We start from the raw sequence: 72,089 nt of genomic DNA, 5'->3' as shown, positions 1-72,089 counted from the left end.
GGCTTAAATGGATTTAGACTAGTGTAATCAGGCCCTTGAAATGTAGAGAAACAAGACCATGACAATTCTTAATCGCAGGCATTATGCAGAAAAGGATATTGTTAGAATGGCATGTTAAATTAACTATGAGTTGTCATGAGACATGGGTGCTTAAGTCAACAAGCCAAACGCAGCCCTACTGTCGTTCCCCTTCAGTGAAATTACAGCAAGGATGAATTTGGCCCACAAATGGAAATAGGTTCTGCACCTGCCATCTGTATCACATGCATAAGGTCATGGTCACAGGAACCTGGCATGCCAGATGCCCATTTGTTATCTTTCATGCACCACTGAATGCATCCGATGAAGTGAGCTGTAGCTCACAAAAGCTCATGCTCAAATAAATTTGTTAGTCTGTAAGGTGCCACAAGTCCTCCTTTTCTTCATGCAGACAAAATATCCCCATTTTCATACATGAGCCTGCCTTTACTAACAGCTGTGATTCAAGGCAGAAAGGAATCATGTGAATTACCCCAAGGGGCATAGGTATTTACTCACTTCACCCGGAGCATCAGGTTCTTAACGCTCCATTGCTGGGTGCGGTCATGCAGCTGTTCCCCCTCTGGTCTGCAGCATCCCTCTTCTGTACAGCCACTTCATGTGGTTTGAGTAGTCTGCTTTCTAGCTAAAGCAAAAGACTTCTCATTCCAGAGTAAACAAAAAAAGTCCAGACACAAAATAACACATCTTTGGCCCTCCCTGGTTAACCCCATTCACCCTGTAGACACAGGGCTGACACTAATAGTCATTTACCTTTTCTGGGCTAAACACTTCCTTTGGTCTCCCCAGTCTGAACAGTTCTATAGTCCTTTCCACTAGGGCCCATCCTGGTCTCTTCCCTGTGGAGGCAGGGGAATTAAGCAGCACTTTTTCTCACCCTTTCTGGTAGCTCTGGCTGGGGGATGCTAGCACTCAATTCCCATCCCTAGCCTTCTATGCTCCCTGTATCCACAGCCTCTTCCTTCACTCACTTCACTCCTCTCCAGTATTCCTCTATAGCTTGTCTTTCTCTAGACTGCTTTCCTACAACCTTCCACCCTGGATTATTTTCCCAGCCCTCTTGACTAAGAACCCCACTCCAAGTCTTGCCTCACATCTGATCTCTCCAGACTGAGCAGGTAACTTGCTATAAGAAGTCTTGTCTTTCCCAGCATTCCTTGCTGACCCACATGGCATTGCCCTGAATTCACTTTTCCTGGCAGAACTGGGGCCATGCCTGGCTGGAAGCCACTTTTAAAAGGGCTCAAGGTCCCATTACACCTAGTCTCACTTTAAAGTTGATTCAGATGGATCAGGAACCTCTTATAAACACTTCAGGAATTGGCCCTCGGTGAGGCAGGATACAAGAGTTTGACAATAGTTTTGTCTGATTCCGAATGTAAGTATCTGAAAATGAATCATTTGGCATCTTCAGTGCAATAGATCTGCCGTATCTTTACAGTGGAAACCTTGCATTTCACTGGCAGTCAAGCAGGGCTGGCCTTAGGGTTGAGTGATTGGAGCGTCCACCCAGGGCACCGTAGTCAGAGGGCACCGTGGTGCAGAGACAAGGAGCTCAGGCTCCCTCTACTGTCTGCACGGTGTGGCCCAATGTGGCATGAGCGCCCGCCTCCCTGGTCTTGAGCAGAGGCCCCCGATCATCACCCCATCTGGTTTCCCAGTCCAGATCCTAGTTCCGCGTCTGCATTCTGCAAGCCTGTGGGCTCTTTTCCCTCACCCTCTGAGACTGTCCAAGCTTGGGCTGTTCCTCCTTCCATTGGCGGCCTGAATGAAAATGATGCTGCCCACTGGGAGTCAACCTTCCACCATCACCACTCACCCTAGGTACCCCCAGTGCACTGGAGTATTTGCATTTTAACCTTCCCCAATAACACACCTTGGGACTGGGGAGGGGCACTTGAACATTGGTGATGCTCAGTATTGGGGTGTGGGGAGAGATCTGCCCTTCTGGAGCCCCCACATCACCACCCCCCTTTGCATCCCCACTCCAGTGTGACTCTATCTGCACTCCTCTGGTTCCCTCCCCGCTTTCTGGGGCTCTCAGGTCACCGTGCTCCCCTGCCACCACAGCCCTCCGCTGTCCTCCTGTTGCTGCATCTTCCCTTGTGCTGCTGGGGCTCTGGCAGAGGAGCTGGATGCTGTGCTGAGTGGGAGAGGTTGGTAGGTGGGGGAGAGGTATGACTCTGCCCCAGAGCCCGCTCACCCGGTCAGACTGCGGAAGACTGCCTGCCATATCATCTTGGCTGTCCTGCTCAATGACCAGATGAGGGGGGTCCCTGTAGCATTGGTTGGGGGAGTCAAAGTGACTGCTGTGGGATTTCATATGACGCCCATCATCTTACCATCCAGATGTGAGTCCCTGCAGGTCAGGGTCAGCCCTACAGGTGGGTGCCATGGTCAAGAGGCAGGGAGCAGGAGTGGGCCTGGAGTGCAAGGATATGGAAGGGAGCTCAGGGCAATGGAGGGATGAGTGGGGAGGTAGCGGAGGCCAGTGGCGCTAAAATACAAGTTCTCCCAAGGTGCTATTATCCCTAAGGCCAACCCTAAGAGAGCAAAGGATACTGATGAAATATATCACCCCACCATTATGTGAGTGGAAAGGTAATGGCCAAAAACATTGGCAGATTGGCCAGTGCTGTTAATTCCAAAGTGGAGCACCTCTCTCTCTTTCTCTTCAAGTTTACATTTGTGATTGCCACTGGAGAACACCACTGAGCATGAGTGACCAAAGGCTATTTAAAAATATGAGCCACTGATCATTGAACAGAAGGCAGGCATGTTAGCGATGATGTTCTTTTCAACATGCATTAAACCATTCTCCTTGGAGCATATTTAAAACCCCCAGATTTTAGTCCATCTCCAATCCACACTACTTTGCAGGAATTCTTCAGAGGCTCTGTTTCTAAAAAAAGTTATTGATTCTATAACAGGGCTCTACATACAGCAAGGAGAATGAAACAAATATTGCCCTAAATTAACTGAAAACCCCCTCAGAGAACTTAAACAAATGCACATGTAAAAATAATCAAGCACTGCATGAGACTTGGCATTTCACTAAAGAGTCTTTATTTTGCTCATTCTTGTTTCCAAGATTGCTTTGCAGCCCAGTTCTGCAACTCTTATTCATGCTAAGTAGCACTTATTAGGAACATAAAACGGGAAGGGACCTCCTGGATTATAGAGTCCAGTCCCCTTCTATCACAGGCAATTCTGTCATATAATCCTGTTCATAAGATTATCAAGATCCATCTTAAAACTAGTCAGGTTGTTTACCCCCATCAATCCTATTAGGAAGCTGTTCGTCACTCCTTTGATGGTTAGAAACCTTCTTCTAGTTTCCAGCCTGAATTTATTCATGATCAGTTTATACTCATTTGTTCTTGTGCCAAAACTGTTCATCTTAAATAGTTCTTTCTCTCTGGTGTTCATCCCCTTTCCCCTCCCCCTCATGTGTCTTGACAGAGCAATCATATCCCCTCTCAGACTTCCTTTTCCTAGGCCAAACAAAGCAACCTTTTTCAGTCTCCTCTTGTGAGATTATTTACACAGATAGTTCCTCTGACTTCCTAAGGAGGGCTTCCATGAATGAAGTACTAGTCATCATGGCTGAGGATGGCAGCATCCCTTGTGATTAGGTACTTAAGAGTCCCAGACACTCCAACTGGATTTGATCCTAAGTTTTTCTGAGCCTTTCTTGATCAACTGAAATGAAAATAGTTCTTAAGAAAAAGAAAGAAAAGAAAGAAAGAAACCAACCCCCGCAGGAATCACAAGTAGGCAGCTTTATTGGACAGCATCTTCTTTATAAATTGCTACAAATGTCAGATTAGATTAGTCCTGGACCCGTTAAGCATGAAATCAACCTGATCAGCCGTCGCTAGTTTAATGCTGTAAAAACTGAAACTGCCATAAGAGTATGACTGTACCAGAGAGCTACAGCCAATAAAGCCCAGTTGCATCAGTGTTCTACGTAGCTTTATCAAGGACCTCAGAGACCTTATTAAAACTGATAGTGACATATTTTGCAGTGCTCTTCCTCTTGACCAAAGTGTTCACAAAAGGGGAAAAAATGACCGGGAGACCGAACGGTTGTTTTTCTTCAAATAACATTGTGACTCAAGTACAAAATTCAAATAGGTTTGTTATTTATTTGCCAGCAATTCCAAAAGACTGTGGATGCTGATCATAGGCCACATTTTTCATAACTGTGTGTGTATTTTTGTGCCTATGTCTCACTCATGTTCTTACTGCCATTTTTACTGAGCTAGCTAGATTAAAGCTAGCATGGGTACATCCATACCAGCTGCAAATCACACCCCCAGCTGCAGTGCAGATGTGGCTTAAGAGTAGGGTTGCCACCTGTCCAGGTTTTCCCGGGGTCATCCTTTTTTTGATGTAGCTGTCCTGGGAAATCTGTACGGGTGCCCATCACACTGTGCCAGCTGCCCAGTTTTATGAGCTCCTAGATACCCCCCCCCATTTATTTTTATTTTATTTTTGGTATCTTAGAGGTGGCAATCTTTCCTAGGACACAGATACAGAGAAGACAAACACACCTGGGAAGCCCAAACAGGTGTAAAGAACGTGGAGGGGATTATTTGGTTCTGATTATTCATTGAATAATTATTAACTCTTGATCCATTTCTTGCAAGCAACACAGAAGAAACGAGTCTGTAGGAAGGATGTGAATAGTAGGGCCTGCTGAACAGAGATGCAGGGGAGCAGGGAATTTCACACATACAGGGGGCAAAATGGAAGATGACACACAGGATGGGAGAAAAATGACAGGGCCTTAAGGCTGGTGCCACTTGCTGACCAAAGGCATCAGTGGAGGAAATGTAGGAGGATGGGACCTAGATCAGGGTAGTTGGGCTGGACTTTGAAGGCAAATCCAAGACAGTTAGCTGCAGATGTCAAAGTGGATCTAATGGCGTGGTGCCAATGGTGAGGAAGATAATTTTAGTGGCTGTGTTTTAGATGAACTCGACAGGAATGATGTGAGGATCAGGGAAACCGAAGGGGAGGAGGTTGCAGTAATGACAAGAGGTGACTGGGACACGGATGAGTGTTTTAGGTCATCTGCTCCCTTTCTCTATATGAGAGAAGCACTCATCAAAAGGTACCAAAGTGTCTGGAAAGCACAGTAAGTGCATCTAGTGCATTAGTAAAAATGCAGGAGACACCAGCCCTGATCAAGCAGAGCAGTTAAGCATTGGTTTAATGAAATCAGTGGGACCGTTCAGATGCTTCGTGTTAAGTATAAATATAAATGTTTTCCTGGATCAGGCCCTATATTGTAAATTCTACCTCCAGTTACAACCATAGAACCTTATTGACTTCAGTGGAGCTGAGGAATTTGACCCTGTATCTATCCCATCATTTTTTGGGGGGGGGGGGGAGAGGGGGAATTACAATCTTTCCAAAGGAAAGTTATTTCAGTGAATGAATCCATTTATCTTTTGCACAATGTATATACCTTCTCCAAAGCAGCTTTTAAACAGCCTTTGGACATACACTCTATATTCTTCTGCCACTCCTTGGGACATAATGGGTTTTAAAAAGCTGATGCTGCGACCAGGAGTCCATACAGTTTGTTCTATGCAGCTTGAGTGGATCAACATGGAATGTCACATACTGCACTTTTACATCTGGACTATTTCATTTCTTTGTGAAACATTTATTGTTTGCAGTGGCAGATTGACAATAATATTATTAAACTGGACTTGATGGGCAAAGAGAAGCACAGAAGGAAGAAACCATCTGGTCGAAAAAAAATGGCATCTTCTGTCCAGGGGACGAGGACTATAAATAAACACTTACTGATCTGAAAGGATATTTGAAAGTGCTGGTTGGACTCTGTCTTACTGTTAGTCACACATCATTAAATATTGCACTAATCCCAGCACAGACCGATGGAGGAACAGTCCACATGTTTATTGATTTTTTTTTTCTTTATTTAGTTTCCCAGGCAGTGGACTCCCAGCACCATGGGTCATTGTTTTCAGGTGCCTTGTAACACTCTGGGAAGGAAGCAAAACACATGTGAGATTCTGTATGGCTTTTTAACTTCTTTGGTTTTGCAGAGATGGGTCAAAGCCAGCACCACATAGCTGAATCCCATCCCCTGAAAATGAGAATTAAAGTCAGTGTTCAGATAACATGGGACCTGGATCTAAAACCTCATGATGCTCGTTTTACAAATCCCAAACCACCTCCAGTTGTGTTCATCCTGGACACTAAGGCTTTAAAACTAATCATGGGCACAAGAATTCAAATGAATAGTCATTCTTATTTTATCTTCATCCTTTGTACTTTGTTACAGGCATAGGATGATATGAACATTCCAGGCTGTATATCATGCATACAGGACATAATTCACCCCTGAGCAGAGGGCCAGCACTATGCCTGTTTACCACTGAAGGGGTACTGAAGACCTATTACATCCATAGAAAGCCATATTTTATTGAAACTTGGAGAAATCAGGACCGCGAGATCCATTGGCCATTGCCCTCTGTGGAATGGAGATGCTAGAGCCCAGAGACTGGGGCAGCAGCTGCAGAGTGGTCCCAAAGCCTTGGTTTCACGGGGTGCTTTACGCACCACAGATGGCACCACCTTCTGGCTGTTCTGGGGATTAGCTGTCTTCGAGGCCTGACACCTCTTGTAGTCTCTCCCCTGTTATCCTGTCTCACTCTGCAGCAGCTCCTGGACTGAGAGAGGGGCAGCTTCCTTTTTGTGACTCAGCCCTCTGGCCAGGTCACTCTGGGGTTTCCCCTTCTGGATATAGAGTCTCACTGGACCTGCTGTCCAGACATTACCACTCTGTCAGTGACTGGTAAGAAAACCCAGGCCCGCCCACTAGTCTGGGTTCCAGACCGGGGGCCGTACAACATGCAGCCAAGGTCTACTCAATCCCCAATCTTGCAGACATTTTCCTTGGGCTGCTTCCTACTCTGCCTCCCACAGGCTTTCTTCCCCCCTCAGGGTACACTCTTCCATCAGGACCAGGGTCTTGGTCTTAGTCTGTCCCTGGGTGGGTGGGTGGGTTGGTTGGTTGGTTCCCTCCCTCTCTAATGCCATGGCAACAGACTTCCTCACTGCAGCCATTTCTTCTGCCAGCTTCCTGGCTTTATGCTAGCCCAGGCACCACCTGTTCAGCTGAGCTTCATCTTCCCATCAGGGGTTGCTTCTCCAACCTAAACCCCTCATGTGTGGCCAATTATGCTAACTGGCCTTTTTTTCAGCTTCTTTCACCCTTTCCAGGCTGGTGTAGGGAGAACATCCCATCACACGTGGGCAAGTCATTTAATCTCTCTGGGCCTGAGTTTCCTCATCTGAAAAATTAGGCTAATAAAAGTTACCCACTTCACAGGGGCATTGTGAGGCTTAATTCACTAATGTTTATAAATCCCTGAGTGCTATGGCTGGATGGTGCTAAAGAAATTCAGAGCAGCACTATTACCATACTACATGTCATATTAACAGTGACTCAAACGAAATAGATTTTTACTTTCTCCCTAATCTATTTGAGAACTCAACGCCAGTCAGAATTGGATTTTACATAAATCTTGTAATGTACTTGCCATTTGTTCACAGACACAGAGAATGACTCCTGAGTGGCAGAGACAGAGACTTTAACCCATCCTTTTGACAGAAGTCCCATCTTAAACCTTACATATTTTGTTGTAACTTTTAACACAAACCTCACACATTCAGTAGCTTTCAGTCAATTGCTTAGTGGCATACTGGTTTGCTGAACATTTTAAAATTCTTTATAAATAATGGATAATATTTTGTTTATAGCGAGAAAGTTCCAGATGGCTTTGTGGTTAGAATATCTCAAATCAGAGCCAGAAGAGATCTAGGCCAAAGTTTTCTAACATGGGTGACTGAAGTTAGGGCTCCTAAATCCATATTTATGCAACTAAATAATAGCAGCCTGTTTTTCAGCGGTATTGAGCAACCACAGGTCCCATTGAAGTTAATGGGATAATACAAGAGTTAAGCACCTACGAAAAAATCAGACAAAACTTTTATGTCAGTTCCTAGCTATGAATTTAGGAGCCAACCTTTGGGCACCCAGGTTTGAAAACTTTGGCCCTAATGTAGATCACTTAGTGCATCATCCTGCCATTTCAGGAGCATTCCCTGCAATACATGGGCCAATGCTGTGTGCAGTGCTCTGAGTTGTTACACAGAAGGTTTTGATTTGATTTGATTTCTAGTCCTTGTGCTTGATGCTGCATTTTTTACACACCCAAAATTCCAAGTGAAGGTGTTGAGACTTTTGGATACACAAGAAATGCAGGAACTTGACGACCCCTCCCACCTTGAGCCCCAGGAAGGTAGGGAGGCAGCATGCTCAGGTGCTGGAGAATTTGGAGGTGGACGTGCAACATATCACTCGCCTATGTCCCTGCTGGAGAGACAAGTAGCATGATCATAGAATCATAGAAATGTAGGGCTGGAAGGGACAAGAGATCATCTAATCCACCCTTCTAGATCCTGTGTTGATGCAGGATTAAATATATATGGTCCATCCCTATATACCCTAAAGAAAAGGTAGGAATAAATGGTCGGTTTTCACAGTGGAGAGAGGTAAATTTCAGGGCCCCCCAATGTTTTCTACTGGGACCAGTGCTGTTCCACATATTCAGAAATGACCTGGAAAAAGGGGTAAACACTGAGGTGCCAAAATTTGCAGATGATACAAAGTTCAGTCAGCTTTGGACTTAACTAATTGAGTAAGAGTTAGAGGGATCTCACAAAACTGGGTGACTGGACAACAAAATGGCAGCTGAAATTCAATGTTGATAAATGCAAAGTAATGCACACTGGAAAACATAATCCCAACTATACATACAAATGATGGGGTTTAAATTAGCTGTTACCATTCAAAGACAGAGATCTTTTAGTCATGGTAGATAGTTCTCTAAAACCATCTGCTCCGTGTGCTGTAGCAGTCAAAAAAGGTAACGGAATGTTAGGAACCATTATGAAGGGGACAGATAATAAGACAGAAAATACCATAATACCACTACATAAATCCATAGTAAATCCACATCTTGAATACTGTGCACAGTTCTGGTTGCTCCATCTCAAAAAAGATATATTAGAATTGGAAAAAGTACAGAGAAGGGCAATAAAAATGATGAGGGGTATGGAACAGCTTCATAGAATCATAGAATATCAGGGTTGGAAGGGACCTCAGGAAGTCATCTAGTCCAACCCCCTGCTCAAAGCAGGACCAATCCCCAATTAAATCATCCCAGCCAGGGCTTTGTCAAGCCTGACCTTAAAAACTTCTAAGGAAGGAGATTCTACCACCTCCCTAGGTAACGCATTCCAGTGTTTCACCACCCTCCTAGTGAAAAAGTTTTTCCTAATATCCAACCTAAACCTCCCCCACTGCAACTTGAGACCATTACTCCTTGTCCTGTCCTCTTCTACCACTGAGAATAGTCTAGAACCATCCTCTTTGGAACCACCTCTCAGGTAGTTGAAAGCAGCTATCAAATCCCCCCTCATTCTTCTCTTCTGCAGACTAAACAATCCCAGTTCCCTCAGCCTCTCCTCATAAGTCATGTGTTCCAGACCCCTAATCATTTTTGTTGCCCTTCGCTGGACTCTCTCCAATTTATCCACATCCTTCTTGTAGTGTGGGGCCCAAAACTGGACACAGTACTCCAGATGAGGCCTCACCAATGTCGAATAGAGGGGAACGATCACGTCCCTCGATCTGCTCGCTATGCCCCTACTTATACATCCCAAATTGCCATTGGCCTTCTTGGCAACAAGGGCACACTGCTGACTCATATCCAGCTTCTCGTCCACTGTAACCCTAGGTCCTTTTCCGCAGAACTGCTGCCTAGCCATTTGGTCCCTAGTCTGTAGCTGTGCATTGGGTTCTTCCGTCCTAAGTGCAGGACCCTGCATTTATCCTTATTGAACCTCATCAGGTTTCTTTTGGCCCAATCCTCCAATTTGTCCAGGTCCCTCTGTATCCTATCTACCACTCCTCCCAGTTTAGTATCATCCGCAAATTTGCTAAGAGTGCAATCCACACCATCCTCCAGATCATTTATGAAGATATTGAACAAAACCGGCCCCAGGACCGACCCCTGGGGCACTCCACTTGACACCGGCTGCCAACTAGACATGGAGCCATTGATCACTACCCGTTGAGCCCGACAGTCTAGCCAACTTTCTACCTACCTTATACTACATTCATCCAGCCCATACTTCTTTAACTTGCTGACAAGAATACTGTGGGAGACAGTGTCAAAAGCTTTGCTAAAGTCAAGAAACAATACATCCACTGCTTTCCCTTCATCCACAGAATCAGTAATCTCATCATAGAAGGCGATTAGATTAGTCAGGCATGACCTTCCCTTGGTGAATCCATGCTGACTGTTCCTGATCACTTTACTCTCGTCTAAGTGCTTCAGGATTGATTCCTTGAGGACCTGCTCCATGATTTTTCCGGGGACTGAGGTGAGGCTGACCGGCCTGTAGTTCCCAGGATCCTCCTTCTTCCCTTTTTTAAAGATTGGCACTACATTAGCCTTTTTCCAGTCATCTGGGACTTCCCCCGTTCGCCACGAGTTTTCAAAGATAATGGCCAATGGCTCTGCAATCACATCCGCCAATTCCTTTAGCACTCTCGGATGCAACTCGTCCGGCCCCATGGACTTGTGCACGTCCAGCTTTTCTAAATAGTCCCTAACCACCTCTTTCTCCACAGAGGGCTGGCCATCTACTCCCCATGTTGCGATGCCCAGCGCAGCAGTCTGGGAGCTGTTCACTATGAGGGGAGATTAAAAAGACTGGAACTGTTCAGTTTAGAAAAGAGATGACTAAGGGGGATCCAATAAAATGTCTGTAAAATCAAGAATGGTGTGGAGAAAATGAATAGGGAAGTGTTATTTACCCCTTCATATAACACAGGAACCAGGGGTCCCCCAATGAAATTAACAGGCAGCAGGTTTAAAACAAACATAAGGATGTACTTCTCCACCCAGCACACAGTCGACCTGTGTAACTCATTGGCAGGGAATGCTGGGAAGGCCAAAATTATAACATGGTTCAAAACAGAATTAGGGGTAGATCCATCAATGGCTATTGGCCAAGTTGGTCAGGGATGCAACAGCATGCTCTGGGTGTCCCTACACCTCTGACTGCCAGAAACTGGGACTGGATGGATCACCTGATAACTACCCAGTTCTGTTCACTCCCTCTGAAGCACCTGGCACCGGCCCCTGACAGAACACAGGCTACTGGGCTATATGAGTCACTGGTCTGACCCATTATGGCTATTATGGTCTAATAGTTCATTAATGTGCTTTGATCTAGACCTCTTTGAAATGGGACTAATCAAAAGTGTATTAAACTATTAATTCACATCAGAAGGGTGCACAGGGACAGTTAGTCCATGGCAGGTTAGTGTGGGATAGATTCATCCCCAGCTTGCCGTGAACTAAATGTTTATGTAGACAAGCTCTTAAATATATCTAATTTATCTAAATAGTCTTTAACCTGTTCTTCCCCCATTTTGTTAATATTAATTGTGTTAAGCATTTGGTCACAGATAATCTTTTTAGCAAAGACTGAAGCAAAAAAGGTACTAAAACCTTCAGTCTTCTCCATGTCATCTGGTCCAGAGTATATTTTTTCAAACCATCTGAACTGAAGGAATGATAGTTGTCATGGCTCATCAGATCAACAATTAAAAAAAATATATTTGAGGGAACTTGAATTTGTATTGGGTACATTTTAACAAGTCTCAGTGTTGAATAAGGCTATTTTACCATATATATATATATAAATAAAATACATACACACACACACACTACACAGAGTTTTTTTAGATTCCTTTATATAGTATTCTAAATCCTGACAATCAAAGACGCGATAAGCTTTCTCTTTGAAATGACATATCCCAGACAGCCTTGAAAACTGAGAGTTCTGCCACAAATGGATGATAGATAAGCGCCATGGAAACCTATGACAGTCACAGACAGATGCCTTTCCTCAGAGGCTCACAATGCTGATATCAAGCCTTTCAAAACAGTGGATATAATGGCCTTGATCCTCCTAGGCCTGGCCCCTTGTCCTCGTCATTTACACTAGAGCAAAGCAAGTATAGAATGCAACTCAGCCAGTGGGGTACAACTGTACACTGTTTAACTATAGATGGCACAAGGTGCTATGCAGTGGAAAATCCGGGCCAGGGAATGGCTCCTGGTTTGGTGATGGCTGCTCGTACATGGATTGAATTAAAGTGTATCTCTGTTGATTGGTTAAATACTCCTCTCAGTAATTGTGAGAGCCAAATAGTCATTTCTCAAAGAAATATCCATCGTCTCTATTTTGATTCTCATTGCCGATGGCTTGCACCACCACAGCATCTGAGCAACCCCATAATGTTTAAATATAGAAATAACCAGAGTGGGGCTGGCTGTAGGCCACTAATGTGTGTGGGTGCTATGCTGCCTCCATTTAAGACAGCCAGGGCCACAGGGAAATGTAAGGTGAGTATGAGAGAAGTATTGAGTGTATGAGAGAGAGAAATAAACAGATGGTTTTGGCTCCTAGAGCATGGGCTACCTAAGAGGCTGACCTGGCTTAGCCATCTCACTCCCAGGGCCGGCTCTAGGTTTTTTGCCGCCCCAAGCTCCAAGAGCGCAACTGCCCCCCCCCCCAAAAAAAAACAACCCCAGGGGGGTGGCTGGAATGCTGCCCAAGCAAAAAACACATGAACAAACAAAAAGGATGGCTGGAATGCTGCCCCTGCAATTGTGCCACCCCAAGCACATGCTTGCTTTGCTGGTGCCTAGAGCCAGTCCTGCTAACTCCAGGAGGGGTTAGGGGAGGACCCTGAGTGGAAGGAGGTGCTGCTCTTTGGCAACAGATCAGAAAATTTAGCCCCATTCCTCAGCATTTCACTGCTGGATAACTTAAGTGGCTCCCTGCTCAGCTTGCTGATTTCGGAGGTGTCGCTCTCCCCAGGCATTGTGTGGGGATCCTGAGCACCTAGCTCAAGTCTGAAGATTCCACTGGGCAGTCGCTCCATGAAGCTCAGTGCTGCACCACTGAAAGGAGCAATGCTTACATACTTTTAAGGATATGGGCCTAGGAGCCTTCCCCTGTGCACCCTCTCCCCTCTGCACAAGGATCTGGGCCTAGGAGCCTCACCCTGGTGCACCCTCTGCACAAGGATATGTATGTTTTGCAGGATCAGGCCCATATATTGGATTGATCCTAGTAAATTATTTTTGCAGATGTTAATTTATTTTAAAATGCCAAGTTGTAAAGTGAACAAGGCCAGAGAGTCTCCATGCCTTCCACCTGGAATGATTATTTCAGTGCACAATGATCCGGAACAGGGAGGCAGCGAGCTAGAAGTTAGCTACTGGATTCCCTGTCCATAATTTAATTCTCTCTCATTCTCAAGTAAAGATTGAAAAGCAAAAATACTGATCAACCTTTATAAAAGGTTGAGAGAGGTATTATTGTACAATAATGTTCCCAAAGACCACGGCCAGAGTTCTACACTCACCATCACCTAGCTGGAGTCACTCCACTGACTTTGGTGGAGTTACACCAGATTTACACCTTTCCATCAGTATAATATCAGTGGTGACACCGCAGGTTCAGGGTGATGGATCTCACGTACCTACACATTTCCTTTCTGCAAGTATCAAGGTACCTGTCACAAGGAGTCTTTACCCTGCTCTGCTGTAGGAAGGTGGATGGAGCCATCCATCACTGCCAGAGCAGGGAAGACACACCCCTCTGAAAAGCCTGACAGTTGAATTCAGCTTCCGACAAACAACGTAGAGTGTAAACCCATAAGCCTTTCATACCCAGACCTCCTATCAAAGGCGATTGGAGATGTCCATATAGGAAACCAGCAGGATCAGGTCCCTATTTTGTATTTAGAAGCAATGTGGCTTTCATCTAAATAGGTAATCATTTTTGCATAATCTAATATACTGTGTGATGGTGGGAGTTGGGTGTGGGAGTTTCTCCTCTGGAGCTTTCTTGTGGATATTCATAATAGGAGATTACGTATGCACTGGACAAAGGCTTTGTGACGTGGACACTCTATTCACCCCTGGATGGCATCTTCTCCTGGCAGTGCTGGGGGTTAGCTCTGCGAGGCTGATGTCCCTTCCTGCTGTTGTACTCACTCTGTGGCCCGTCTCTCACTCCAGGAGCTGCAGGCTCCAGCTTCCTCTTTGTGACTCAGCCCTCACTCAGTGGTTTCCCCCAGCCAGGGTGGTCTTTCAAAGTCTCTCTCCACAAGCAGCGTCAGGCAGTCCTCACACCTGCAGCCCTAACTATGTCACTCCAGCAGTGACTCCAGCAGTCTTCATATCCACTGCCCTTAGCAATACCATGCTGCAGTGGTTGATAGGGGAAGCCAGGTCCATCTTCTACTCTGGGTCCAGTCCAGGGCCCTGTAGTGAACAGTTAAGGTCTGCATCTACACCCTCTTACTGCACCTACACCCTCTTACCTTGGACTCCTTCCTACCAGGCTTCTTCTCCTCTTCCTTCTCCATTACCTCAGAAGGGGGACTGCAGGCACCCTTCCTGCTGTTCCCCCTCTGCTATTTCCAGCCTCTTGGCTTTATAAAAGCCTAGGCCTGTTCCCTCACAACTGAGCTTCTTTCTAATCAAGGCTCTTCACACCGCCTAAATCTCCCTCATTTGCCACTTAACTAGCTGATTGGGCCCACCAGCCTAATTCAGCTCTCTCGGAGCTGGTGTGTGAAGTACACTGCATCACAGGCTTATCCTTGTTTAAATGCAACAAAAATTATAAGTGGCATTAATTAGTTAATACTGCTACAGCATCCTGCAAAGTGTAACATGTAACAATAACTAGAAAGATGGCAAAACAGCAGGAGTGATCCAGAATGTGGGCCCACATAAGGAATGCAAATCTATTAAGAGATAGTTATTTAATATGTCCTAATTCTTAAATTAATGCAAGTAGTTTAGTCTCTTATGCATGTGTTGATGGGAATTTGAAAATAAATGAAAATAATATTGAATCAAAGAACCTTTTGCACCATAGAATTTCTTTTGCTCCACATGGTTTCTTTAGGCACTAGGAATTATGGCATCCAAATATTTTAAAATATTGCTAGAAGTGTGAACTGATGTGAAAAATGTGTTGAATATAAATTTTGCTGCTTGCGCCAAGAGCAAATAAGCTATTGATAATATTACCGTCATTCTTTTCACAGAGAACCCACCACCAGCATTTCAGTATTGAAGTGCTCTATTGCAGATGTGAGTGAGAGACCTTCAAAGCTAAAACAGAACTGGCCTTTGGGAAAAAAGAGGCAACACAATGAAAACTGAAAATGCATACGGGAAATTATAATACACATATTAAAAGTGACAAAGCCACCAATATTAAAAATATGTGTTCTATTAAGATTGCAAGAACTATAGATACCAAGTCACACCTAGGCTTCAGTGTAGCAGAGTTGGCCAGGGATGGCTCTGAGGCGCTCAGTCTCAATTTCCCACCTCAGGTAACCCCAGGACTCCGGGCAAGCTTATCCTTTAGGCCATCAGTGTGGTTTATTACCAGAACAGAGTTCAAAACCAGAGACACCTGGTACCTCCCGAGCGTGTGGGGCGGGGCGGGGAAGAGTGAAGGCAGCTGACTTCAGCAGTGTTACTGAGCATGCTCAGTCTGTGTGAGCATGCTCAGTAGAAGGCAAGCAGCAAACCTGGGGGCGCATGTGACCCTGCATGCCCCCCCACATATCAAATCTGTTCAAAACAGTCCATCTGTCACCCCAATGCAAGTAGTCATTGAAATCCCAAGATATCTCACCACTAGGTGCCCCACATATCGCACACTGGTCCCTTTCACCAAGCCCAGACTCTGTCAGTCCTCTTTTATCCCCCGCTGCCATGACAGCCACCCTAGCCCCTCCAACTGGAGACCAACCCTGCTCTCCCCAGCAGAAACTCCCACAGCCTCTTTGTTGGGGTCATCCTTGCCAGTGGAGCATCCCCCACTCCCTCTGGCCCTCTCACTGTTCCTCTGGGTCCAACTGTCCAGCATGGAGAAGTCAGCAGGTAAGCTCCTCTGCTGGCCCCCTGCCTTCAGCTCTCTCTGGCCCATGGGAGCCACGAGAAGGGGAGAGAGTTCTGTGAAAGAAGCTGAGATACCATCCATGTGCAAGGTGGGACCTCCATGCACTGAGGGGATGCGCTGTATATGGTCTGGCTCCAATCTTTTACAGAAGTTATCATTAAGGGCAGGCAATTAGGGCCTGAGCCACAGCCCACTGAACTCAGTGGGCGTCTCAGTGATTTCAGTGCGCTTTGGATCGAGCCTTGCGTTACCCTTTCTGTCTAGACATTCACTCTCCTTATAAAATAGATTTCTCCTCTGATCAGTATGTACATGTAACTCCCATTAGTGTAAATGGGAGCACACATGAATCTATCAAGAAGAATACGCCTAATTTTGCAAACCTGCAGAATTTCTACTGAAAATAGTTGTTTCTTCCTTCTTTGAAAGTTTTCCTCCCTCCTACTCCCCAGGTGGAGGGGGCAAAAAACTAAATGTAATAGCTGTTACTTACCTTTTCAAAGCATATTTATTGTAACTTATTTGTTTGAGCCACTGTTTCCCTATGTTTCCCTATTTATTTCAAACCTTCTGCACTTCCCACCATCCATGGGACCAGGCAAGGCTGCCAGCAACATGCCCCAGACTTTAGTAAGGGGAATATCAATTTCATGTAACATCCACCTCACATGAAAACCTGCAGAAAGCCATTTCATACTCAAAGAACATGAAAATCAAAGAGATGCAGGGGACCTATAAGGACATAATAGATCCCTTCATGTGCAAAGGCATACAGTGTTGGTTTTCAGCTAATATTAAGACGTTATAGGCTTCAAAAATCACTGTACACCGGTTAATTTTCTTCCATCCTGATAAATGCAAAACTGAAGGCTCTTGTCATTGATGTGATGCTGCTTAACCAACAGTCAGACATAAGACTGTTATCCATCAAGTACCAGGTTCTACTTGGTAGGTAAACCATTCAACATATAATTACCATTTTCCTGGCCAAAGGTGGATATGCTGCACATTTCTTCGAGTTAGAGGTTTTAGTCATGAATTTTTGAGTATTCATCAACATTCCATGCTATAAATGTTATCTAGTGAAATGCTGCATAAGGCTGCAGAAATAAAGCATATTATAGCTATATTTTTAAGATGAGATTTTCTAAGGCAATCAATGTTTGCCCAACTCTTCTTCCATTAACATCAATGGTAAAATGCTCGTTGACTTCATTGGGGCCAAAGTTAGTCCCACTCTGAGTGCTTTTGAACAGGCCACCCTTCCTGTTTACAATCCCGGTTAGGGCTTTTACAAACAAATAAGTTAAGCACAATACTGGATTTTCCCATACTGAGGGGCACCCAAATTTTGCTCCACTGAGATCCATCTTGGGAACTTGCTATTTTACGTAAAATGGAGCACAGAGCAGCAACTCTCTTCTTTAATAAGGAGGTGTGGTATGCAGAAACTACCGCTCCCAATATGCAGTGCTCCATCTTTATCTGTATGAATGAAGGGGCGTGAGCTGCATTTGAACACCCTGCTAGATATTAATATACTGTTATATAACCAAAGTATTGTCTGTTAGACAGTAATCCAGAGCCTTTCAGTTATATCCCCATACTTATACTGTGTGCTGATAGGGACTGGAACACATTCTGTTGCTTAAATAAATCATTAAACCCTGATTCTGACTTGGTTACTTCTGCAAACAAACATTCTTGCAAACTTTTGCTCATGTCGATATTCGTGAAAGCAAACAACTTCAAAACAAATTCATGTCTTTTATTTGAAAGATGTAATGAATCTATTTCAGCAGCATTTCCCCAGTTCTAAAAATATTCTATCTGCTAACAAAACCCAATAAATTGAAAATATTAAGGAATATATGGGAAATAAGTGTTCATTAAAATTTTTACATGCTGGGATGAAGTGTTCTTCCTAGCTTGATGTGGGACTAGGTCATTAAAACACTATGGCAAGATGTACAACACACAGCCATGGGATTTGTTTATGGACATTGCAGATAGACGGCTGGCCATACTATATATGTTATACCTATAAGACTAATACTGCTTTGATTTTTGATTTGATTAACAAATCAAAGCTAATATTCAACAAGTTGAAAACGATTACTGTTTGTCTTAATGGATCTACTACTAGTGACAAATGTGACATTGACAACACTAGATACTGAAATCTTCTGTTAACTCAAAAAACAAGTTCAGCACAGACATTAGCAGCGTAAGCTTCCCCACACTGGTCCACTTCCAGGGAGGAAGAGTGCAGAGTAGTTGAAGTTTCCATGGCTTTTTTCATCCTTGGGTTCTGCTGAGGCTGGCAAAGCTAGTTTCATTTGGGCAGTTGTTGAGGTCTCCTTATGATGTGCACGCTTGTCTGGTGTCCCCAGGGAGCATATGTGCAACTAACAGAGCTAGCTAGTCTGATACTTGGATAGTTTTCTATGCTGTAGTAGAATATAGATATTGCATTTTGAGCATAAATAAGAATGGTGTAAGCAGAACACCTTGCACTTCTATAGCACCCCCATCCAAGGTCTCCATAGCGCTTTACAAACATTTACTTGTTAGCCTCGGAACACCCCGTGAGAAGGATAAACATTATTATCTGAAGTAGAGAGAGGTTAAGTGCTTTGCTAGGGATACAGCAGAAGTATGAATCAGAGCCAGAGTTACACCCCACTCTCTTGATTCTCAGTCCTACACTTATACCACAAGACCATCCTTCCTCTCTTAGGGCCTGCTTCTGCTGCCGTTGAAATGGATGGTAAACTCCCACTGACTTGAATGGGGGCTGCTGCAGGCCCTTAACATGGAGTATTTATGAAACAAACTCATCTTCCCCATTCACAAAGGCTGGAAAATATCACCTTTTCATGTCATCTCCATTGCTATTCTAATGTCTAAAATTAGTTTCCTGGAATTGCTCTATGGGGTAGGCAATATTAAATGTTGTAATGCTGAGCCAGCGAAGACTGAACAATCAGCAAGACCTGGGAGCAACCCTTAAGGAGATAACGAAAGGGTATTGCTATGGTAAACAGGGCCATTGCTTGTAGATAGTCATCCAAGCCATGTTAAGTAGACTAGCATCTTTAACATGTTTTCCTCTATTGTTAGAAGAAAAGGAGTACTTGTGGCACCTTAGAGACTAACAAATTTATTTGAGCATAAGCTTTTGTGAGCTACGGCTGTAGCTCACGAAAGCTTATGCTCAAATAAATTTGTTAGTCTCTAAGATGCCACAAGTACTCCTTCTCTTTTTGCAGATAGAGACTAACACGGCTGCTACTCTGAAACCTGTACTGTTAGAGAATCAAGAGTAGATGCTGTGTATTTGTCTGCGTTTAGCTATATCTTGTTAGACTATAACAATGTAACAAGATTAGTTTGTAGATGCTATCTCCCTTTCATATCTTAATGGCCTTATATTATGCATGTGGATGGTTCAGTTAACCTTAAGATCAAAGACATAAGATACTGCAGGAAACAAATATTATTATTTGCATTGTCTTCAGCTTAATTATCTATGTTTTAATGAACTGCCGGCTAATTGCCTTATGTGAATGAATGCAACTAGTTTACCTGTGTGTGCAGAGATGATAGAAACATTAGCTTCAAAGCAACAATCTGCGCAGCCTATTCTTCATCGGGGGGAGGTCTTGTTGTGACAGGTGCTGTGAGGAGGTTTATCAGCTTGCTAGAGGATTATAAAAGAAAGCCCCGGGCCTGATCCTGCCATCTCAGGTCTGCTTAAACTTTGACAGGGAAGGTTTAAAACAGTCTGGATTACCCTGAGATTCTCATGGAAGACCTTGAACAGACTCTACACCTGAACTGCCTATTGGACTATGACCTTTTAAAATTATTCCAAAAAGACTTTTACAAATCAGGAGCCTCACCATCTCTGCTATGAAACTGACGTAAGGACTTTACATACATTTGTATGTATATTGATCTTTCGACCTTTTGCAACTCTTTTCTTTCTTTTCCTGTTATGACTAAAACCTTTCCTTTTAATTACTAAAGTATTAGCAGCAGCGTGATTATTGGGTCAGATCGGACACTCATGTTGACCTAGGGATCAGTGCCTGGTCTTTTGGGACTGGTGAACCTCACATATGGTGAATCAGATTTTCAGTAACCATTCACTATATTAGACTTGGCTATCTGGATGGAAGTCAAGGGCTGGAATGCTTAAAGGGGACTGTATTCCGATTCTTGGTGACCAGTGTGGTATTACAGACACTGTTTTGTCATTGTCTTGGTGAATCTAATTATAGAACAAACTACAAGTTTGGGGGATTGTCTGCCCTATTCCTTGCAGTTTGCCCCGAGTATAATATTCTCAGTGTGGCCCATCCAGGCAACCGGTCACAAGTGTATTCTACAGTGTCATCAATTCTCATTATTTTATTGTGGGGCTTGTGATATTTGGTGGTTTTCTTAAAGCCCCAGCCCCTGGGGTCTTGTGATTACAAAATCATCTTGCCTTTCCTTTAAAAAAAAAAGTAAGTGTCTAGCCCTCTTGATTGTAAACGTGAACCCTAACAGCTCAAAACCCAGATGGCAAATAAAAAGAACCCCAAATGTATTAATTTTTACAACATTTTCGTGGGTTTTAAACCAATCTCAAGATTTGCTAGGCCCTGTCTCATGTTGTTTGCACATTCAGGGTTGGCACGACTGATTCTATCTTACTAAATCTCCAAGAAGTAGGTTCTGCAAGTTCTTAGCTTTTGATTTTAAGATAAGCAATCAGTATTTAAATACTGCTGGTTCAAATTAGAGGCTCCTTTCTTTTGGGGCTGGCCCTGGGTTTGAGATGCCCTGTGTCAAATAAGATGTGTAAGCGCCTCAGACTTTCAGAATCATCCTGGTACATTTTGGGGAGGCACTGGGGAAGGGGTTCAATGCTGCCATATAGAAGATAGGTGTGCTTGTCACTGATGGGAGCATCCCAACGTGGGAAAGGGGGCAAACAGATTTCATGGTCGGTAACACAGCCGTGGGAGTTTATGCATGCGTTTTGGGATGGCAGTGCCAATGGAGCAGGGATATGCTGACACATAGCGAAATCAATGGCAGTTTTTGACTGAGTAAGGACTGCAGGGCTGGGGCCGATATTGTTTATTCATTGGCTTTTGATTCAGAACAAAGAAAGAATGCCCATACATACTCTCTGAGCACCTTACCCATTCTTCAAAATGACAAAACCAGGATGCAGCACCAGCTCGATCCAGGTGATATCAAGCTGACAATAAACACATTAATAATACTTTTTTGCATTCCCAAAGATCAGCTGTTATCAAAACACTTTACAAGCATGGATGAATTATGCCTTATACTCCCCTAATTGCGTAAGCCTCCTTCCTAGTCTGTCCTATTTCTATTCAGACCTCCGCTCGTGTGTTCACTCTTTCAAGGCTTCATTGGCCTGTCACTTTATCATTATCACACAATTCTCTCTGCCCTTTCAAATTGTGTTGGCTTTCATTTAATTTTGTTCGCTGACCTTTTCCTTCTTCCTAATATGTTTGTCAGTTAGTGCCTGACTTCACAAGATAGTGAGTACGTCCCTTCTGGGAGGTATTGCTGAGTGCCTTCTGGGGCCAGGCCCTTCTGGTGCAGGGTAAAGTTCTGCCTTCTTAAGGTCAGATCGTGCATCATGAAATCAATGGCAGTTTTGTCATTTATTTCAGTGGAGCAGGATCTAGAATTAGGGTCCTAATCCAAAGTCCACTGATGTCAGTGGGAGCCTTTCCATTGACTTTGGTCTACACATAACTCCCATTGATTTAAATGTGGGTTCCATATGTGTCTCTGACAACTCAATTTGGTCCATAATTTAGTAAGAAATTTTCTGTCCAACCAATTATGGGTCCAATTACATCCTCAGACAGACATGTATGCTGAAGTCAATGGGTGTGGTCCCTGGCTATCTGAGGATAGAAGTGGGATGTAATTTTTAATGACTCAGAGATTCATAAATATTACAGTCAGAAGAGAATGTTATGGTCATCTAGTCTGATCTCCGGCAAAACATAGGCCATAGACTTCCACCCAGTGATTCCAGCATCAAGCCCACAACTTCTGGTTAAGTTAAGGCATGTTTTAAAGAAAGATATAAAGATGTACACCTTCTTTCTAGTCTGAATTTGTCTAGCTTCAGCTTCCAGCTACTGGATCTCATTATGCCTGTCCGCTTAATTAAAGATCTCTCCACTCTCAAATCTTCTCCCTATGTAGGTACTTATCTAATGGGACGGGGTTTAAAGAATGAGTTTGATGAGTTTTCGAATGTCATGTGAGATACCTTAATATCCTTTTCATTTGCCATTGTTCTATAAATAGAGCAATGTCCCTGAAACCAGTCTATAAAGGTCACCTTATAATGTTTTCCCATCTCCTGTATTAAAGAGCAATGCTTTTCAGCTGACATTCCAACTTCAAGTCAAGCATGATGTGAGTTTGTTCCAGACTACAATGAAATGGCTGCAAACAAGATTGGTATATAATTGCTGAAGAGCATCCCATCCATAGTCAACAAAGGGCACTTCATCAAACAGAACCAGGCTGCATGAATACCAGAGTGTCTCCAAATATTTGGTTCATGCTAAAAATATAGCACATTTATTAAAAATATATATTTATAAACATTGGTATGAACAGACACAAATGTCAAGCAAATGAGAAAGAAAAAATAATCGTCACTTATTTCCCCCAACATTTTGTTGTTTTTAGGCAGATCTTGCTCAACAGAATTGTTTTCCCATGATTGCACCATATGTTCATTCTAAATAAAAAGCCTGTCAGTTTCAATGTAAATAAAATTGAAAAGTCAAGGAGAAAAAAAAATTGACCTAATGGACCCCAAATCGGTGCTATGTAGCTATCTTTAAGAGTATACGGTATACATTAGTAATTCTAAATAGTGTACAGTCTCTTTCTATTGTGTTTGTATCCGAGATTGAGTTCTTCAAAGCTGCTACTTACATAATTGCAGTCATTCCCCCAAAGCCAAACCCAAATAAAAAGGGAAAGGAGCAGGACAGAAGAGTTTAGCTTGTTACTGCGTGAAAAGGTCTTGTTAAATGAATTGTGCTTCAGCTTTCGTTGCCTGCAGGCAGAGCATTTACGATGTGGTAATATAGTACAGAATCAATTCTGATTAAGCAACATGTCAATAGCCTACAATGTTTGTTGTCGCCGTTAGAGGCCGTTTCATCGGTTCTCGTCGTGTGCCTTCTGGCTCACAATGTTGTGTAAATGTACACAAAAATGATCACAATGAGGTTCAGAATTGTTCCAATAATCCCAAGCATTGCCAGGATGGTTTCTTCTTTGCTCTCCTTTTCTTGATTGCCTTTATCGTCTTCATTCCCACTAGTGATTACCATCTTGGTGGCCAGTTTCTTTATCCTTCTCCTCAGGCTAACCTAGAATTAGAAAGTGAATTGTTAGTTACAATGACTTGTTTCTAATATTGGAGCCAGTCCTTACCCCATCATATTTTATAATAAGGGTACATTTTAAAATAGTTTATAAAGGGGCTCACAAATGACTAACAGATGTTTTAATAAATGCTTAATCAAATGCTATAGTCAAACACTCAGAAGGTTAGTTATAACTGCCTATAACGGTTTCTACTGATGTGCTTATGACCATAACATACTACTCATGTCTGTAACATGATTATAATGTGTATTAACTTTATAAACTGTTTATAAATGTACCTTTCATATAAAGTGTGTCTTCTGACTCAGACAAACTCCCACTGAAGTCCGTGGGAGCTTTGTCTGCATAAGAACAGCAAGGTACAGCCCATGAAGTGGTGGGGAAAGTTGGTTTAGACTATAGGACTATGCAGCAAATGGGTAAGAGAAGTAAAACTGAGCAGACCTTGTTTCTTTTAAAAGGAAACACAACACCACAAAAACATTTTGTTTCCTGACTACAAGGAAGACAACAGTGACTGCAATAAATAATTCAGAACAAAAGCAGAGACAAAATAACCCCCCATCTTCACTTTTTTCCTTATTCTTAATATAAGATAAAAAGTTACTTGCAGCGCAGTCAGCCGAAAAGTATCAGACCCTCCAGTGTGAAGGATTCAGACATTTTCTAAGGAGCAGCCTCAGATCCTGTGAGGCTCCTACAGAGGGGAGTCTTCAGTTTGTGCCAGTTCCAGCTTTCCAGCTGATGGCTCTGGGTCTGTTGTGTAAGCTCCGAAGTCCCACAAACCTGGAAAGGGCCATTTTGTTTCCCAACACAAAATGACCCACCAAGATCTGGGTTCAGGTTACATGCTACCTGAGCTCCAAGGCTGCACTCTGCAATTCCTCCCCTGGGGGGGGGGGTGTCACAAAATGTGGTGAAAATGCCCAATCAGCATATTTTATGGGTGGGCTTTACACAGAACAGAAGGGAGAACATGCACTGTAGATCAACTGTTCCCTGTCTCCTCCCCACAGCCACCCACTTAGGGTACACATCTACACTGCAATTAAACACCTATGGCTGGCCCATGTCAGCTGGCTTGGGCTCACGTGGGTTGGCCTATGGGGCTGTTTAATTGGAGTGTAGGGCTCTGGGATCTTCAGGTGCTCCAGCCTGAGCCCAGACATCTACACTGCAATTAAACAGCTTCGTAGCCTGAGCCAGCTGACACGGGCCAGTCGCAGGTGTTTGATTGCCGTGTAGACGTACCCTTACCCTGATCTCAGTGAGGCTGGTGAATCACACTGAGATAATGCTGGAGTGTATACAGAAGAGGGGCGAAGGACGAACACCCAGTTAACCACCTGTTGTGGTTTTCACACAGCTCTTCCCTCCATGCAGCACAGGAGGGGAAGCATAAAGGTCACACCTTGCAAGCTGAGTGCAGCCTTGAATGACAGGAAGATCTGAGCCCGGGTGGGAGAAAAAGGTAGAAAAGATATGGTATCGAGGGGGCCTTTAAGGAACTGAGGAAGCTGGGCTGCCGTGAGAGAGAGAGAGAGAGAGATTGGCTAGAGAGGATGAGTCTCTACGCTTTGTGATTTCTGTGTATTTTCCATACTGTAACTACAGAGTGCATTCTTAATGAATGCCTAGAACGATATTTTAGGTTCAATGCTGGCAGGGCCATGTGAAAGGGGGTAAGCAGTGCCAATTCCACACACAATTACTTGGCTCTGCACACGAACTAGCATTAGCAGACACACATGATAACACAATGGGGCTTAGCATCCCCACATGGTTTGGTGGAAGATGAGAACGACTGGATCAAAATCTGGTGGGCATCTGCAGCAAGCACAAGACAGTAGCACCGTGCACCTGAACAGAGCAGCGATAGACAATGTTCCACAGTGCTGTGACCCACCTCTGCTTCTGGTAACCTGCCCTAGGGCAGCAGAGATCCCACTTAGTACCTTTTGTGAGTAACTGCTGCTATCCACACTGTGCTGGCTTAACCAGGACTTGGCCCTGAAAGTTCTCAGTAGAATCTTTACAAAAAGCTTTTAAGATAAGTTCACCTCAGAAAGAATTCATATCCTCCCATCGTTGTATCATCCCAAACACGTGTCAGTCTGACACCACATCACAAACCTACACACCAGGCCATCACGTAAATATATCATCACATCTCCAAACCCATGAATCAGTTGGGTTGCCCATCTGCTCAAACACTTTGGTAGCCATGATGCTTTCCCTATAATAAAGTGATGAAATTGGTCCCAAACATAAAATCCATTGCAGGATTTGAGTCTCTGCTCAAGAAAAAAGCTCCAAACCAAATCAAATAAAAATCCCAGGCCTGGAACAAAGGGAAGTTGCAAATCAATATTGGGGGATGTCAAGTTGTGTGCCAAAGCCTTATACAGTAGCTACCTATAGTGGGTTCAATTCTATGAGATACTGAGCACCTCCCCCATGGTGTTGAGCACTCTCCGTTCCCATTGAGTGCAATCAATACCTTGCAGGTTCACGCCCATTCTGTCTAGGGCTAGCCAGTGCTGTCCACCCCTCATTTTTAGCAGCACTAAATGCACTAACTTTGAAACAAAAACATTCATAGAGGGTAGTGGTCTTGATCCTGCAGGCTGCAAAGCACTGCTGGCAAAATGACAGAGATCTAGAGTTTCAGAGTAGCAGCCGTGTTAGTCTGTATCTGTAAAAAGAAAAGGAGGACTTGTGGCACCTTAGAGACTAACAAATTTATTTGAGCATAAGCTTTTGTGAGCTACAGCTCACTTCATCGGATGCATGTAGGGGAAAATACAGCGGGGAGATTTATATACACAGAGAACATGAAACAATGGGTGTTACCATACACACTGTAACCAGAGTGATCAGGTAAGGTGAGCTATTACCAGCAGGAGAGAAAAAAAACAAATCTCCCCACTGTATTTTCCACAGTATGCATCTGATGAAGTGAGCTGTAGCTCACGAAAGCTTATGCTCAAATAAATTTGTTCGTCTCTAAGGTGCCACAAGTACTCCTCTTTTTTTTTTTTTAAGAGATCTAGAGTGCCATGTTTGCTCAATACGGCCCTGATTTCTGCAATGAGCTAATCGTGTGCTATGTGGTGTTGAGCGCCTTCAAATCCCTTCGATGTCAATGAGGTTGTCCCAGTGGTATTCAGCACTTTCACTCAGGCCTCACCTGAGTGGAGTAGTTCAGCACAACATGGAGAAATAAATATACCACATTCAGCAACAGGAGCTGGGCACTGGGGGGGAAATGTGTGCGCAGAGAAAGGATGTGGTCAGGGCATAGGTATTTACATGTAATCCAGTGCACAGGTCTGTCAGTTACTCTTGCTGCCAGCCAGGAGCTGTTGCTCACTGGAGAGAGCTTATGAGCGGCACTTAGAAGAAAGCGAAAGCAATGGAAGTTTCAGTGCTACCGTATCTCTAACAGCCAATAGCAAAACGCCTGCATTATCTGCTGCCCTCATCTTCCTTAGTCTGATTGACTCATGAGTAACAAGCACCCTGTGGCTCAGCACTGCTCTCGCACAACCTTCATGCACTCTGCAGGCTCAAACCCGGGGACTCTGAACTACACGCTGGGCTTAGTATGGGGAGTGCTGAGCATTGCTAGCTCTCACTACTCTTGAAAGAAACAGAGAGTCTGAGCACCTAACAGGATTGGGTCCTAAATATGACCTTATTAGTACCTGACTTGGCCCAGTCTAGCACTATTGCAGTCCATGGAAGTTTGAACATTGACGTCAATGAGAGCAGAATCAAAATTACTTTTACAAATGTAGGGACTGATCGTGCGAGAGGCTGAGCATTCTCATCTCCCCATGTTGTCAATGGCAGTTGAGATCATTCAATATGTGGCAGGATCAGCCCCTTAATCTTCACCCCTCTAGCAGGCAGAGGTATATTTTGCTACTGCAAAACTATCTGCCCACCGTTTTAGTATAATTTGCCTCATTCCAGACAAGTCTCTCCCTCTGGCTTGCTGTGCTCCTCTTTCTTCTATCCAACTCTTGGCAGCTTCTATAGTTCCTTTGGTGCTGTGATCTCTTTTATACCATGCTGTATTGTATTTTTGAGAGCCTTACACCACTTCATTCCCTTCAAACATTTTTTTAAAGCTGATAAGTCTTCGCTCTCATTGACCTCACAGCATTGACCAAAGAGGATTTAGAGAATAACTGACCAGGTAGACCAGGAAAGCAGAAAATTCAGACTGAAGATCAGCACGGAGAAGACAAAAATGATGGCAATTGGAAGGCAAGAGGAAGAGGTAAAACTCGGAGACAAAGAATTAGAACAAGTGGAAAAATGTGTGTACCTTGAAGGACTGGTATTGAAGGGTGACAATTGTGAAGATTAGCCTCCTTTGTGCAGCTACGCATTAGCCACTACTGTATTAGGAAAACTCTGCAGAAGCTGGAAGACTAAAGAAATTTAGGTAAAAACAAATATCAGCATATATGAGACAACTCTCATGCTGATACTGCTGTATGGGTCAGCAAGTTGGAATATAAGGAATGCCAAAAAATGATAGATATTGACTGCAGAAATCAACGGGTTGCGGGGAATGCTGAGTTTCAAGATGACAAAAAGAAAAAATGAAGTGATAAGAAAATGGCTAAGGCAAGAAATAATGCGGTTACAGATGATCCAAGAAAGATGGCTGCGGTGGTTTGAATGTGTGTTAAGAATGGACCCGGAAAGGATACCACAAATGGGAATACATACCAGAGCGCAAGGAACTAGAAATGAGGATGTATTGGCTAGACATGGGGAAAAATTAAAGAGGTCAAAAAGGTTTAAAGATTAACAAAGCCGTGAAGCTAGTACAAGACAGAAAACGTTGGAAAGTCTTCATTTGGCTCCATCATTGCTGCTGAACTGATGGGCGGCAACCAAAGAAGAAACCTTTACTCAAATAACAATACTGTTTCCCTAGCCAAGAATTCATCTGTTGACATAGTATTCCATTGCATGTACAATAACAACTTGATTATTACATAACAGCCCGGTCATCCAAGTATTACCTCACTCAGAATTAATCTGCTCCTTGCTTCATTTTGTGAGATCCATTATCATTTTAATGTAATCTCTGGGAAAGTGTAATATTCTCTTTACTCTACTGTGAGCAGGGGAGGAAGGACGAGCCAGTGGTTAGGGCCTTAGTCTGGCACACAGGAGCCCATAGCTCAGTTCTCTGCCCTGCCACAGCTGTCCTGTTTGTTCTTAAGCAAGTCACTTTGCCTCTCTGGGTCTCAGTTTCCCATCCATAGACTAGAATAGCAGCACTTCCCCACGAGGATGTTGTGAAGATAAATATGGTGAATGCTCAGATACTACAGTAATGGGAGCCCTCAGAGTACCTAAAATGGATAGGTTACCATAGGCAGAGTCCAAATCCAATCGTATTGTAACATGGCCGCTAGCACATCTATAGGACTTCCTGGCCACTGGGAACTTCACCGTGGCAATGAGGGGTGGAAGGGGGGACACTTAGATCCTCCTCCTCCGATAGCACAGACCAGTCACAACTGAAGTAAAACTGCTCTGTTAACAGTAGTGATTCTATGACACAGAGTCATTAAGATTCTGAACAAGAGCAGCAGCAAGTACACGCAACCCAACTTACTGCAGTAGGTTTGCCACATCTAAGATCTGGCACACATCCCTAAAGAACTGCCTGCACTAATATGTTTGATGGACTTTGTACATGCTGGCACTTTGATTTGCTCTTGAAAAAGTTTTGGAAGTGAAATGACTCATGAGTACAAGTCATTATTTATAAGGTCCTCAATTGGATTAAAGGCTTATTCTGAGTGCCCTGAACTCCGATGGGCTCCGGCAGAGCTAAGCGTGATCGGTGACTTGTGGGAGATGCTTTGCATTCTGCTGGATCATCCCCATGCTATCATGTATTATCTGAACAACATTTTGAAAAGCCCCCTGGGCCAGATCCTCAGGTGGTATAAATTAGCAGAGCTCCACTGACTTCTATGGAGCTACATCAGTTAACACCCTCTGAGGATCTGGCCCATTATGTTCAATCTAGCTTGAAGATCAGATGCTATAAATTCTGCATGCTTAATCCATAATCACAGACAATCACCAGCAAAATTGTTCTGATATTTAAACTTGCTTACAGTCCCCAGGCTATTAGCTGTGATGACACATTAACAGATATGAGAGCTTTCATTTTCTGAAGACAGTTTCACCCTCCAGGGATGAGAAATACACAGCAAAACTGGTTTTGATTAGTAAACTGAAGAGGACACTGAAATCATGCAAAGAGTTCATAAGCTGTTGAAGTGTGACACCTTCCTTATCTCACAAAGGAGGGAAGCTCTAGCCGTGCTCAAATTACAAAGCAGGGGAAGAGAGGATTCTAGAGAGTGTAACCCACTTGAACATCAGGAGTTTGAAAAGTCAGATGGAAGTGATTTTTCTAAAGTTCTTTTAATCACATTGTCCCTTTAAGGATGAAGTTGGGAGGGAAAGTTGAGTGCCGTGCTCAGCGCCAGCCAGTCATTCCCAGTAGCATTAAGAGATACTGTGCTGCCGGAGGTGCTGTTTTTGGAATGAGATGTCAGACAGCATCCTTAGCTCCTGTGTTTTGCTAAAGATCCACTGGCAGTTTTTGAACAAGTTGCTATGGCAAAGTTCCCACATTCTACCTGCATAGAATCCCTATGCCATTCCCATGGACAGGATATTCTTCACTTTCTGGCCTAAACTGCTGAGTTGTGCATTGTGTGCTCTTAAACAGTAGTCATGTTCCTCCCCAGAAGCATTTCAGCGGTGGGTGCAGAGACTCCTGCCTTTGTTCATAAAGATCCTACGGATGCTTTGGGATGAAGAGCATCGTATAAACGTGAGGCATCATTAAGACAAAGAGAAAGAAAAGAGGGGAAACACAGTGTCAGTTTATGATGGGCTTGAACCAAAATCCCATGCATTTAGGAATGTTTGGATTTGAATTTCAGGGCTCAGTCCAAATGCCAGTGAAATTGTGGGACACCTCACAATGTTTCTGTGCCGAGATATTAGCCTCCTTTGGGCAGCTCTGGATCTTTTATGCAGTGCTAGAATGGAATGGAATTCACATCTTCTGAGATTCATAGTCCAGTGTCTCAATCACAAACTCATCCTTCCTGAGAAATAAAAACAAAGAATCTCTGCAGCAACAACAACTGGATGCTGGAAGATATAGATGTGTACCCTCCTTGTAATATTAGATGTTATCTTATAAATCAATAAACAGGAACCACAATTTATTTATCTTTGAATAATATTCCTCATTGGCATCCATTCCTGTTATTAAATTAAAACCATTTGGAAAAACACAAAAATAAAAAACCTTCAACATTTGTATTGTTATACTCCAGTGCGATATAGTGTTAACCAAAATACTTGAAGGAATTTGATTAGGAAAGGGGGATATGCTAAAGCAACTGCTTCCAGGTCCTCGGATCTCAGCTCATCAAACTCATTCTCTAAGGTCCTTCTGGAGTTATCTTTTACAAATAACAGACCACGAGGACTTATAAAAAAAAAATGGAATCGCCGTGACTCAATGAGAGACAGCCCTTCAATTACCAGCAAAGAGTCACATAACCTTTGTCATAGGCAGTCTGAAGAATTGTCCTAATGTCACTATAAATTGTATTTCATACTAACCTGCCATAGAAAGACATTTTAAAAAATATTCATAGAAGAACATTTTTGTTTCTATAGAAAGAGCTAAGAAATAATATAAATTTGGAATCCAGTTCTTGACTGGTATAACTCCCCTGACTTCAAGTTACACCAGGAAACAATTTGGCCCTTAGCGTGACAAACTATTTTTAAATGAAGAAGCACTTTGCAATGGAATTATGAAGTGAGTCTTCCTTTAACAAGCATACTATAATCTGCTTTGTACAAATAGGAAGAATTGTCATCAAAATATCTAGCAACATAACACAACACTTTATAATGCAACTTCTATCTTAGGTACATAGCAATCACCTATTTAGCCTGAAGACTCAGCTTTCAGTTCCACCAGTATCTTTGCTCTGAAAACTAACTACAGCCATGGCTGGTAACACCTCATGTTATTCAGGTTGACCAACAGTTCCCATTATTAGACCCTGTTTTCAGTTGCTTAAAACTTTGCCAGATTTTAACAGTTTGGGCTGAACTTTTTCATGCAAGGTGTCTGCCTCAGGCTGATTTTTTTTTTAAAAAAAATCAGCCAAAACAATTCAGCTATTTCTAAGAATGAGGCTAGGGGAACATATATTCTGCCCAGGTTAAAAAATTCTTGAGACCTCTTTGAAAAAATCTAATGCCCTCATGCTTTGGAGCAGGGACAAACTCCCCTGAAATTTGGCTGGGGAGATTGCCTTTTTCTGTCCCTGTCAAAATTTGCCCACATTTGGCCAAGTTGAAAAAAATTACAGTTTGCACATGCTCAGTGGAGACTTTGATTTTAGCAGCTAAAATCTCCAAAGATTCCATCTCCTGACTGAGCACGCTCAGGCCCCTCACAGCTTCTAGTGCTGACTACACTGTACATGTGGCATCCTCAGAAAGCAACTGAGCATGCTTTACCTCCTCACAGCTCCTGACTACGCACACGCCGTCACCACAGAGTGACTGAGCATGCTGGAACAAGATAGCTAGGGAGGTTGTGAAATCTGCATCATTGGAGGTTTTTAAGAACAGGTTAGACAAATGCCCGTCAGAGATAATATTTAGTCCTGCCACAGTGCAGGGAACTGGACTAAATGACCTATGGAGGGCCCCCTCCATTCCTATATTTCTATGATTCTATGCTCCATCCCAAGGCTGTGGGGTGAAGCCAGACTTACCCTCCAATTGCTGATCCCAGCTGCTATGGGTCAGACATTGAAAATGATAGCATTTCTCCTGTGCTTTCAGTTAGTCCCCCAGCTGGCACCCAGGCAGTGTCGGGGAGGAAGCTATGTGATTTGTATGAAAAGGAGACAAAAGCAGGACCAGGGAGGACTGGGCGCTGGGAGGACACCAAAACAAAACACGCTGCTGCACAAGCTTCTCCACCTGGGAGAGGGAGAGTGAACAAGCAATACCTGACAGACATATAGTTACGTCATTTTAATGCACTCCTGGAAGGCACTCAGATACTACAGCCATGAGCATAAGGTATACGTCCTTAGCTATATAGAAAAGAATAGCTGATTAAGAAAATGAACCGGGATTGGGAGCCAGTTGGTTGGGGATGGGGAAACACTGAGACTGGATGAGGAACTGAGAGACTGGGACTAGGAACCAGGAGGGAATGGCAGTGAAGGGAGACATAGCTGACAAGGTCTTGGGGGCGTACTGGTACTAACTAGGCAAAGAGTCTGGAAGAAGTAGCCAGTAACAGGGGAGAAGTATACATTGTATAGGGAGCTTAGGCACCTAATTCAGGTCTATGGATTCCTCTAGGTGGCAGGCACCTAAATGTTATGCATTGCAATGTTGAGTCTAAGTCTCCTTTGTAGATTTAACCGGCAGAGCAAAGCCCTTTCATATTTGTCTATGGTCCACTATCCGTCCCTTTGCAAATATACAGTTTGTCTAGAGATTTACTAGATTATTTGCAGATGGCTTCCAATATTATACAGTATACATAATGACCTGTACCATTTTTCTGTCTGCAGTGGCTAGTGTACTATATAAAGAACATATTTTGATGTTTAATGTAATGCAACATATATATCATATTGCCTCAAGGACATAGTAGGTTGTATCAGTTTATCTGATGCATCCTGACATACTCTAATGTAGTGTCAGTAATTTAAAACAATGCTCATATAAAATGGGAATAAAAGCAAGAATTTACCCATAAAACTAAAAGTATTTTCTTGCTACCTTGCACTAAAGGCACTCTTTTAAGGATTTAGACAGAAAAATGAAAGTTAAGTTACATTTTCATTTATGGACATTGAGCCAAATTCTGCTGTCAGTTACACTTGGATAAATCTGAAGTAATGCCATAGCTTCTAGCAAAATTACTCTGGATTTACATCAGTGTAACCAAGAGCCCCAAATTTGATCCCTGATCTATTACACAGATCTTTCAATAACATATAATAGATTGCCCTTTTCTTACCTATAAAATTTTAAAAGCACTTATCAATTAGGACTTAAAATAGTCAAATTATTTGGGTGACATAAAAATTCAGAGAGGCACAGATACTTCTCTACCCCCATCTTTGGTTAGAGTTTATTGGATGTTAATAGCTACCAGAAGTCCCTAGTGTGTAGGAAGAGCACAGGATCATGGAAAATTGGTGTGGTGAATAGTTTGTAGATAGGAACATTTGCAAAATATATTTTTTTAATTATTTGCAACAACTCTTAGCACTTATTTTTCAAAACTGAAAATGTAATGCAGCTAACAGTAAATTTATACACCTAGGAACAAAGAATGTAGGCCATACTTATAGGATGGGGGACATAATCCTGGGGAACAGTGACTCTGAAAAAGATTTGGGGGGCATGGTGGATAAACAACTGAACATGAGCTCCCACAGTGCGATGTTGTCACCAAAAGGGCTAATGCCATCCTTGGATGCATAAACAGGGGAATCTTGAGTAGTAGAGAGGATATTTTGCTTCCATATTTGGCACTGATGTGACACCCACTGGAATACTGTGTCCAGTTCCAGTGTCCACATTCAAAAAGGATGTTGATAAATTGGAGAGGGTTCAGAGAAGAGCCCGAGAATGATTAAAAGATTAGAAAACCTGCCTAATAGTGATAGACTCAAGGAGCTCAATCTATTTAGCTTAACAAAGAGAAGGTTAAGGGGTGATGTGATTACAGTCTATAAGTACCTATATGAGGAACAAATATTTAATAATTGGCTCTTCAATCTAGCAGAGAAATGTATACCATCCAATGGCTGGAAGTTGAAGCTAGAGTAATTCAGAATGAAAATAAGGCATACATTTTTAATGGTGAGAGCATTTTTAATGGTGAGACTGCTGCAGGCTGCCTTGATTCAAGATGCACTCCATCAAAATGGCCATCATCTCCCATTACTTGTAATAGGAATAAAGTAAATCTGCTCTCAAGGAAGATGGGAAATCCCTATGCTCTAAGGAGGTGAACAGAAACAGTGTGAGCAGCCAGTGAATGGGCTCAAAGGCTATCTGGGCAAAAGGCAGCTTGTGGCCTCAGTCAGTCCAATGGAGAATAATAGGAGATGGTAGCCATTTCAAAAGAGGGCAGTTCCTCATGGAATTCTCTGTTGTATAACATTATTCTGCAATTTCTGCTGAAGGAGAAACTGAGCTATGAAGAAGAATGGGGGGAAATTACCTGTAATCATAGAATAATTCTTCATATATTGCCTATTCACAAGATTTTATGAGTTTTAATTATATGGAAGTTTGAAATGTCTGCTTTAGTCCATTATTAACATCATTTGGGACAAAAAGGGTTTGCAATTGAAGATGAAACTTCTTGCAAATTCTCAGAAAAATCATTCATCCTCAGATGAAGTGTTATTATTTTGGAGAGGATTTGCTGATTCTTCCTGCATAAAAGAGGTTGAATCCCTGCTTTAAGTTTGAGCTCATCCTTAACCATATAACTACAACTGGTGCCTCCTTAATATGCAGAGAGCCCTAGAACCTGAGAAGGGAGAAGGAAAAATACTGCAGGGATGATAGATACTATGGTGCCTGGAGCTATGGCACAATGTAAGCTAAAGAGACAGTTGTACTGATTAATGTAAGAAAGTGGGGTAATTATACTTTGCTTTTTTCAGTCATAGATCTTACAGTATTTTACAAAGTAGGTAATTATCGTTATCGCCACAAGTGCATGCAGAAACTGAGACCTATGGCAGGAAAGTGACTTACCCAAGATCACGCAGCTTGTCAGTAGCCAGGAATGCAACCCAGTTTTTCTGGCTTCCAGTTCAGTGTCCTATCCACTGGACTAGATCTTCAGTTGCTGTAAACTGACGTAGCTCTATTAAAAACAATGGAGCTTCACCAGCTTACACCAGCTGAGGATCTGGCACACATGTTTTTAACAAGTCAATCTGCTGCATCCGTACTTTAATCCAGTGTCCAATGGCAATGCAGGAACATAGGTGGAGAACATGATTTATATATTTGCTGGCCTCAGTGAAATCTGTACAACAACAGCAGCGTAGATGGAAAACTCATAACATACACCGATGTGGATGAAAACCATGGTTGTGTGTCTAACATAGCACACTGAAGAAATTATTCAAGAACAGTTCATCCTACTGAAAATATTTCTCCCATAAGACTGCCAAGGTCAGTGTCATCTTGGATTATCTGCTACATAAGTGCCAGCCACACAAGTTAGACCCACCCAGGGGCTGTACACTCTCGGGCAGAAGGTCACTAAACACTCGCAGTTGATCTATGGCTCCTGAGACTTGAAGGAGGAGAACAACTACAAGTATAATGTGCAGGGTTTTTTTTGCTAGCTGAAGTGTATATTATTTTGGTACACAAATAATTGAATAAAACATATTGAAGTGGATTAGAAACTGTGGGCTACCTGAAACTACCTGCTGAAGGCTACCTGCAGAAACTACCTGCCTTATCGGATGCAAAGTCTATTTGCTGCAAAAATGCCAGCCGTAGAATATAGCCTAGACATAGGTGGAGCTAACTGGTCATGAATAACTAAGCATTTTTAGTTCATCTGAGCCATTTACACTGTTAATTGCCTCTTTGGCATCTTCCATTCTTTGTGGGCCTGATCCAAAGTCTAATGACATCAACAGAAAGACTTCCGCTGACTTTGCTTTGGATCAGGCTCTATATGGACCACTCTGGTGCTTAGCAGTAGATTAGGAACCAGCATCGGAAAGCATCATTTTCATGCACTGCACACAGGAGAAACAAAGTAGTGAAAATGTAGCAGGTGTTGCAATGTCTTTCCACTTTACAGACATAGGTACTCAGCAGTGGGCCTCTGGCTAGTCAAGTGCACAGGCGTTGTCTCCAAGCCATAGGTAATATCATCTTTCTTCAGGTATGACTGAGAGGTGCCCCTATCAGGCCCAGGACCCTTTCACTTAAAAGTACTTTGTTTTAATGTCTGGCCTCACCTCAGAAAATGCATGCACATCCAGGGCATTTTAGGCATGGAATACCTCCAGGAATACATCCAACCAAAATTGGCAACCCTAAAGCCAAGTTGCATGGGGAATTTACACAGTGAGTTATTTTTAACCCCTGACATCAAGAGACATAACTTCTCTGTGCCAGAAACCACAGACTGCAGGAGCTAAGGGGTTAAAAGTCTTTATTTGTATAACAACTATATTCACTTCTTGTATTTTAAAAACCTAAGCTAGAGGGGCTTAACACACCTGACTTTACTTTTTAAATAAAATCTGAGTGCTTCACTCAGCAAACTCCAATTTAAAATCACAGCAGGAATGACACTGGGTTGAGACAGAAAGCACTTTTTCCTGATACAAGCCTGTCGATTGATTTTAACAATGGACGTTTTCTTTCCATGGATCCAGTATTTATATTCATTTTGTCATTTGGAAACCTGTCTAGGGAAACATAACATCCCCCTGCACTGTAATTACCATTGCCTACGTTTCATGTGCATGTGTGAAATCGTTCTGGGAGCTATGGAGGTAGCTAGCAGCACTGTCCGGAAGGGGACAGTCTATTCTGTGGAGGGGCTCCTGGAGTTCCAATAACGCTAGAAAGGTCTGTGCAAAAAGCAGCCCTGGCACGGGCTCCCAGGATGGATTCAGATCATTCCTTTCTCCCAATCTTCAGCCACACTGGTAGAAAAACAGCTCTGATTTACAGAAAGGTAAGGTTGTGCCCCTGATATGCTTGACTATGGCTCTATGAAAGAGATGCCTGCTAATGAGGACACCAAAAAGCGTATCTTCCAAAGCTCAAGGCTTCTTTTTCTTCCCATCCCCCTAATTGCTTACTCAATTCTTTGCTCAGTTCTTCTTTTATGTACTTACCTTTTTTTCCAAGAGCAGCTCCGAACTAGGTAGAGGCATTTGCCCACAGTGCTGCTCAGCTTGGGGTTGGGGACAACGTCTGCTCTCATGGCTCATTGGGCTATGGGAACAAAAGGAAGAGAAGCCTGGGATGGCGAGTTTCTGCCTGAACCTACAGTGACTTGCTTGCACTTCCAAAAGCAACTTTCCTTGGCTGATCCTGTAGGCACTTACACATCCCTTAACCAGGACCTCATACCAAAAATACTCCACAAAATCCAAGAAAAGGCTTTGGGATGTTCAATTCTCAGAGATCTTCAGTACAATTCAAACCCACACAGGAATGAACCAAGAACCACCCCTTTGAGTAAGGCACACTGGCAAAATTTGCTTCAAACAACCTAGACTACAAGTGTCAGAAATTTATTTCCAGTGATGTGCTGCTGGTGAGGACCCCTGCATGATCCTTCTTAAATTTCTTCCATTGAAGTTAGGTGACATCCCTCCCGCTGATGAAGTCATCCGCTTTCTGGAAATGGCTTAACTAGCCTTACAATCCCTGGGGCTCAAGAAAATATTGCTGAAAAGCATATGTGTTTACCTTTAGTGTGCACATGGATGGTCTTGTGGCTAACGCACAAGGTTAGGAGTCACCAGAGATGGCATCTAGTGCCATCTCTATCATGGACTTCTCTGTCAGGTGTTGAGGCTCATTAATGTTTGTGAAACTGATTGAGACTCTTTGATCTATGTCAGCATGGAAGTGCAAAATATTATGGTTCTGAGAAAGCACTGAGATCTACTGATGAAAAGTGCTATATACGAGCTAGGTATTATATTAATTATTCATTATTATTTCTTTTTAAATGAATTCCCCCAATTACAAATACTCCTCTCCACAGAGTATGCACTGCTGGAGAGATCCTGTGCACAAGTGTCAGACATTTTATTCCAGTACCTGATTTTCACCATAGCCAGGTACAATACATGCTCCTTCTCCCTCACTCCTATTAGGTGGCAATTAGTACCAAGAAAATTAGAGATTTGCAGAATAAGTGCTCTACAAACACCTCTTTGTAAAAAGCATCTTGCCATCTGTCAAAAGCCATGCCCCTCTCACCCTCTCCAACTATATCTCTGTGCTACCTTCATTCTGTTTTCTGTCCTGACTTGTAATTGTTAATTTTTGCTTTTCTGTTTCTTTTAACTGTCAAAACCACCAAATTAGAATCCCACTGGCTGCATCATCCTCCAGCTAAGGAAGATTTACAGCTGGTTTTTTTAGCATTGAACAATATAGTAAATAATGCAAGTGAAACTTACAAAATATGTTGGCTGACCCAATCTGCAGTTGTTTATAATTGACACAGATGTAGAAATATGGTCATTTTATGGCGGAGAATGAGAAATGCCTCTTTATCAATTCCCCCCACCCACCCCACAATTGTGGAATGGTCCTAAAGGAGATGTGTGACTGGGAGCAGGCCTTGTGAGTGGGGAAAGAAAAGAGAAGCATATGGACTATCACCATATACACTTATGGACTGGCCTAGCATTCCTTGATTACTCACTATCAGTGGGAATTCTTATCTATACACAAGAAATGCCTAATCAGGTCCTTGATACACTGAAGTACGTCTGACACCTGAATCTTTACTAAGGTCCTCAGTGTATAACACATAAATCTCCGAAAAATTCAGGAACAGGGAGGGAGTTTCAGGCAAAGACATAAGTTGTAAAGCCACATTCCACAGATATTCTTTTTAGCTATTTTTATGCAGCCCCACCAGCCTAGTGCTGTTTGCTTGTATATAAAACCTACCAGAAGCCTGATCCAGTTGTTGTTGAAACTAGAGGCAAAGTTCCCATTGACTCCAATGGGAATTGGCTCAGGCCCTACAAGCAGAAGTCACTGAGATCAGAGATTACACCAAAACCAAGAAATGACTTATTTTTAAATTTAAACAATATATCCACCAAAATTTTCAGCTTAAATTTGTTAGTCCTGTGGAAAAGGCCCTAACATTGAATCACTTTGTATGATAGCACAGAGGAGAGTGTCGTGTGACAATAGTAAGAGTCATAGAAAGAGTCCCTTTCTTCTAAAACTAAATAACTTCATAAGTATAAAGAAAACAGTAATATCTCGAAAGTTACAATCTCTCCCTCTCTGATTCAGCATACAGCTTCTGCTTAGAGCCTTTCCCCAGCTCCATCCCTCCACCTACATTCCTGATTACAGATTATAGAACCACGACACCTATTCTTGCAGAGACAACAGTGAACATCGTCACAAAAAAGCAGGAAACACATGCCAAGAGAAGCATCACAGAGGATGAATGAGACAAACATTTTCACCAAAAAAAAATATATATATATATCAATGTGTAATTCATGCTAAGGATAATGACTGGACATGATATTTATTAAATGTTAATAAACACAGCCAGTGAATCCTGCTGTTGCTTGTCTTGTTGCCCGCCTTTTTAAAAACCTGATTATTAATTTGCTTAGTTGGATCTAGTATTTTTTATGGAGGTGGCATTTATTTAGACAGTAAGCTCTTCAGGGCAGGGGATTTTCTTACTGTGTGTTTGTACAGTGCCTACCATGGTGGGGCTCCAATCTCAGTTGGTGCTAGTGTTATAGAAATAACTAATAATAATAATTGTGGTTCAGTGTGCTGAGCACAAGACGAGAAGCAACCTGAGTTTTTAATCACAGATCTACCACTGAGTCAAGGGTTATACTTGGGCCAGTCACTCAGTGAAACTCCCACTGAAGTCCAACATGGCAGTTTTAAATCCCTGCATATAGAGCCTGAAGAGGGAATAGCTGGTATCCTAGTCCACAGGCTTCCTGCCCACAGACAGAGAGAAGGTGGGAGATTGAATTCCTTCCCTCAACCTACTTTGTTCTCCACATGAAGCTCAATAGCACGCGTCAGCTAGAGACACATGCTAACTAGTGAAAATCAAAGGCATTATGATTAAAACCTACTTAGAAAGTTCCTTCACACTGGGAACATCATGGCTTGATATGTTACTTTAAACCTGAAGCATTGCAGTGAGTATCCAGTTGTATAGAGTGATTAACTTTTGAGGCAAACCTTTTTGTATAGACAAAAATAGTTATTCGTAGGGACAAGCTGTTTTGACAACATTCTTCTCTAGAAGAAAATAGCAGCCTTCCTCTTATAGCACAGACTAACTCTAACATAAATCTACATACAGTTTTTATTATATACTATGTGAAAGAAATAGCATCGTTGCTTATTTGCACTGCATCTGCTATAGATAAACTAAGGAGTTAGGGCCAGATCCTCAGCTGGTGTAAGATGGCATAACTCCACTGAAGCCAACAAAGCTATGTCAGTAAACAACATGCAACGTCTTGTCCCCTACTGGAGAAAGAGCCATCAAGTGATGCAGGGCCTGACCCTTTATCATGATACTTAGCATTTTTTACAAGCATTAACCGACTAAGCCTCAGTTTGGGACATGTCAATAAGATTTATTAGCCCCATTTTACAGATGAGGAAACTGACTCACATAGAGGTTGGTAGCCTGACATAAGAACATAACATAAGAACATAAGAATGGCCATACTGGGTCAGACCAAAGGTCCATCCAGCCCAGTATCCCGTCTATCGACAGTGGCCAATGCCAGGTGACCCAGAGGGAGTGAACCTAACAGGTAATGATCAAGTGATCTCTCTCCTGCCATCCATCTCCACCCTCTGACAAACAGAGGCTAGGGACACCATTCCTTACCCATCCTGGCTAATAGCCATTAATGGACTTAACCTCCATGAATGTATCCAGTTCTCTTTTAAACCCTGTTATAGTCCTAGCCTTCACAACCTCCTCAAGCAAGGAGTTCCACAGGTTGACTGACTTTCAGAAATGCTTAGCACCTCAGCTCCTATAAAAGTAACATAAGCAGAGGAGAGAATGGAATTCATCCTGCTAACTCCAGGCCATGGGAAAGAAAACTATGTGGTAGAATTGCAGTTGCAGAACTGCCAAGATCTCTATTCAGTGAATCTGGGACACTGGGACTACAAAAGTGCAGATCCTATGGGCTCTCCCCAGTCTATCCTAACTGTGCCAATCAGAGTAGTGTGGAAACCACCAACATGACACACAGGGTGTGGAAGCCTTCACATGCAGGATGGTCTGCCTACCACACACGTAACCCCCTTCCCCCTCTGGCACAATCCCACAATAGGGCTTAAGTGACAGGGGCTTTGCATAGTTTCACTGTACCCGGATGAATCTCACTCTGACTGAATCAATCAAATACAGGTGTTCAAAACATCTCTGCTCGTTTCACTGCTCCACTTCTATATTTTCATCGTTAAAATGAATAGCCATCATCTTACATGAAATATACTGGCCTAAATGCTGTTCTCTGTGCACAGGTGCACCACCACTGAAGTCAATGAGGACTTTAATTAGTCCACTGAATCAAAAAATGCATTACAGAATTAATCACAGGAGGGAAAATTCCCTTTGGGAAAGGAAACCAGCTAATAATACAATGCATGGCCAGATGCAGGATTTTTGGTACCTCATAAGTAGGATCAGATGGGACTGCCCAAGTCTACTTCCATAAGCTCAACTGCACTAAGTCACTAACACTATTCATCTTACGGGGTGTTTCCAATGACAAGATATCCTGTAGTTATAACATGTCAAAGATGTGGTTAACAATTTCATATTATGTATTGAAGTAACAATACTTTATAATGACAGGTTTCAGAGTAGCAGCCGTGTTAGTCTGTATCCGCAAAAAGAACAGGAGTAGTTGTGGCACCTTAGAGACTAACAAATATATTTGAGCATAAGCTTTCATGGGCTACAGCTCACTTCATCGGATTTATGCAGTGGAAAATATAGTAGGAAGATTTTATATACACAGAGAACATGAAACAATGGGTGTTACCATACACACTATAACAAGAGTGATCAGTTAAGGTGAGCTATTACCAGCAGGAGAGAAAAAAACCTTTTGTAGTGATAATCAAGGTGGGCCATTTCCAGCAGTTGACAAGAACGTGTGAGGAACAGTAGGGGGAAAAAATAAACAGTAGGGGGAAAAAATAGTTTTACTTTGTGTAATGATACACAATAGTCCAAAGGAGCAGTTACAGTGTACACTGTCAAATGTTTCAGTGTTTAAAGAATGCATCCATCTGTACCAAGCCATATTGCACTTTGACGCAATGCCCACCCTTTAATATGGCATGTCCTAGCCTTGGAAACATCGGTGCATGGAAACAAAATAGAAAGGACAGCAGTGGAATGGATGACCTTTTGGCTACTGTTCTGATCTTCAATATAACAGGATAGGGAACAGGATGTGTTTATTTTTAGCATCCAGGAAGCAACAATATAATAAAGTTCAAGCTGGGTATTCCATTAAAAGCCATTATTTTTTGTATGTTTTAAGAAATGCTCTCAAAATCTGCTCCTGCAGGGAATTTAACTATGTTTGGCTTTGCATCCCACGGCTACTCTGAAAATTTGAACAAAATCCATTAAGTATTTTTTAATTTAGGTACACATGAAAAACATACATGAATCAGACTTTAAGATACACTGTCTTGACATTTGCATTCCACAAACTTAAATGTGGTTTTGTTTTCAAGCATCAAACTTGGTCCTGATACAATTTTTCATCAGGGACAGTTTCTGATACTTTTACTCTGGGTTAGTAGCACTTTACTCCACAAACAGTCCCACTGATTTTTATGGGATGACTTGTGAAATAAGGTACTATTGAATGTGATTAAAAGTGTCAGAAGTATTAAGAATGCACAATACATCATTTTCTTTACTGACTTAGGCATGCATCGAGTTATAGAGGCATGATTTACATTTACAAGGGTCATGCTGGTGTGGCCCTCTCTCATATCAGACTTATCTATGTGCTTTGTCTTTAAGGAGTAATCCTGGGACAGGTATTTCTCCATCCTGCTCTGTGGTAAAGATTAATTATTTAACTTCTCTGCAACCTTTTATTATCTTTAAAACCTAGTGCTCCACCAACTTTTCTACAGGCCTCCTAACTTCTGATCTTCTTAAATAAGATCTTATTATTTGTCTCGATTGTCTGGTTGTTCTTCAGATTTCTTTTTCTTAACCCACTTAACATCCACCTTGTACCTCAGCTGCTCAAGTTTGGTCCTATTTCCATCAACTGGGCTGAATGTTAATACTTAGTACTTTTACAGAACCTTATATCCAAGGACTTCTGAATATTTGACAAAATTTAACTGGATAGGTCTTTCATAACTCCTGTTAGGATAATTATGGTAAGTAATATTATCTCCATTTTACAGATGGGGAAACTGAGGCAATATTAAGTGACTGGCCCAAGGTGACATGGCATGGCACTATTCAAGGTGAGACCAGAATACCAGTATCCTTATTTTCAGCCCTGAGCTCCATGCATTAAACACAGAGAATAATATTTTGGATCATATATCTCTGCTCTGCTATATAATCAGACTCTTAAAAGGAGCATTCTGGATTCAGACATTCCTTTATATTCTCTTCCACAGTAAACTAATTCGGAATGGCAAAAGAGTGTGATTGTCCTGTCGGTGCATGTTTCCATACCTCTACTTAACACTTCTCAGGAACAAAATACTCACATACATTCAATGCGTGTGATTTCCAGCTAGAAAGTTAGTTTTAATTAACTTGCCCTCTCCTAATTCATTCATGTCTGGTTAATGTGGATAAGAATAACATTCTCCATCTTCTGTAGCTGAGTCACACATGGAGCTGTATCCCCATTCACTCCGGTAGGCACATGCCTTTATGCTTTCAGGGATATATGGCTGTGGAATTATTTCCAAAGCTCTGACATATTTACAGAGAACTTTTCCCACCACATAAAATATTTTTATTGCATGGTATTAAGACAACAAAGTGGTTCTTCTTCAGTCTCTGATGTATTTTTGCCATCAAGTTGTTTTTAGTCTCACCATTTATTTTTTTCCTTTTGATAAAGGAAAAAAAATCTGAAAGATTACCTTGGATAGAGGAGTATCACTGGGGTTATTATGTTTTTATCTCTTATTTGCCATATTATCTGTGCCACCATTTTGTGCACAAATACTGTATTAATAATGTCCTGTACAAATTCCTGATAATAAATGGGCAGTCTTTTAATTTCACAACTGGATGTTTCTCCTCTCTCTCAACCCCCATAGTCCCTGCCGCGCCCCCCCCCCCCATGCTTGTAAAGCCCACATAGGATTTTTCTATTTGCAAATTCTCCACTGAATCTAGGAACTAACTCCCATATATAGTAAATCAATTACAGAACTAGTGTTTATATTTAAAAGGAATGCTTTAGGAGAGATCTAAAATAACTGGGAGATATTTATTCCAACACTAAAAGTATATATCAGCAAATCCCTTTCATATCTGCTACCTAAAAATAACACTGCAATTATTAATCTAAAAGTCTGAATGCAAATCGTTGAGAGGAAAATTAATGAAAGAAGGGATGGTCTTGTGGTGATACTTCTTTTCTCTCACCCTTTGTTTGTCTTGTCTATTTAAGACTGTAAATTCTTTGCTGTAGGGACTGTTTCTTACTGTGTGTTTGTAGAGCTCCTAGCATGATGGGATCCTACACTTAATTGGAGACTCTAGGCACTACTATAATAAAAATAATTAATGGTAACAATAATGTCTGTCTCCCACAGACCTAAAATAGATATTGACTGCTACTCAGTATCATTAATATTTCTTTAATGCAGATGAGGTACTCGGTGGTGTACAGTGCAAAAAACTAAAGATAGTCCTTACCTGCAAAGAACTCTTTGTTCTGATTTGGGACAAACACATGTCAAAATATCATAATTTATGGTGGGATGAAAATTACAGTTTTCTAATCCAGAGGTTGGGATAACTTTGCATGCATCTTTTTTCCTGGTCATACAAAAGTAAGTCATAGCCTCATTATTTTTTGTCAGCTTTGTGGAGGGACTTGATTGAGGACTGCGGGGGTGACCTGGTCTGGGAAAGGCATTCCATACATAGAAGTCATATATTTGTTGTATTATTAAGAATAGACTTCTTGAATATAACAGACACAGTTAAGTACACAAAATAGTTCCAACTAGGGTGACCAGACAGCAAGTGTGAAAAATCGGGACGGGGGTAGGGGATAATAGGAGCCTATATAAGAAAAAGACCCAAAAATTGGGACTGTCCCTATAAAATCAGGACATCTGGTCACCCTAATTCTAACATATGGGATCATCTCATTAATGCAGGGTCCAGTTCTGCAAGCTTAGGTCCAATGAGTAGCCCATGGAATCAGTTACATGCATAGTTAACTGAAGTTGTCTTTGCAGAATCAGACCCATATTGTTTAAGATTCTAGATTTCATCAACTTTAGAATACATAGTGAGATGGTAAGCTAAATACAGCCCCTGTGCAATTACCTTACAGTAAATGGATGAAATGGCACGGTAGACAGTGTGTTCTAAATCTCAGTAACAAACACAAACTGATATCAGAACTTCAGAAAAAATAACAACGAAGATTTTGGTATTATGTACAAAAGCTTCTGAGTCAAAGTAGTGCGTGTCCTACTTTATGATCAAACCTAGCCTTGTTAATTATATGTATTATCGTTATTTTCGGAATAAAAAAAATAGTCCTGCTAAAGTGTTGACATTTGGTATATAATACATTTTAAAGGTTGATTTCCGCATATAGTCTAACATTTGATTTTGCCCCCAAATTTTTACAGCATAACTGAATACCAACTTTTTATTGTACTCTTTGTATTCTGGAAATGTCCCACTCTGTCCTAGTTAGAACCAAGTAATAATTGTTTGTTTTATAATAATTATACTAGCAGTACATATTCCTGTAAGCATGTAAAATGATTATGTTTTAAACAATCATGTTTTAAATGATTTCTTAGTTATGACCCCTATCCACTTAATTGTATGTGTATATTTGGGGCCCAAGCCTTGATTCTGCAATCAGTGTAAGTTCTCTTGAGTACTGTCAGACTTCAGGAATGTGCTCTGATGATCTGGGCTACCTCCAGTTGTGAATATTTGAATGAGTGATAGTTGCACGGTCTCTCTGAAACACACCTTGTAAAATTCTTCATCATAAAAGAGTGAGGTGTGTTAAGATCTGCCTTAAAATTTGATCCCAAATGAAGAAGGGAGAACTTCCTCTGTACTGGTGAGACTTGGCAAATCTGTCAGATTTTTAAGTCTTCAGCCTTGTTCATAACTATCCTGGCATCACTTGGCCTAGGGTCCAATCTGACCTGGCCTGGCTCTTTGGAGCCTTTCTGACTTTTAGAGCTGTTGCTAGGAAACCATCACCCTCCATTGCAGTTTATATAGTTGAATCACATGAAATCTGCCAAGCACATCCACTAATGGTCCGATCCTACTTGTTTTTTTGCCATTGATTTAAATGAGAGCAGCATGAGATCCTTTTTACAGTTCACTTCTCAAGATGTGGCCACTCCGTCTTTCCCAAACCTCCGTCTTTCCCAAACCTCAGTGGCCAACCAGTGTGGAGAAGGACTGAGCATGTTCCCTACTCACACAACATCCTTCAGGGAAATAACATGCCCCTGAGTACTTTCACCTCTTAATCTTGTCCTGATTTTCAGAACGAAGATCCAAGGGAATTGTGTTTTGTGAAGAACTGAACTGTACTTCCCTTCCCAGGGATTGTGATTTCTGCTCTGTTTGGAGATTTCCTGACTGTAGCATTATTAGCAGGTCAAATACCTGATTACTAGCACCACCATGCAGTCCTCTAACACCTTCCACCTAAGGATCTCAAAGCACTTTACAATTGTAGATGAACAAAGTCTCATAACAGCCTCGTAAGAAGCAATGTTCCCATTTGCAATCACCTTGGACAATCTCATTAACACATGACAAAAATAATTTCCTATGAAACAATTTGCACATAGAGCTTTTCTATTAATTAATTTTTCAACAGTAATTTTATAGGATGAGTCAAACAACTTATTTCTAACCTTCTGAAATGTGTAAAAGCACAGCATTTCCTCACACCCCATATGTTAATCCCAGCATCTGTGTATGCACAATTGTGCACTTTACATTTCTTTGCCCACAGGGAACAAAATGAGGAGAATCTATCATCTCTACAATCTTGCATTTAAAAAATGGCATTTGTTTCAAAACCCTGCTATAGCTTTTACTTACTTAACTAATACTTGTTAGAAACTGGTCATATGGTTGTTGGGTTTTTTTTTCTTTTAACCTTCTGTTTTTGTCTTCTAGCTGTCAGTACTGTATGGTCAAACAGCTCAAGTACTGGAAAGATATGGCCTATTTCACCCTACACAAACACCCCTACACCCCTGGAAAAATGTCAAGAAAGACTCTTAAACGGCAACTTTAATCTGCAAATTTTTACAAACAAACACATTTCTTGAAACCCATCTCAATGCACAATTGACAACACACACACACACACACACTTGGATGTAAGAAAGAAAATATCAGTGAGAACTGCAGTAGTGATCAGGATCCCTGGTCCTGAAAACAACCAGGTTATAAAACATTCTTTTGATTGTTTTTTTTCCCCTTTTGTTTTTAACTCTCAGCATACCAAGAATGTTATTGGTAAGGAAGGAAAAGGCCTTACCATGCAGTGCATCAGGAGGAGAAGAGAAGCAGAGAGCATGCTGCAGAGATTAAGCTCAGCATGGCATACAGATATCTTTTGGAATTGAAGAAGATTGTCCAACCCATTCTTCTTAATAAAGCAGACAAGTTTTCTCTAGGCTTGAATTTTTCACCAGAAGTCAGATCCTTAAAGTGCATTATATTTTCTTCTTCGGGAGATGTATTTCCTCCAGTTAAGTTTCAGCGCAGCAATGCCATTTCCAATCAGCTCTGAGAAGTTCTTCATTCCCAGATACATGGTGTCAGAGGGACTCCAAAGAAAATCAAAGAAAGAAAGGGAAGGGGGAGGGAAAGAAAGAAAACACCTTACTGAGGCCCTGAAATTACTATGCGAAGAAAAAATAATGTATTCTCCCTCTCTCTGTATATGTTCACAGTAAACAATATGATCTATTTGATCTAATCATGTAGGGAGAGCAGGTTACTATATAATAAACCAAACCAATCAAAACCATACTTTCCTAATTCCCACATGGTGCATATTCATTATTGCTGCACTACCAAACAACCTTTGTAATCTTAAGGAATCTTTGAAACCATCTTACCAAGACATCAGCCATCCGTTTTCTTTCCCAACTAGTGTGGGCGTTAGAAATTCTACATTAGCTTTGGAGAACCCTTGGCAAAAATAAGTAAGTAAATAAAAGAATACATTAAGTATAAAAGCGAAGCCCCTAAAGAAGAGAAGAGTTTAAGAGATATCGTGTCTGAAGTTCCATGGATACGCATACACTAAATCACTATAGGGAGTAGGGTGACCATATAGCAAGTGTAAAAAATCGGGACGGGGTGGGGAGTAATAGGTGCCTATATAAGAAAAAGCCCCCAAAATCGGGACTGTCCCTATAAAATCAGGACATCTGGTCACCCTAGTAGGGAAAGGAGAACGGATAAAGGACAATGGCTAAGGGAAGATGGGTGGGGCAGGGGGGAGTTGAGTGGGATCCTGAACCATCCTGAGCCTCCCACCTTCTCCTTGGCAGCAGCTTGGGCTTCCCCTATACCTTCTGCAAAGCATATTAATTGATTCTAGTTGCTGAGCAACTAACTCTTGGGAGTCACACTGACACCTTCAGCACAGCCTCAGCAGTAGCAGCACTGAGAAGAGGAAGATCCAGAGGGTATGGTTTCTGTCTCCCTCCTACCTCCACCTCTCCGCAATTGTATGTTCAGTTTCCCTGCAGGAAACCTTGGCAAATTTTTGCACTGGAAAGGAAAAAGCCCACATTAATGCAGAGGGGAGGGGATGTGGGTTCCCCTCCTCCCTCTCATGCTGCACTGACAGGACTCAGCTAAATAGCCCTGCTTCATGCTGACAATGCTGCTGCTGCTGTAAAAGGGAATTCCTCTGGTTCTGCAATCCCAAGAGGGGCTGCAGTGGACTGGGGCACTCTAGGTCAGGAGGGCTGGCGTGGCAAAGGAAAACCGATCCATGCACAGGGAGAAATGGATGAAGTGGGGTCGAGGGACAAAGGAGTAGCTAAATTACAGCACTCCACTGAAAAGCAAAGCTGAATTAATCCTCTGGCTCCATATGCATGTTGCAAAACATGTAGTTAAAGCAATGAGCAACTTTTGTAATTATAGTTGCATGCAGGTTTGAAATACACTATACTAATGACCATCCACCAAGCAGTGACTGCTGAGGCCATCCTCTTGCAATCACATTCATTGGACAGTATTGTAACGTCCAATCACAGCTACTGTATGGTACATTTACACCACTCTTTCCAAACACAGAGACAGACACAGTCTCTGACCAGAAGAGCTTGTAAATTAAAGATAGAGTTTGCAGTTCTCTGGATGTATTTCCAACAGTATGCATTTCAGAGCTATACAACTTAATTCCGTCACTGGTTTATTCGATCTTCTGGTTAATTTGATCAAAATTTCATGAGCTAACTCACTTGTAGTTTTTAAAACAGCACAAATGCTTTCCCAATAATTTTTGAGCATTAAGTCAGCAATACTGGATAATTCAATGATGAGCTATAGAAAGTTGCCATTTAGGGGTCATTCCGGCAGCTGCTCCTTTGGAAGAATTACCATTGTTTTCAATGTGGCTGCAGGATTGGGTCCTTAATAAGGAAGGCCAAAATTTGGCATGAGACTGAAGAGTATGAGATAGAAGGCACAGCAATACTAGGGTGACAAATACTATACAAATAATCAGAGGCAACTAGACAGAGCCTGATTAGAGCCCATTGAAATCATGGGAGTCTTTCCATTGACTTCAATGACCTTTAGATTAGGGCCACATAGACCAATGAAGAACCATGCAATGATTTAAAAAATGGCTACAAACAAATGTGTTGAACAGTCACATTGGCTAAAGTCTGAGGTCCTTACTCATGCCTTACTTAGGTAAACTTCCACTGTCTGAGTAAGGACTGAGAAAAAGTGAAATGGCCTCATGACTCGGCCCACTCTTACAGGCATTATAAGCCCCATCAAATTCTAAACCAGATGTGTTACATGTGATGGTTATCAAAGATATAAACTAGATCAACTATTTATTTCAGTTCAAGTGCCACCATTAGGAAGAGCAGGGTCTTAAGTACTGTGTGAACATGCAGCCACATAAATGGACACATAAAACTCCCTTTTGAAAAGCTACCACATATATCCTGTTTTGTGTTGCATAAAGCGCTGACCACTTGGTGGAGGAGGGTACAAGGCTACACTATGAATAACAGTGAGGTTTGTGCTAGTGGACTGGGGGAGGTGGATCCTCCGTTATGCTGGGCCTTGATGTATTACTTTGGGAGTTTTTCCATGCCTCTTAGCATTCTCTCTGCTTCTCTCTGAACCCCCTCTGCTTCAGCTTTTGAAATGGGGGTAATCAGAACTGAACACAGTGTTCCACCTAAGGGCCACTGATTTATATAATCAATTCCACGTTATTCATTTGTCACGGCACCTCTTCTTTTGGCATCTCAATTTCTGATAGTACCTCATCTTTATTACCAGATAAGAGTAAGTCTGACAGCATAGATATTCTGTGGTGGTGACTGATGCAAATAATTCATTAACTTTTTCTGAAACTTCTATATATTCTTAAATTGCTCCCTGGCCTTTACCCCCTGAATATATATACTCACATCAATGAAAGTGCTACAGTGCTATAGGGCAGGGGTTTTCCATGTACTGCCCAAGGTTCTCTTTCTGGTAATCCAAAAGTTCATAAGAACATACAGGAAGTGTAGTGGGAAAGGAAGTAGGGTTGGTAGCATGTGCATATAGGGGTGCATGTGTATGTATTCAGAGGTGAAAGGAAGTTTCATGAGATAATACCTCTCCTACAAAATGATCCACAGAATGGAAGAGCATGAGAACCAGGGAAAACCACTAGACCCATTGCCAGACAGGGATGCTATCGTGCTGATCTTGCTTAGCATGCCACTTGCTTTTCTGAAAGAAACCGAAAGTTTATACAGAAGGAGGAGAGGAGACAATGGAGAAGTGATGGCAGAGCGTGAGAGAAAAAAGGTAACTGATCTTTATTGTGAGCTTGTATAATGATTTATAAAGTTCCATAGAAAACCTCATGCTAAAGTCTCAAAACTACAGACTGGGCAAATAGTACATTGTCAGGTTAAAAAAATATAGAAATGTATAAGGAGGAGGAGAAAACATGTGCCCAGGGGTCTGGGAAATTCCTAAAGATTTCAACCCAGGGAACAGACACAGCTGGGGAGGTCTCTCTGACTATTCTGTGCACATAAATCATTGAGCTTGCATGAAAGTAACTCAGTATATACAGAGTATATAATAATTCTTGGCAATAGCTATTAGTTATCAGTCGTGATTTTTCTATTATCATTTCATCACATATTTGTTACCCAGTTACACTGTGTATTTATCTGTTTTTATTGCAGGCAGCGAGCCCTTTGGGAAGAATGGCAATATGCTGCTGGTATTTCAGTAGATCTTACATTGTATTTTATTTCTATACCGTGAAATCCATTCTTTTTATAGGAAGCTGGGTTCAAGTGGAATGTATGCTACCTCTCTGCACAGAGGCAAATTTCATCAAAAGTGCCAAGGAAGGGCAGCAGAAGGACAAAGCAATACAATGAAACAACTATAAAAATAAACAAGGCAACAACTGGTGATTCCAACTGGGCACACAAGAATCGGGAGACTTCAAATTATTAGAAAAAACCTCAGTGAGAAAAGACAAGAGGTGTTAACGTCTGTATAATATTTAGAAAATGCAAAGCACTACAGATAAAATTTAACCCCATGCAAGGGGCAGCACAACCATCTAAGTTCCATTTCAGCCCTCAAAAAGGTGCTGCATAGGTCTTGAATGTCACTTCATATAATGCTATGTATTATTATGCACTGAGAAGCTCTAGTAAAGTATATGCTTCACTTCCTGTTCCACTTTCTTCTAGTTTATCTTTCCCCGCACTTTCTATTCTTTCAATATCATCATTACTACTCCCTAACTTTTGTTCTAACCGTTATCATTACTGGGTCCCCATCCACAGAGAGGTACAATTTCACTCCAGATTTCCTCCAAACAGCATGCCAGTGGCATTCATGCATAATATGATTCAAGTGGCAGGAGAAAGCTGAGGATAGTAACCCCTAGCCACTCCTCCAATTTCATCCACTTCCCTGCCACATTCTTGCTTGAGCCTACCAGCAGCTCCTAGAATACCAAAAGATCAAACTTCATTCTAACCATTATCATATTTAAATACATTGAAGAGACCAGTCCATCGCCACTTGTAAATTACAGTCTTACCAAAATAGTTGTCATTTTTCACTCCCTGAATTTCCTGTTTAAAAACAATCTCATTTGTAGAATATTTGAAAAGATGTGTTGTGTGCATGGAAATCATTAGGTATTAAATAATATGTGCAATTTACAATACATGTTGAATTTTAATGAAGAGTATGTGAAATAAGTAATCCATACATCAGAAGAAGTTGTCTGGAAATGTTTCTAACTCTGACCTTTCAATGATCCCATATCTCTATTAATATTCTGTCTATTGCAGTAAAACCAACCAAGTTGATTTTTTGCCTTTTTAGTTTAAATACTGTTTAAGATATTTGAGTTTCAGTGATTTCATCTCCAGATCGCAATCAGCAATTAACAGGACAATCTCTAACCATGTGAAAAAGTACAGTTAAGCTTTTTTTTTAAATCTTCAGAATATATTGAAAAAATAGACATGCATAATCATATTTACCTGGGTAATACACTGTTTTCACAACAATCTAAAGAATAACTGACTTTCTTTGGAATATATGTTCAATAAAATATTACAGTATACCTTTAAATTTAACAAAAAAGATTTTTACAAAGCAAGTACTATTACAAATAAATGAGCACATTATTATTGTATTCTTTTTATCTGTATCTGCATTCCATATGGTAACAGGTGAGATTCTTCTCTCACTTATGCCAGTGCACAACAAGATTAATGTAGTTACATCAGGGAAAAACTGGTGCAAGTTAGAGGAGAATCAGTCTGGTAGAATGCAAAGCATCATGAATTGGTTGTAGTTTCCGTGTCTACTTTTAGATCCATGCTCTTGTTTCCTTTAAGTAAATGCTATTGCACTGGAACTTGAAAAGTAACTTGTATAATAAAAGACTTAAAAAAAAGGTCTCCAGCTCATGACTGTAAATTGATGGATTTACTTTTACCTTTGTCACTTTAATCTAAAATATAGTTGTAATGGGTCTGATTCTAATCTTACTTACATTGACTTTACACTGGTGTAATTCCATTGACTTTGGTGAACTCATTCTGGATTTACACTGGAGTAACTGGAAGCAGAACCAGGCTTCTTGGGCCACATTCTACTCTCACTTAAACCAGTATAAAACCGCAATTTTCCCATTGCTTTAATGAAGTTACTCCAGATTTGCATTGGTGCGACAGAGAGCACAATTTAGCGTATTATACAGTAACTGTATCCCAGCACATAGCTATCAGAATATCTAACTAGTGTTACAGGCACATTGCATGCAGTAAATACATAGAATAAATGTTTTCTTCTTTGAAAAGAAAATCCTTGTTTCAAAAACACTTCCAAACCACATCAGTGGAATACTGCTAACACCTCAATTTCAATTCCGGCAGATTTAAAAGTGACATATTGTGCTAAAATGCAATTTATTATAACAAGAGAAAGACGAATTTTATCTTTCTAGGTCAGCAGCGCCGAATCAAACTTCTGAATCAAAAGGAGGAGTCTGACACTGCTTTCATTGAAGTCAGCAGCAAAACTCCATTTGACTTCTAGATTTGGGCCCTCTTTTGTTATTAGTTATATTCTTTTTCATACCAAAGTGGTTGGCATGTTACACCAAATGAAGAAAGAGCGAGTAATGCATTTCATGTTGCTTACATAAAATGGTCCAATTTTTATGTTAAAACACAATAGGAGTTTAAGATAGCATTCTTTGAATGGCCTAAGAAATGCAATGATGTATTTGCGCATTCTCTGTTTATAGCTGAAGCTCATCAGAAAAAAAAAACTTCTGTACAGCTGTGTAATAAGACAGGACATGCAATGCATGAATTCACTGAATCTCAAGGGTGCTCCTCTGCCTGAAATCCTTTTCTACAGAAGCATATTCACAGTAGGCAAAGAAAAGCTCTCAAGTAAGCTAAGCAGAGCAACAGTTACTGCTGCTGAGTGCACATTATTTCTGAATTGGCAATATACCTATTGAGCAAAAAACATTACAGTATGTTAAAGAAGGATTAGACAGGCATCAGCTAAATTAGTCCTATTAAAGTTTAGTTACGCTCTCTCGTGTGTATTAAATGATATTACTGCTTAATAACATAAGCATAAAAGACAAGCAAAAAGTGTTTCTTTTTCATATTTATTTATAAGCAATAACAGTCTTTTGAAAAAAAAGGGGAAATTTCCTTCACTGGGGTATCCCCCAAGTATTGGGATAAGTAAAAGAAAATTATATATTCATATTATTCACTCAAGTGGAATTTTCATTGTTAAACTGGGACCTCAAAACTAGTACTTTTGGTTGCTGCTTTATAAATTCTTTGCGGGGCTGAATACCTCATGTTAGCCAAGATACTCCCTAAAGATTATTAAACACTTTGAATAAAGGGGTAAGTGTATTGCAGGAAAATGTTACTAGAAAAAAAGTGCACTTTGAGAGATTTGGTATAAGATAATTTTTTTAAAGTATCTGTTCTCATCATTGCTATTAAAATTACTATTCCTTTCCAAAATTCCCTTTTCAAGACCAAAAAAAACCCCAAACCCTCCACAGCTCTAGTCTATTTCTTTTGCTTCATAAAAGCAAGCCTCATCAAGCAATTAGTTAATGCCTGCAGAATTGTTTTCTGCCAAGAGTGAAGGCACCCTTATGAGCATTCCTCTGCTGAAAGACATCAGAACAAATTCTCCATCACTAAACTTTATATCAAATACACTTGAGTTGTTGTGAAAATTGACTTGAGTCCTTTGTTTGTCTCTTCTGAGACCATGCTGTTTATCAGTCCACTCATGAATATTTGCAAAGATTTACAAATGAATAATGAGCAGGGATTCACAGTGGCCCACTCAGAGTCAACAAACAAAAATCACTCCCATGACACTTAATGTTTTCCTTTCTCTTTTAAAAGGACAAGAAAGAAGAAAAAAATACACACCTATTTTCTGAATATTCTCTTTTGCCTCCTTCTTTTCAGTCTGAGTCCTTTAGTGTCTCTCTATCTTTAATTATTTAACCACAGTGTATGCACATCTTAAATCCTTTCTGTTTTAATATCTCAATCCCTTTCATGGATTAATCTGCAGTTGAGATTTTAATGAGAGCTATTTCTCATGCTCTTATGTTAAATTATTATACAGGGGAGAAAGTGATAATAGTCCTGTCTTCTGTCAATTATATAGCTAATTATTCATAGATTTTTATGTATAATTGTTCTCTGCCAGCATGCTTGGTTTTAATTATCATAGGCAAATTGGAAAACACAGTTTAAATTAATTGCTTTCTGCAAACAAGCATAATTACTGCCTTCTAAAAAGTATGAATATTAATAATGCAACCCAATACTGCCTTGTTTAGTAGACACTCCTGCAAAAAGAAATCCATCTTTAGACATTCTCCATTAATAAAAATAATTGCTTTTAAAGCTAACAAATATTCTCAGATGAAAGTGAAACCATGTTAATTAAGAGAAAACTTGCCAAGCAATTGATTTACAGTCAAAAAGATATATATTTTAAACATAACATACCTTTTCTGTTGAAAGCCAAGAAACTGAATGTCCCACCTTTAGAAGAGCTTCAGTGACAATATTTAAAGAGAAGAGCTGACCTTTCAAGGGGAAGAAGAAAAAAGAATTATCTTTCTTGGTTACATTCCCAATAAAGGGCTAGGAAACCCTTTGCTTACTACAATATTTCTGCAAGCTGAAACATAATACAAGACGCAGAACTTCTGTCAAATTTAAAGTGACAATAAAGTTCAGTTTAGAAAACAGTTTACTCAGAAGAGCTATTCAATCAAAAGCATCTGAAGAGAAGTTTAACAGAAAGCCACATCTACATAGGTTATTAATTCTATCAAATGTATTAACATTGTTTTAATCAGAGAAACAAACCGTGTGGTAAACAGCTAGGAAGGTCCAATCTACAAGCAGAAATGTGATGAAAAAAGATTTAGGCACAGGTTCTTCACTAGCTAACACTACTTCAAGTACAACTATTCATTACAACATACAAAAGCACACAGGTCTTTAATACCTTTATTAATTAGGAGTTTCTTTTAATATTCTTGAATATGGAAGACAATAATATAGCAAAATAAATTTTACAACCTATAGGGAGTGGATTTATAACCTGACCAACAGAAGATGACAACATGTAAAGTTCTGCTGCATATTTAAGCATTCAAATAATACACAGACTGCATCCGTATCAGACACATTTTTCCACTCAAATTCACACACTAAAACAGAAGCCTCTAAAACATACCTATTTGTCTTATATGAGATTAAAACATTTCAGACAGCAAAGTTTTCAGGGCTTTCCCTCTCATGGCAGTCAGCTACTGGAATTTAGCTTACATGGAAATAATTACATTCTTCCATCTCTTATCTTCTTCTGTAGATGAGAGCTGTTGATGATGCCTGCAGCCTTGTTAGAATACTATTGTAATCCATTCAAGCTTCTGGAGATTGCTCAGGTAACCAAGACAAAATACGTACATCGTCATCAGGCTCAGGAGCAGCTTGGCATTTTCCTTGCAGTTTGTCTCTTCTTTTTTCAATACTTTATTTTAAAAATACTTCAAAACTGGATGTAGTACAGGCTTTGCTATTTATACAGCACTCTGCACTGCTTGACTTGAACAGAAAGAAGAGAGTAAATGAAAGTGAATAGTACAGAAATGAAAATGCTTTTACATGTTTAGCCTTTCCCAAATGACAGGGTTATCATTTTAGGAGCAGAAGGCAGATTAAAAAGATGATTCAAATGGCTAGAGAAGCAGGAAGGAATGAAGAAGATACAAGTAGCAGCCCAGGAAGCAGCAGGCAAGGATGGTGTCTTGTGATTGCTTTGAGTTAATACTCCTCAGGGGGAGATGAAAAAAAAGTACAAATACAGCAAAATCTGTTTTACAAAGTAAAAATCTGTTGGATCTGCCAGGCTCTTCTGGCAAAGTACAGTATGTGTACTTACTCAGTTAATTCTAGCATTATAGCCAGTGTGCAAAGAACTCTATTAAATTATCAGCTTTGCTCTTGTTGCAAATACCATAGGTAGAAAAAAAGAGAAGGAAAATTCAGGCTTTATATAACATACTGGGCTTGATCCTGCTCCCATCAAAGTCAATGAGAGTTTGGTCACCACCTTGCAATATAAAGGGGATTATGGCATTTTGTAAGACTATTGAATAGAAAGGTTTGAATGGATCTAAATTACACATGCCTGATTTCCTATAACATCAGCAGTATATGGGCCAGGTGGAGCGAGGTACTGCGCACTCTCAACTGCCACCAAAGGCAATGAGAGTGCAGGGAGCACTGCATCTCAGAGGTTTGAATCCTTAATTTGCCCTCCAGTTAACATACATTCCTAAATCTAGTTATAGTGCCAAAATAAAAGCTATGGCTGAGGAAAACTTTGTCCTGTGAGCACCTGTTATCAGGTGCTTATAACGATCAGAAAAAAATTATCTTTGGGGCCGAAATGTCCCATGGTTGTTCTCACCCTAAAGACAAGGTGTTCATTTTTTTTCCTAAAGTTTGGTAAAATTCCACTTGGCTAATTGTAAGTCATGAAACATGACAAAAAGACTTTTTCATGCTTTAAAAAATTGTTCAGGTGCCTCTTTCAACCACAGATAACCCCACAAACCTGACTTCCATATCACCCTTTTAGTGTTGTTTCCCAAAATCTGCCTGTCAAGGTTCCTTACCCACTCGGAACTCTAGGGTACAGATGTGGGGACCTGCATGAAAAACCCCCAAGCTTATTTTTACCAGCTTAGGTTAAAACTTCCCCAAGGTACAAACAATTTTACCTTTTGCCCTTGGACTTTATTGCTGCCGCCACCAAGCGTCGAACAAATATATAACAGGAAAAGAGCCTGCTTGGAAATGTCTTTCCCCCCAAAATCCGCCCAAGCCCTACACCCCCTTTCCTAGGGAAGGCTTGATAAAAATCCTCACCAATTTGCATAGGTGAACACAGACCCAAACCCTTGGATCTTAAGAACAAGGAAAAAGCAATCAGGTTCTTAAAAGAAGAATTTTAATTCTTAGAAAAAAAGTAAAAGAATCACCTCTGTAAAATCAGGATGGTAAATACCTTACAGGGTAATCAGATTCAAAACATAGAGAATCCCTCTAGGCAAAACCTTAAGTTACAAAAAGACACAAAAACAGGAATATACATTCCATTCAGCACAACTTATTTTGTCAGCCAATTAAACAAAACAGAATCTAACGCATATCTAACTAGATTGCTTATTAACCCTTTACAGGAGTTCTGACCTGCACTCCTGCTCTGATCCCAGCAAAAGCAACACACAGACAGAGAGAACCTTTGTTTCTCCCCCCCTTCAGTTTTGAAAGTATCTTGTCTCCTCATTGGTCATTTTGGTCAGGTGCCAGCGAGGTTATCCTAGCTTCTTACCCCTTAACAGGTGAAAGGGTTTTTCCTCAGGCCAGGAGGGATTTAAAGGTGTTTACCCTTCCCTTTATATTTATGACACTGCCAAATGGAGTGTTGTGGAGCTAATCATCCCTCGCCCGTCACAAAACATTCTGTGGGTTCCACAAGTTTAGTGGGGACAAGACTGGGTGGGGCAACGCTAAGGGACAGATGCTGTATCCAGCAGCATCTCTGGTGAAGTAGCAGAAAATTGCTCACCAAGTCGGCTTTAACTATGCACACTGGATGTTGCTGAGTTCTTTTGAAAATGTGGCCATAAAAGGGTCTGTAGCGAGGGGGTGTGGCCTCCCTCTGAGATTGACAGGGAGGAATCACCGCCCGCCCCCCGGTGGCTGGGGCCAGAAAGGCCATGCCCACCCCGCTTGAAGTGTTCGGACAGGACAGGAAGTACAAAAGGCAGGCCCTGCAGCACAGTTGGGCTAGAGCTGTGGAGGGAGACAGATGCTTCTCCCCTGCTGCTGGAGCAAGAGGCCAAGGAGGACTGCTGCTGCCTGGAGTACTCACCCAAGATTCCAGAGCTGGTTGGGGCTCCATCATAGAATATCATAGAATATCAGGGTTGGAAGGGACCTCAGGAGGTCATCTAGTCCAACCCCCTGCTCAAAGCAGGACCAATCCCCAACTAAATCATCCCAGCCAGGGCTTTGTCAAGCCTGACCTTAAAAACTTCTAAGGAAGGAGATTCCACCACCTCCCTAGGTAACGCATTCCAGTGTTTTACCACCCTCCTAGTGAAAAAGTTTTTCCTAATATCCAACCTAAACCTCCCCCACTGCAACTTAAGACCATTACTCCTTGTTCTGTCATCTGCTACCACTGAGAACAGTCTAGATCCATCTTCTTTGAAACCCCCTTTCAGGTAGTTGAAAGCAGCTATCAAATCCCCCCTCATTCTTCTCTTCTGCAGACTAAACAATCCCAGTTCCCTCAGCCTCTCCTCATAACTCATGTGTTCCAGTCCCCTAATCATTTTAGTTGCCCTCCGCTGGACGCTTTCCAATTTTTCCACATCCTTCTTGTAGTGTGGGGCCCAAAACTGGACACAGTACTCCAGGTGAGGCCTCACCAACGTCGAATAGAGGGGAATGATCACGTACCTCGATCTGCAGGCAGTGCCCCTACTTATACATCCCAAAATGCCATTGGCCTTCTTGGCAACAAGGGCATACTGTTGACTCATATCCAGCTTCTCGTCCACTGTAACCCCTAGGTCCTTTTCTGCAGAACTGCTGCCGAGCCATTTGGTCCCTAGTCTGTAGCGGTGCATGGGATTCTTCCGTCCTAAGTGCAGGACTCTGCACTTATCCTTGTTGAACCTCATCAGATTTCTTTTGGCCCAATCTTCTAATTTGTCTAGATCCCTCTGTATCCTATCCCTACCCTCCAGTGTATCTACCTCTCCTCCCAGTTTAGTGTCATCTGCAAACTTGCTGAGGGTGCAATTCACACCACCCTCCAGATCATCTATGAAGATATTGAACAAAACCATCCCGAGGACCGACCCTTGGGGCATTCCACTTGATACCGGCTGCCAACTAGACATGGAGCCATTAATCACTACCCGTTGAGCCCGACAATCTAGCCAGCTTTCTATCCACCTTATAGTCCATTCATCCAGCCCATACTACTTTAACTTGCTGGCAAGAATACTGTGGGAGACCGTGTCAAAAGCTTTGCTAAAGTCAAGGAACAACACGTCCACTGCTTTCCCCTCATCCACAGAGCCAGTTATCTCATCATAGAAGGCATACTTGCCCTTGGTGAATCCATGCTGACTTTTCCTGATCACTTTCCTCTCCTCTAAGTGCTCAGAATTGATTCCTTGAGGACCTGCTCCATGATTTTTCCAGGGACTGAGGTGAGGCTGACTGGCCTGTAGTTCCCAGGATCCTCCTTCTTCCCTTTTTTAAAGATGGGCACTACATGAGCCTTCTTCCAGTCATCCGGGACCTCCCCCGATCGCCAAGAGTTTTCAAAGATAATGGCCAATGGCTCTGCAATCACATCCGCCAACTCCTTTAGCACTCTCAGATGCAGCGCATCCGGCCCCATGGACTTGTGCTCGTCCAGCTTTTCTAAATAGTCCCGAACCACTTCTTTCTCCACAGAGGGCTGGTCACCTCCTCCCCATGCTGTGCTGCCCAGTGCAGCAGTCTGGGAGCTGACCTTGTTCGTGAAGACAGAGGCAAAAAAAGCACTGAGTACATCAGCTTTTTCCACATCCTCTATCACTAGGTTGCCTCCCTCATTCAGTAAGGGGCCCACAGTTTCCTTGACTTTCTTCTTGTTGCTAACATACCTGAAGAAACCCTTCTTGTTACTCTTAACATCTTCTTGCTAGCTGCACCTCCAGGTGTGATTTGGCCTTCCTGATTTCACTCCTGCATGCCCGAGCAATATTTTTATACTCTTCCCTGGTTATTTGTCCAATCCTCCACTTCTTGTAAGCTTCTTTTTTGTGTTCAAGATCAGCAAGGATTTCACTGTTAAGCCAAGCTGGATAATGATGGCACAGACAATAGTTATCCCCCCGCTACACCCCACAAAACATGCAGAGCTGCATCCATGTAGACTTCACTACTTAGGTTCATCTGCCCTCCCTCAGAGATTTTTGGCCATGTACCAGGTTTCCTGCTCTTTTCATTCCTCTCCATGCCTAAAAAAATGGAAGGGATGGCCTACCCTTATATTATAATATGAATAAATATCACAAGACTAGGTGCTAAGTTCTGTCTTCACATACACGCACATGAGTCCCACTGACGTCAATGGCAGCTGTACATGCTTGTCCGAAGGCAGGATTTGGACCATTTTAATTCCATTATTTGGAAGGTGCAGGATCAATGTAAAGAACATTTAGCACAAGAAGCAAATGGTAACATGGTTTATGTGTACACCGGATTTTTTGTGTACTATCCTTTATGAAAGGTAAAAAGATTTTGATCGCCAGCCAGTCAGATATGTTATTGGGAATGGGAAGGACCCTGCACCTGATCTGTATAAGCAGTTAGCTCTGAAATTAAATACAAATTATTGTACATTATAGAAAGAGAACCTTTTAAATCAACTTCCCGAGCAAGGTTATTGGGTAGGAAAAAAAACAAACAAACCCTGTAGTGTTGCAATGTAAAGTGATCAGTACAGTTCCATTCTTAACACACATTTTGATCCTTAAATATGTTTGTGATGGCCTCTGTTTTTCAACAAGACTAGTGATTTTGGGTGCTTCCATTTTTGGGTGTCCGACTTGAGAACTCTTAAAGAGGTCTGATTTTCAGAGGGCTGGCATTCAGTGTTTTTTTGAAAGTCACGCCCCTTTAAGTTGTCTCAGGTTGAGCAGTGGAAAAAGATGACACCCCAAATCACTAGCTCTAGGAATTGTCACCATGACTTAACCATCAACCACTTGATGTTTCCACACACAAAATGGACATCATCGCCAATTGGTCCACTGATTCCTAAATAGAAGCGCTTACCTTGTATTTCACAACTTGAAGAAATGCCATCTAGTATATGGGACAAAATGCCTCAGGGTTTATATGTACACATTCTCTCAGTTCAAATCTACAGAGTATATGTCCCAAAGGTAGAGTATTAATAACCCTACGTGACCTAGAGCTTTCCACGAGACTATGCGTCATTTCAAATATTGACTTTATAAAATGGAATTTGTTCCAAGTGTTGTTTTCACATTGGAAAGTGAAACTCCCCATATGAAATACTCCTGGGTACTTTAGAGTCTGATCCTGTAAAGTGCTTAGAGCCTCATGAGAAGTGCTAAGCATCCTCAACTCCCACTGAAGTCAATGGGAGTGGGAAGCATCCAGCACCTTGCAAAACTGGCCTCTTAGCACACAGTTTGATGGACTACTATGTCGTTTAGATTTTCACACATATTAGTCTAGCATGAAAGTGGCTTTGACAGGCAAGGATCAATTCATTTTAGGCATTACATTCATCTCCCTGGGCACCAGAGACTTTCAAATATATTTTTTTTTCCTGGTGTCATTCTGAAAGGATAACAGCCAAGCCAAATTTTTTCATCTGTCTTGGTTATTTGCTTATGCTAAATAATTAATTTAGTAGCCAATTTCCTTGGCAAAATTTACTGAAATGGCAAAATAGTTCTGTGTTCCGAAACGAAATGCTTAAAAACAAAGACTATTGACCAATACCACTGTCCAGTGTGTAAAATGTAATGTGAAGAGACAATAAACAAGGAACATTACTAAGGAGTGAAAACAGCTGTCTATAATGATTGTTACCATTATTTTTAACACTGAATATAAACCCAGATGCAATATGGCCGTTTCTAATCCAGATTAAATTGGGTGATTTAATTCCTTGTGCCTAAATAAGATCTTCTACTGAAGAATGACTGTATTTCAGATTTTAAAAATGGCTGCTACCATTTGACTATCTGGAGACGCAAGCATACTTATTTATCCTTTTCGCCACCCCCCCCCCGGCCCTTAAGGTCAAGATGTTTCCTATAAATCAGTAAATAAAATGTGTCTAGAGCAGATGCATGCCCCCTACCTTGTTAGTTATAGTCTAGCTAAACTAGAGCTATTTAATTCTTTTAGGGTCTGATCAAAGCCCACCGTAGACAATGGACATCTTTCCATTTACAGAATGGGATTTGGATCAGGTCCTTAATCTTTTCTTAGAAGTATAAAGCCTGCTCATCACTTTTTGCTCTCACGCCCCTCAGATTTTTTTAGTCTTTCATGTAATGAGGTGCTCCGAAATGAATGCACTACTCCAAGTCCCAAACAGTCTGTCCCTCTATATATCTGACTGATCCAGCTGTACCTGGCATATAGGAGACTGAAGACACTGACTTTTAAGGAAGGATTAAAAGGGCTAAGTATAACTATTGTGCCCAGAATACCCAACCAAGATCAGGAGAGTGGATGATCCAGAACCTGCTATTTTTTTATAGTCAACCAACAAACAAAAGTAACTCCATCAAAATGCTATGCCTGCATTCCTTCAATAGCTTTCAAACAGTGCTTCAACCAAGTACTTGCTAGAAATTAGGCTTGTAATGAATGGGAAATACTATAATAGGCTCATCTAGCAAGATTTTTAAATTTGATGCTGATCTCATCTATGAACTCTGACTTTTTGTGAACTATACATGCTTCAAACATGTCTCGTGCCCAGAACTGAGCTGCATCTCCTCTCCAAAGATCAATCAGAAATTTGAGAATTCCCAGCTCTTCTGCAGGAGGAGCTTTCTGAAGTGCTCAATGAGTTTGTAGCCAGGTAAGAGAAAGACGGGTGGATAAAAAAGGAAGAGATATCGGAAGGGAAGGGTAAAGGAGGAGGAGGAAAGGAGATGATCAAAGATAGGTCACCAGGCGAAGAGAAGTAGCTGAGGAAAGGTAGAAGGAGAAGCAGAAGTGTCAGAACAGAATGAAAAGCCAAAAGAGGGAAGATAGAATAGAAAAGATAGACAAGGGGAGAGGCAGAGCATAAAGAGTGTAACCTAGAATGAAATTACATTATATGGGGAAAGACAGAGATGAAACTACAGCCCCTAGCACAATAGGGTGGTCCATGACTAGGGCCCCTGGGCCTAACAGTAATAATAATAAATAATATTTATAATAATAAATGTGAATGAAGGAGACAATATAAGGAGAAAACAAAAAGGAAAAGAAGATGTGGGCCATGGTAAAGCACATGAAAGGAGTGAGGATGAGTAGATGATGGGGAAGAGGTAATGGGGTAGTGACAGTAATCTTAGTTAACCCTCTGTCTAAATTTATGAAAATGTCATAAACCTCAGAGGGTTTATTGGTGATTATTCTATATGGCTGGACTTCCCCACAAAATAATCTCTTAGAAAGCAAGGTCTGTTTAATGTTTCCCATATTTGTGTTTTGTTGTCCCTCCTATGTTTGTTTATATTTGTAAAAGTCAGTCTTACAGAGATCACTCTTTTCTTATTATAGTAATCCATGCCTACTCCTTGTAATACTGAAAATCCAGTGGTTACCATCTTGCAATAACAGGATTTGCCAAGTGGGGGGAAAAAGGATGTATATGCTTAGAGTTGGTTTTGCCAAGTACACACAGCTCTGCCAGCCAGTTTCTGAGTCTCCCACTCCCAGCTCCCATTGATGTAGATAGGGGATGTTTGTTAGGGTTTGAAGACAGTGTCAATGGCACACTGTGCACAGTGATCCCAGACTGTGTCACAGGCCCTAGGGGGCTGCTAACAGCTGGCTCAACTTAGAGCAACCTTGAGGCTGCTATAAATTATGTCAGAAACCAGGACCAGTGAGGCAGAAAGGTAGAGTAATGCCCTTGGGTCCTGAGCTACATACACCTTGACTGGGCCAAAGCACTTGTCCAATTCTCTTTTGTAAAAAATCAACATGTTTCAAGATTAAAAATACTGAAATATTGAATTTCTCCCACATACAAAATGTTTGGAAATATCTTTGTCAGTTTCTTTGGCTTCAGGTTCCTCATAATTATGTTCTAATGATTATTACAGTCACAATGAAAAACACTAGCTGCAAGGAATCATTCTGAGCTTTGTTCCCGCAACTAGTACAGAATATAATCTGGTTCAATATATCAATTCAGTGACCCAGCCAAATTTCAGTTTGGATAATTATATCCTTCTTACCTGACCCTCCTCTTGGGGTTTCAGTTGGACATGGTATTTTTCTTCACTTCTGGCCATCACCTATTGGACCAGATTCTATTCTGATTTACTACTCTGGAAGTTGATGCGAAGCACAGGATATAATTCAAGGGAGATATTGGCCCTTACCCCTTCCCTTTAAAAGAAAGTCCTATTAAGGATGCTGAAGGATGCAAACTTGCTTGTAGGTTCCATCTGAAAGGCAGCTCCTTCAGCAGCATGCTGGGGCCTCAGTTCAGTGGTGACTCGGAAGCAAGAATGCTGTTTACTGAATCACCGACTTCGCTTTCTACACCACTCTGGGTTTTCCTTGCTGGTCTCCCATCCAACTACTAACCAGGCTCAACCCTGCTTCAATTATAAAATCTGAAGAGATCACATCCCAGGGTGGCACAGCAGAAAGCACAACATAGAAACAGTCTGGTTTTTTTTTTAAATATACATTTCTGCATACTTGCCAAAAGTCTCCAGGCTTTCTGTCAAACACAAGCTTATAGGAGTAGGCTTTGCTCTATGCGTAGAAACCACACAAATATTTTAAAGAGATGTAATAGTTTTTTGGTTTTCTTCTCTTTGAAATTTTCTCTAATTTCATACTGTAAAGAAAATGCCTGAATATTATGAATATATAATAATTCTCACCTTATGTTAGTTTGTAAGCTTAATAAACTACAAATATTTTGTTACTTGCTGTTCTGATGCATACAGTGGATGGCAGTGACTTCTGTGCATTTGTGTGAAAAATGGCACAGAAAAACCTTTAGTCAGTGGTCCGCACACCCCCAACCACATCTCAACACACACATTTCAAAGATAGCACAGTCAAAATAGGTCATATTTCTGCCTACTGGGACTCCACTGCTCTCATGAACGAACCCAACCCATCATGCATCAATCAAGGTATATATAAAGAAGAAGGAATAGAATATTACAATGAGTTAGTACTTCTGTTTCTAATTGGTGATGGCTAAACTTATACAGCTAAGTCTGGGTAAGCATTCTCTTATGACTATCAAATGGAATAATAAGTCACATTGGAAAAATGAAATGCAGTCCAGAAACACTACTTGTTTTCCTCTTTTCATCTCCCCTACTTTGGTCCAACTTCAGTTTGTAGTTTTTGACTGGAGCTCCAGTACAGCGCTTAGTGATAATATTACCTCTGTTTTCATTTCCCCTTATGTAAAATGGATATAATATTTACTTACCATGGATGTGAAGCTTCACATTAACTTGTGTAAAGTGCTTTGAGATCCATAGGTGGAAAATTATATATAAATCAGTTATTATTATTTTATTATATTATTAATGAAGATAAGGAAGCTTTACAGCCTGCTTACAATCCATATCATAATCACATCATCTTAATGTGTTACTGTCTGTTATTTCTGGAGTAGCCTTCTTTATTAATATGACCTCTCACTATTCAGTCATTAAATTTGTACCCACACCTGCCTGCTTTAGAAACAAACTAAGTGTAATGGAATTGAGCCCCACCAGATTTATGAAGGCATTAGAAAACAAATGTTCAATTTCCTAAACCACTAGCATCACTCAAATAACCAATTATCCTTGTCCAATCTTAATTGTTCATTCAGTTACTATTGCTTCCAGTGGAGGACCAACACTGCGTGATTTTAGTCTACAGAGCTTCTTGTTAATGAATCTTTTGTTTGAGGACGGACCCACAAAATACAGGAATGTTATCTATGTGGAACTCGTGCTTAAATCAGTACTGTTGCCATAGTGTCTGGGGACACTGTGCTATGGGACAGACTGATTTTTGTACAAGACATAAAAATAAGGGTCTTGATCTCTTGTGCTCATTAAAGAGCCTATGGCACTTCCCACAAGTTTAGGGTAATAACTGCAGTGCTCTGGCCAAACTCCAACTTGGGAAATTACCTTATAACTACCTGAAATTACTTCTGTAGATTTATTTTTCTTCACTCCCTGTGTTGATCTCTTATGTGGAGTTGCCCTGCAATGTTAAACAGCTGCTTCCCTTCACTCCGCAGTTCTTTGCACTTGAGACGCTGTTTTATACAGTTTCATTATGGGGATTTTTTGAGTTGAAAGGAACTATAGAAATGTAAGCTGTTCTACTTTCCATTTTAAATTAAAAATTACTTTTGTGTGTAGCAACATTTTGTTAAACTCGTCATCCAACTATTCCACTGGTAAGTTTAGTGCAGTGACTAATAATTCCTTCTTAGAGTACTCCAGAGAATGTGTTTTTAGGAGATTACCACAAACCTATGGTGTGTTGAGGATTTTGGCCAGAGGCTGAATGCTTTCAGCCTCTTGAAAAGTGTAAATAAAGCCTCCAAAATGTGCTCCTTAATATTTTATTGCTGTTATGAACTTAAGTTTATGTGGAAAATTAGGGAAATACCCTGTAGATACCCTGGTTGAGGATTTTGAACAAACAGCACAACACCACTAGTGAAAAGCAAATTTTAGGCCTGATGTTTCACAGCCATCTCATAATTATACATAGTCTGCCTCTCTACATCAGCAACACCTAGAAGGTGACCACTTCTGACTAGACACCTATTCATAGACAGCTCCTTTCCAGTAGCTTGAACCGGGTGAGGGTTATTGTTAATGAAGTAGCATTTTTGTCGTCTTCCTGGGTGTACTAAGAATGTCACACTAAATCACTTTTAATGGGTTTGTTCTACAGACAACTGCTACATCCATTGGAAATCTAAAATATTCAGCTTAAATGTATGTTCTGTTTTTCTTCTGAAAGACTTGTGCTGGTTTCATAAATATTGGATGACTTTTCATACTGGAAGGTGTGCATTAAAAAAGTTAAAGCCAGTTAAAATGAGATCCTGTGTCCTTTACTTTTAACTTCTGGATTTTCCTGACACTCATAATATTTCAAAACGTTAAAGATTTAGTATTGGGTGCTAAGCTCTGGAAATTCCATTATGATAAATATTATCTGCTGTGAAGATATACTCATTAGCAGATACTTTTGAACATGGCAGCCTCATTTGCCTCTGTCTGCATACATTTTTACCTGTATTTATACTTGAGATAGTAATATTGTTCTCTTCTAAAGAACGATTTAAAAGTACGCTAGATTGTATTATTTGATAAATAGTATGTAATCACTCATTTAAAGAGTGCATCATAATTAGTGCTGGTCAAAATTTTTCAGACAAATTTTTAATTTTTTAACTTTTTCCATTTTACAGAGACTTGTCTTTTAGATTATCCCCTGTTTTTCCCCCTTCCCCATTTCAATGGCAAAATTGGAAAAAAAATAACTAAAAGGGAGGAGTGGGAAACAGAAGACAAAATACGAGGGGAAATGCATAAAAACCGATTTTTAATAAAAAAACATTTTTGGTACTGAAACTCAGTTCTTTTCAAAAGCGTTTAACATTTCAGTTTCCCCCATTTTCTGACCTATTCCAACCATAATACACATGCCTGAAGCAGTGTTAAGCTTGTGGGTGCATGCATTGCTTAATCACACACAACTTGTGTAGTTTTAAAAATGGAATTATATGGCATTTATTTATTTTTGGGACAGAGGGGCTGACTGTGGGGAAGGTGGTGTTTAAGATAGGAAACATATTCTTCACCTGAAGTCTCAAAGCCCATGCACCAGCCCAAGCCTAAATATCTACAACACAAATAAACAGCCCCATAGCTTGAGCCCCATGACCCTTTGTCAGCTGACATGGGCCAGCTGATGGCGTTTAATTGCCGTGTAGACCTGCCCAAAGACTGCATACGCACAAAGAGGCCAAATGAAGGTGGCATAGGCAAACTTAATTCTGACATTTCCTAACCTCAGAGTGCTTGAATTTTTAACCTTAATATTCTTTTAATGTATTTTTTGTGTGTGTAAATCACACACACACACACACACACTTGCAGACACAAATAGACGAGAAGAAGAACACAGCCAGTCAGCAAGATTTTCACACAAGCACATTTCATTTTGTAGACTACAGAATTACTTAACAGGTACTCCTACCTGCCAGGAGTAATTCCCTAGCTGCGTAATATATTTAATCTATTACACATTTCTCTTAACAGCCTACTGTAGGAATATAGGACTAAATTTTGAACTAACATCCCCTGTGAATCCACATAGAATACAACAGAATTGCCTGATGAACTCACCCTAATGAGCTGTGTTTCTGATTTAAATAGTTTCAAGGTTAAGAAGACAGGGCAAATTCTGCTCTCTGTTATACATTGTACAATTTATTGAGCCAAATTAGTATCAACAGAGCACTCCAGATCTTTCAAAATCAAACACAAAACAAGTAGAGGTTTGCCCCATTTCATTACAGACTCCAAATCAAGCCAGGTTCACAGAAAGGTTTTTAAAACATGCTTACTACATAGAAACTATTTATCTCCACAAATTTTACACCTTCCCATGTAGCTGTCCCATATACAATTGAAGCAATATTAATTATTGAAGCCAACTAAATAGAAAAAAAATTGTCCTTTTTCCTTTATTCTTCTCTCACCCACTTCTCTATCCTTGATCTCCACCAACCTTTCTGAACTTTGACTTTGTTTTCCTAGTAACTAATTTATCACCATTTCTCCTAACTAAAGCTATATTGATAATCAATCTGCAGCAAAAACTTAAACAACACAAGAATCTGCCTAAGTATTTTCCCTACCCTTTTATTTAATACCTCACATTTACTATGTGAAAATGATTGGGTCACACTTTTGTAATCTTTAAAATAGGGTAAGAATTTCCTCCTCATTTTAAACTCCATATGTGCCATATATCTATAAATAAATCACAAGAGAATATCTGTAAGATAAGAAGTAGAGAAGGGTGTGAAAAACTGAAAATACTGATGTGACTTTAATATAATCTTATACACGCTTGTGATGGGTTCCCCCCAGGATGCCACCTGGAACTGGGGTACTATCAAGCCCTCTGACCCACCAGCCTGGGCTCCCTCTCACACTGTGCTGCTGTGATGAGCTGCAGAGCCCTCCAAACCAGCACTTTCACCAGCATTCGCACAGGTAGGGACACACCCAGCTGCAGTTACACGCAGGCTCTCTAACCACTAGCTTCCCAGCCTAGGAATCCAGAGCAGTACCATCCTTCCCTGGTCCAATCTGGCCAGTATATGGGTTTAATACCCAGCCAACCGCTCCCTCAATGTGAAGAGAAGAATGCACACTTGTGGTAACCAAGCAGAGATTTCCCCCATGCACTTTAGTGAAAGCTCACTGGTTTGGATTAAAACATAAAATAAGTTTATTAACTGCAAACGATAGATTTAAAGTGATTATAAGTGAAAGCAAACAGATCAAAGCAGATTACCTAGTAAATAAACAAAACACAAACTAAGTCTAAGACATGAGGAAGATAGGATATGAACTAGCAAATTCTCACCCTGGCTGATGATACAGGCAGGCTGCAGATTCTTATGGGACCAGCTGCACTTGCTTTGCAGCTTGGAATCCTCAGGTCTTTCATACACAGGCTAGAAATCCCTTTAGCCTGGGCCCAGCACTTCCCCCAGTTCAGTATTTGTTCCTCAGGTGTTTCCAGGTGTCTTCTTGTGTGGGGAGTGAAGAATCCCAGATGATGTCACTCCCCGCCTTATATTGTTTTAGCACATGGTGGGAACCCTTTGTTTCAAAACCTCCAGACCGGTTTGTGGAAAATTACTGACATCCTAAGATGGAGTCCAGAGACATGTGGTCTGGTCACATGACCTTGCACCGTTATAGCACCCATTGCTTACAGGCTGGCTAAAACACCCACAGGACGGTTAAGCTATTCCACAGTCCCTTGTCTTTGCTGATGGGTCATCAGCCCCATCTAGCTTCTTCATTGTTGTACCTGAAAGTCTGGCTGTGGGTATTTTTCAGAGTAAG

At 41.2% G+C, this 72,089-nt stretch overlaps 1 protein-coding gene across 4 annotated transcripts; it reads right to left on the bottom strand.

Moving 5' to 3' along the window:
- Positions 1-22,857: 22,857 nt before the first annotated feature.
- On the bottom strand, positions 22,858-57,798 carry TUNAR (transmembrane neural differentiation associated intracellular calcium regulator). 4 transcript variants are annotated; one of them, XM_074957157.1, is made up of 5 exons: positions 57,332-57,798; positions 56,593-56,672; positions 48,306-48,597; positions 37,644-37,743; positions 22,858-23,606 (listed from the first exon to the last, which is right to left on the bottom strand). In XM_074957157.1, exons 4-5 carry the CDS (start codon positions 37,737-37,739, stop codon positions 23,421-23,423), a joined length of 282 nt encoding a protein of 93 aa, XP_074813258.1. In that variant the 5' UTR covers positions 37,740-37,743; positions 48,306-48,597; positions 56,593-56,672; positions 57,332-57,798; the 3' UTR covers positions 22,858-23,420. The 4 variants fall into 4 exon arrangements, with proteins under 4 accessions (XP_074813258.1, XP_074813261.1, XP_074813259.1 ...); XM_074957159.1 differs by lacking the exon at positions 37,644-37,743 and having other exon boundaries at positions 22,860-23,606; positions 57,332-57,777; XM_074957160.1 differs by lacking the exons at positions 37,644-37,743; positions 48,306-48,597.
- Between the last annotated feature and the right edge of the window lie 14,291 nt (positions 57,799-72,089).

This window comes from Natator depressus, chromosome 6 (genome assembly GCF_965152275.1).
Source record: "Natator depressus isolate rNatDep1 chromosome 6, rNatDep2.hap1, whole genome shotgun sequence".
NCBI classification, from domain to species: domain Eukaryota; kingdom Metazoa; phylum Chordata; order Testudines; family Cheloniidae; genus Natator; species Natator depressus.
Note: the sequence above shows the minus strand (reverse complement) of the source record. Positions and strands in the feature narration are given on the sequence as shown.

Coding starts and splice junctions, on each gene's coding strand:
- TUNAR (XM_074957157.1), bottom strand. CDS start 37,739: ATGAGCCATGAGAGCAGACGTTGTCCCCAACCCCAAGCTGAGCAGCAC. Junction 23,607..37,643: donor AGCTGCTCTTGGAAAAAAAG/GTAAGTACATAA, acceptor TTCTAATTCTAG/GTTAGCCTGAGGAGAAGGAT.